Source organism: Prionailurus bengalensis, chromosome B2 (assembly GCF_016509475.1).
Source record: "Prionailurus bengalensis isolate Pbe53 chromosome B2, Fcat_Pben_1.1_paternal_pri, whole genome shotgun sequence".
Classification (NCBI taxonomy): Eukaryota; Metazoa; Chordata; class Mammalia; order Carnivora; family Felidae; genus Prionailurus; species Prionailurus bengalensis.
This window is the reverse complement of record NC_057349.1, coordinates 61437398-61509486: the sequence shown is the minus strand read 5'-3', so window position 1 is coordinate 61509486 and position 72089 is coordinate 61437398.

Sequence of the window (72089 nt, the reverse complement as noted above, 5' to 3'; positions counted from 1 at the left end):
TTTTGGCTCTCACTATAATCTTTGTTTTAACATCTATGTTGTTTGATATAAGTAATTCTTTGCCAGCTTTTATATTCCATTTCTATTTGCATGGAATAATTTTTTATCACTTCATTTTCTAATCTGTATGTATCTTTATGTCTGAACTTAGGTCTCTGGTAGGTTGTAAAGATGGGTCTTCTTTTTATCCATTCAGTCATCCTATGTCTTTTGATTGGAACATAGACTACTTACATTTAAACTAATTATTGATAGGTATATACTTCTTGCCATTTTGTTGTTTCCTGGTTGTTTTTGCGGTTTGTCTTGGTTTATTCTTTTCTTGTTCCATTCCTATGTGGTTTGATAACTTTCTTTAGTGTTATTCTTGGATTCTTTTCTCTTTATTTATTTTTTGTGTGTGTATCTATTAAAGCTCTTTGGTTTGTGGTTGCCATGAGGGTCACATAAAACATCCTAAGAATATAGGAGTCTATATTAAGTTGATAGTCACTTAAGTTCAGATACATTCTAAAAGCACCACCTTTTTACTCCCCTGCCTAAGTTATATGTATGTATATATATATATATATATATATATATATATATATGATGTAATGTGTTTTAGTCTCTTTATTTGTAAGTTCTCTAATTTTTAACATTTTTAATTTTGCTTTTGTCTTTTAACCTTCATATTATCTTTTAAAGTGATTGCTATATTACCTTTACTATATGTTTGCTTTTACCCATGAAATATTTTTCTTTCATAATTTTCTTCTGATATGGCCTTTTATTTTTCTATTTCAGTAAGTCCCTTTTATATTTTTTATATGGCCAGTTTAGGGGTGATAAACTGCTTTATATTTTGTCGGGTGAACTCTCTCTCCTTCAATTCTGCACGATGACTTTGCTGGGTAGAGTATTCTTGGTTGCAATTTTTTCTTTTTAATACTTTGAATATATCATTTTACTCCTTTCTGGCCTGAAAAATTTGTTGAAAAATCAGCTACTGGTCTTGCAATTTAGTCGCTTTTCTCTTGCTACTTTTGAATTTCTCCCTTTACCTTTAATTTTGACATTTTAATTACTATTTGTCTTTGTGTAGACCTTGGATTTATCTTGTTTGGGTATCTCTGTGATTCCTGGACCCAGTTGTCTGCTTCTTTCCTAAGGCTAGGGAAATTTTCAGCTGTTATTTCCTCAAATAAGTTTTCTACCCTTTATCTCTTTTCCTTCTGGGACCCCCACAGTTCAAATGTTAGTATTCTTTATTTATCAGTGGTTACTTAATCTATCTTCATATTTAAAAAAAATGTATTTATTATTATTATTTTTTTTATTATTATTTTGCTGTTCAGTTAGGTGATTTCCATTACCCTATCTTCTAGATTGGTTATCTTTCCTTCTACATCCTCTAATCTGCTGTTGATTCCCTGCAGTGTATTCTTCTTTTCCAGCTATTGTATTATTCAAAACTGATTGGCTCTTTTTTATGCTTTCTGTGTTTTTGTTGAAGTCCTCACTGATTTTATTCATTTTTCTTTCTAGTCCAATGGGCATCTTTTTCACATTACTTTGAACTCTTTATCAGGTATAATGCTTATCTCCATGTTATTTAGTTCCTTTTCTGATGTTTGTTTTGTTCTTTTATTTAGAGCATATTCTTGTCTTCTCACTTTGTTTGATTTCTGTGTCTGTTTCCATGAGTATTCTCCTAGTCTTGAAGGAGTAGCATTTTGTATGAACATCCCCTGTGTAGACTGTGTATGCCTGATAGATTTAGTTGGCCATCTGAGGCTTGCTTACATGGTATTAGGGTTCTGGGGCACTTCACACAGGTAGCACCATGGTAGAGTGGCAGGACCTGGCCAGGTGCTCCTGGGGCTCTCTGTGCAGCAGTTCCCTAGCAAGACAGCTGGAGCAGAAGTGGGTACAGCAGGGGTGTCATGGGTGCTTTTGGCCTCAGCAACTTTGGTTAGATGGCTGGATTTGTAGTTGGCATAGGCTTTAGCGTGTCCTTGTGTGCACCACATTTGGGCTGCCTGGTGGGAGGGCTCCAGCTAAGGTGTGTGTGGACAGATGTGCTTCTTTGGGTGGATAGCTGAAGCTAGTGTAGGCTAGGGACCCAAGGCTTGCTGAGGATACAGACCAGCTAGAGCACCAGATCCTGCTTCCATCTGTAGTATAAAGGTATAGAGGAGATATAAACAATAATATTCACCAACACTTTTGACTTTGGAGAGAGTTCCAGGTGTCAAACATGAAACTGTTTGGTGGATGCTTTAGGGTTAGTTCACTTATAGTTTAGTTTCCTTTTAAACTCTGGCTCCTTTTTTTTTTTTTTTTTTCCTTTCCTGTGCCTCAAGGCAGGCAAATCTGCCTAGATAACACTCAGTGATAACTCTCCCTACTGTATTTGCAGCATTGGGTTGGGGTTTCTATTGTTACTGTGTCTCCATCTCTCCTGCTGTTCTGTGTGGTCCCCGTATCCTTTGTTAAACAGAAGGCATTCAATCATCCCCCAGTTCTAATTCAGGAGGAATTGCTCTGTGTGTAGGTGTAGATTTGGTATGTCCGTTGAAGGAGGTAAGTTCAGGGTCTACCTACTCCACCATCTTAGACCTCTCCCTCGATGGCTGGTTATTTTTTAGTAGACGTTTTCATTTCATTGAAAATGCAGATTAAGGACGTTGTTCTCTGAGAAATGAGCACATATTAAGAAGGTTTGTCTTACTTGGTCAAGGACCTTCAAATTAGAATTGAGATGCTTATATAAGGAAGGTATATTGGTCTCACCTATTTCTTATTACTGAAAGGTGCTGGAAAGGAAAGGAGCCTAAAATGATAGCAGTCTCCACCTGCTCCAAATGGTAATCCCATTTTAGTAGAAGACCCAGACTCCCTCGCAGGGCTATTCAGGGAAGCATATGCTTACTTGAATCTGTTCACATCTAAGGAACACAGATTTTTTGAATGCTATGTGTGGCTGCTAAAGCCACAAATTTGAAATATCTGTTTACCTTTTGCAAAAAAAAATCTGATTTTATGGCTAAAATTTATATCTGCTGCTGACATAATTTTAGTTATCTAAAGAGACTATAAGAATAAGATGAGAAATAAAAAAGAAAAGGAATTTCATTATACAAACTATTTCATTCAGAGAGTAAAGTTCCATTTTGTCCATGAATATTTTACTTACTTAAAACTAGGGCACCTGGATGGTTCAGTCAGTTGAGTAGCCAACATCAGCTCAGGTCATGATCTCGTGCTTTGTGAGTTTGAGCCTGACATCGGGCTCTGTGCTGACAGCTCACAGCCTGGAGCCTGCTTCAGATTCATGTCTCCCTCTTTCTCTGCCCCTCCCAGCTCGCAGTCTGTCTCTCACTGTCTCAAAAATAAATAAACATTAAAAAATTAAAAAATAACCCTAAAACCTAATTAATTATAACTGCAGACATTTGGAACTTATTACGTATTGGTTTAGATTACACTGTAACTTTTTCTAGTTTTTATTATAAGCTTGAAGACAAATACTTAGAAAACATTTGAGACAGTGACAACAGTGAAGTGGCAGTATTTTGAGGAAGGAGACCTGTGCCCAGGTGACAGACACACTGACTGTAGGCCCAGATACAGACACAGCTCTGTCACTCTGTGGACTAGGCTACAGCCCCATTTGGCTTTGGTCCTGACACTGGTGCCGTTCACCAAGCGACTGAGGAAGAGTCCAACCATGCCCTGGGTAACAGGCCAAGATCTGGTTCTTGGCTGTGGACCCTAAGCTGACCTGTTACCCAGCTCCAACCCTTCTTAACTTCTGGTTCTGCCAGTCCAAGTCCAGGCAGGAGACACACCTATCCAAGCTCTGAGGCAAGCCTCTGACCTTGGTTCAATCCAATTGCAGATTCTGAAATGGGCCTGTAACTCAGCTCTATTCCCACCCAGTTGTAGTTCTGAAGTGGTCTTGCCTACTCAGAAATTCACAAGGAGACACACTCATCTGAGCCTTTGGAGGCAGGACTGCTGGCTTTGGTCTGAATGCAGATTATAAAGCAGCCCTGTGACTTGGTTCCAGCCCCTCTAAACTGCAGTCTGGGATTAATGCTGCCTATCTAGTTTTCCCCCAGTTTTGAGCTTTTCTAAGGACCTAGGGAGAGCCACACCTAACTGGCAAATCTGGTTACATGCATGCTATTAAAATCCACAGATTGGATTAATGGATAAAAAAAAAAGTATATAACAATATTCTTTTGTTACAATTTCTTTTTGTTACAACAATACAAGAGACTCATACAAACTTTAAGAACATGTATAGGCTGAAAATCAAGGGATGAATATGGTAATGAAAAGAGAGCAAGGGTGGCTACACTTATATCAAATGAAATAGATGTTCAGTCAAAATTAATAAGACAAAGAAGGTAACTATATAATGATAAATAGATTAATTTATCAAGGGGATAGAACAATTATAAATATAGATGCATACACCATTAAAGCACCTAAATATATTAAACCATTATGAGAAATAAAGAGAGAAATATATTGCAGTACAATAAGAGGTACCTTCAATATCCCACTTTCATAAATGATTGGATCTTCCCAACAGAAAATCAGTAAGGAAATATTGGACTTCAATGACCCTACAGACCAAATGGACCTATCAGACATATACAGAACAGTATTCAACACAGTGGACTACACATTCTTCTCAAGTACATACCAAACATCCTGCAAGATAGACTATATATTGGGCCATAGAAAAAGTCTTAACAAATTTAAGTTGGAAATCATACAAGTATCTTCTCTGTCCACTATGGTATAAAGCTATAAATCAGTAACAGGAAAATTCACAAATAAGGGCAAATTAAACACCACACTTCTTTTTTTAATTTTTTTTTTTTCAACGTTTATTTATTTTTGGGACAGAGAGAGACAGAGCATGAACAGGGGAGGGGCAGAGAGAGAGGGAGACACAGAATCGGAAACAGGCTCCAGGCTCCAAGCCATCAGCCCAGAGCCCGACGTGGGGCTCGAACTCACGGACCGCGAGATCGTGACCTGGCTGAAGTCGGACGCTTAACCGACTGCGCCACCCAGGCGCCCCTAAACACCACACTTCTAAATAACCAATGTATCAAGGAAGAAATCCAAAGGGAAATAAAAAGTTTTGAGGTAAACAAAAATAAAAATACAAATACCAGATCTTATGATTCAGAAAAAAGCAGATTTATGAAGGAACTTTATAGTGATAAATGCCTATATTAACAAAAATGAAAAACCTCAAATAAAAAAACTAACTCATCCCAAGGATCTAGAAAAGAATAACACACTAAGCCCAAACTTAGCAGAAGGAAGAAATGCAAAAATTAGAGCATAAATATATGAAATAGATACTAGCAAGACAGTAGAAAAGATGAACAAAATTAAGAGTTGGTTGCTTGAAAACATAAACATATCAACAGATCTTTAGCAAGACTTACAACAAATAAAAGGACAGGATGATAAATGAGAGAGGAGATATTGTAACTGAAACTACAGAAATACAAAGGATTATAAGAGACTACTATGACAATTGTATGCCAACAAATTAGAAAACCTAAAAGATATTGATGCATTCCCAGAAACCTACAACCTTCTATGACTGAATCATGAAGAAATAGAAAACCTTAACAGACCAGTAATGAGTAAGAATATTGAAGCAGTAATCAAAAACCTCCCAACAAAGAAAAACCCAGAACAAGTTGCCTTCTTGAGTGAGTTCCCCTAATCACTTAAAGAAAATTTGTCTATCCTTTTCAAACTTTTCCAAAAAAATTGAAGATGTATAAATACTCAAAAATTCATTTTATCATGCCAGCATTACCCTCATATGAAAGCCAGAGAAGGGTATTGAAAAAAAAAAAAAAAAAAAAAAAAAGGACATTACAGGCTAGTATCACTGGTGAACGTAGATAAAACAATTCTCAACAAAATGCTATTAAACCAAATTCAACAGCGTATTAAAAGAATCATACACAGTGATCAAATAGGATTTATCCCTGGGATGCAAGGATGGTTAAATATATACAAAACAATAAACATGATGTGCCACATTAACGGAATAAAGAATAAAAACATATAGTCATCTCAACAGATACAGAAAAAAAACATTTCACAAAAATCAATATCCACTCATGATAAAAGCTGTAAACAAATTAGTATATAAGGGATGTACCTCAACATAAGAAATTCTATATATGATGAACCCACAGCTAACATAATAATCAATTGTAAAAAGCTGAAAGTTTTTCCTGTAAGATCAAGAACAAGACAAAGGTGCCTAATTTCACCATTTCTATTCAATAGAAGTTTGGAAGTCATAGCCAGAGAAATTTCACAAGAAAAGAAATAAAATGTATCTAATTAGAAAGGAAGAAGTTAAATTTGTCTCCTTTTGTAGATGATATGTTCTTATATATAAAACACAATAAAGGCACCACTAAAGAATGGTCAAAATGAAAATAAATTTGTCAAAGTTTCAGGATATAAAATCAATATATAAAATCAGTTGCATTTCTATACACAACGAACAATTAAAAAAGAAATGAGGAAAATAACCCCTTTTACAATTGCACTAAAAATAATAAAATACTGAGGGAGAGATTTAACCAAGAATGTGGAAGATCTCTTCACTGAAAATTTTTAAATATTGTTGAAAGAAGTTGAAAGACTCAAACAAATGAGAAAATATTCTGTGTTCATGGATTGAAAGTGTTGGTAAAACATTCACACAACCCAAAGCAATCTACACATTCAATGCAATTCCTATCAAAATTTAGATGGCATTTTTCATGTAAATAGAAAAGAATCCTAAAATTAATATGGAACCACACACCAAAAAAAAAAAAATCTCAGGTAGCCAAAGCAATCTTGATAAACATGAAGAAAACTGGAGGCATCATATTTCCTGATTTTCAAACTATTACAAAGCTATAGTAGTCAAAACTGCATGGTACTGGCATAAAAACAGACACATAGAGATCAGGGAAACAGAATTAAGAACCCAGAAATAAATCTATTCATATTCAGTTAATCTTTGAAAAGGATGCTAAGAATACCCAATAAAGCAATGATAGTCTCTTCAATAAATGGTTCAAGGATAACTGAATATCCACATGCAGAGAATGAAATTAAATACCTTATTCCATACAAAAAATGGATTATACCATACTCAAAATGGATTAAAACTTAAATGTAAGACCTGAAGCCCTAAAACTTCTAGAAGAAAACATAGGGGAAAAGCTCCTTGACATTAGTTTTGGCAGTTATTGAATTTGACACCCAAAGCATAAAGCAACAAAAATAAAAATAAACAAGTGGGAACACATTAAACTAAAAAGCTTCTACACTGAAAAAGAAAACTCTTGTACACTATTGGTGGAAATGTAAATGAGTACAGCCATTATGGAAATGTATGGAGATTCATCAAAAAATTAAAAATAAAACTCCCATATATTTCCAACAATCCCACTTGCGGGTATATACAAAGAAAATGAAATCAGTATCAAAAAATCTGTATTCCCATATACCTTACAGCATTATTCACAGTAGCCAAGCTATGGAAACAACCTAAACGTTCATTGATAAATGAATGGATAAGACAATGTCATATATGATGGAATATTATTCAGTGTTAAAAAGGAAGGAAATTCTGCCATTTCCATTGAACCTAGAGGATATTATATTAAATGAAATATACCAAACAGAAAAACAAATACTCATATGTAAATGGTCATTTATATGTAGAATCTAAAAAAGTAAAATTCATAGAATCAGATAATAGAATAGTAGTTTCCCAGAGTTGGTGTTGAGGATATGTTTGCCAAAGGGTGCAAATTTCAGCTGTAAAATGAATAACTTCTGGGGCTCTATTAGAGCAGAGTGGTGATTATAGTTAATAATACTGTATACAAGAAACTTGCTAAAAGTAGATCTTTCTCAGCATACACATGTAAACACACACATGGTAACTATTTGAAGTGATGGATGTGTTAATCAACTTGCTGGTTGTCACATTATAGTCAATACTTACATACTTATACTTTATACTCAATACTTTATTAAATATTCTTTATTAAAACAATTCTTTATTGCAACAATAGCTAATATTGAATTAACTCTATTTCAAGCCCAGCAGTATACAACTATGGGAAATGCAAATAAAGCAAAATAATTAATATTAAAACGCAGCAGGCCCTCAATCCTCAAATGCATTCTTCTATATAAGAGATAACAAGATTACATATGTATGTATATATATCACATAATGTGGAAATTCTGTTGAAAATAACAGGGTGCTGAAATGATAAGCACATATAAGGCCTTTAGCACAACATTGATAAATATTGGCAATATTAATGGCAAAACAATAGTACAAAAAACTTCATATAATACACTATGATTTGTAAAGTTTTGTTATACATTATCTCACTTGATCTGCATATTAGGACTGTCAATAAAGATGTCAAATATCTGTAACTGGTATGAACTTTGTAATTTCAATGCATAATTATTGTATATGACTTCAACACTTTTAATAATGGCTCATGGAACCAGGATTTGATTAAGTCTGAGTCCAAATTCTGCACATGTCATCATTATGGCCTACAGTTTCTAAATACATATTAATGCAAATTGTGGCTCATGGCATAATTATATAAAATGGGATTTGTTTTCTGAGATTTGAAAAAGAAAAAAAATGTATCCACATCTTGTATTTCTCACAGGCAAAACTATGTTTCTACTGCAGAGGTGGGGGAAAACACTCCTTTTGGTAATTTGGATCCCAGGGAAAAGGAAAAAAAAAAAACCTTTCCTTCAATTATGAAGCAATAATGTATACATTATAGTCAATCAGTCTTTCAGAATATCAAATCTCTGATAGCATCTCTTCTATCAAATCCAGAGGCCAAAGAATAATGACTTAAATAAACAGCTCCTTAAGAACTGGAAGTAGTTACAAAAATTCTTTTTTTTTTCACTATAGGTTTGTAAGAAAATTTTGCTTTTAATAAATTAAGAACATAAAATGTACATTTGAGTTATTTGTTGCCAGATTGACTGTAGGTATCAATTTACTTAGATGTTACATTTTCTATTATGATGTGAAAAAGACTTCGATTCTCAAGAATTTATTAGAGCTTTGACAGTATTTAATAAAATCATGGGATCTATTCTTTAGTATGTATTCATTGGTCTTAGATTTATAACTATATAGGATGAATCTAACACTTCAAATATTTGAAAACAATTGTATCTGCTTTTTCTTGTTCTTGCACTTGGATATTACATAGACATCTGCCTATTTGTCAGTATCCTCTTTCAAGGGTGGCCAAAGAAGGTAGTAAGGAGAATAATTCTTATTTTTACCTTTTCTTCTTCAAAAGACTGAATTGATAATGTTAAAGCTATTTTTACTCCCAAGTTTCTGAAATCTTTCCCTTCCTTGGGCAAATTTCAAATTTTACCAGGATTGCTTAATCCATTTAGGCATAAGTCATTGTTTCTGAAATTGGAATATCATATACAGGAACCTAAGTTGACTTTAATGAATCTTCAAATTCATAAATGACCACAGAATATTTTATAAACATAACACATTTTATGATGAGAGTGAGTTCTCTTTTCTAATGCCATTACCAAATTCAAGCAAATATGAAAAGAAATAAAATCTCTCCACAAAGGATAATAATCTTATGGATAAAATAAAAAAAATGAGAGGAAGAAACTGATTTTTGTTTGGTTAGTGGGTCAAATTAAAATATTGTTTTCAATTATGTGACATCTACTATTGCTAATTAATTGTATTTGGCAATTTTCCAACAGGCGTTATAACTCTTATTTTAAAGTTTATCTCATGAAAGAAAAGAAAATTGTGAGGGTAAAAAAGATTTCTGATAGTTCTACATTTTGGATGTTTCAGAAGTTATGGAAGATTATGTTATACCTTTGATTAAATTTATTCTTCTCTAACTGTATATATATTTGATCTAAAAAAATGGGCATTGAAATGATTTTCTAGTGATTAACTGTCCAGAACATATAGGGTAAAAATCATCAAATAAATAAAGATGCTATCCTCAGGGATGTTAATTATTGCTAGCGTAGGTATTAAGGATCTTAAAATGGTTTGTTCAAAGGAAATTAGAAAAATTATTTCATATGAAAACTGAGTGATGACTATTTAAAATTATTTTAAAATATAAAATATAATAAAATATTTAAATGTGAATAAATAAAATTATATTTTAAATTATAAATGATAGAATACAGATTATTACTAGAAAGTTTGTATTTAAAAATTTTTTTTTCAACGTTTATTTATTTTTTGGGACAGAGAGAGACAGAGCATGAACAGGGGAGGGGCAGAGAGAGAGGGAGACACAGAATTGGAAACAGGCTCCAGGCTCTGAGCCATCAGCCCAGAGCCTGACGCGGGGCTTGAACTCACGGACCGCGAGATCGTGACCTGGCTGAAGTCGGACGCTTAACCTACTGCGCCACTCAGGCGCCCCTAGAAAGTTTGTATTTTAAACTTATTATCCAGATAAAAATTTATTTAAGAAGCAATAACTGGGGCACCTGCATTGCTCAGTTGGTTAAGCGTCTGACTCTTGATTTCAGCTCAGGTCATGATCTCCTGAGATTGAGCGCTACATCAAGCTCCCCACTAGGCATGGAGCCTGCGTAAGATTCTCTCTCTCCCTCTCTCTCTGTCCCTCCCCTATTCGTGCTCCCTTGCTCTCTCTCTTTCTCTCTCTCAAAAAGAGAAAAAAAAAAGTCAATAAGCTATAGCTGATCCTTGAACAACATGGGTTTGAACTACACAGATCCACATATATGTGGATTTTTTTCAATAAATACAGTATAGTACTGTAAATGTATTTTCTCTTCTTTATGATTTTCCTAATAACATTTACTTTTCTCTAGCTTACTTTATTGTTAGAATATAGTATTTAATACAAGTAAGACACAAGACGTGTTAAAATGACTGTTTATGTTATTGGTAAGGATTCCAGTCCACAGTAGGCTATTAGCAGTTAAATTTTTGGGGAGTCAAATGTTACACATGAATTAGTGTTAGACACTCCAAACTTTGGTGCTATTCAGGCATCAACTTCATTTTCAATTTTTAATTTTTAAGGTGATTATTATTTAAACCTATTACTTCACTTTACACTTGTCATTCAAAATGTATGGCATGTAATTTAACTATATATGATATGCAACTTTATTGTTTGAAAGGAGAATCACTTGATTTCTGGCAATAGAAAATTTGATAAAATCACCAGTTAATTACATATCAACTGAGTTCTCATAAATAACTGAAACTTTTTTCAGTGTGGTTAGAAATTTGGAAGTTAACCTTTTGACATGATCATTAAAATGTCACAACTTCCTCATAGCTCTCATATCATATAATTCTCAGTGTCTTTCTCAAAGCCCTCTTTCCCCAGGACCTCAATAGTACTATTATGAAAATAATTCTGAGTTCAAAAAGGCTTAAAAACTAATGGGTTGACAAAACTAAAGCGGCAGCTTTATTTTTTATAGGTTTTAACCTTTCAAAGTGCCCTGTAAAAATGTAAGAAAAATACAATGAAATATTTCCTGAACTCATTTTATCATGGAATACTTACAGGACAAAATATTTTGGGGAGACTATTATTTCTATAATAACAGAAAAAAATCTATTTTGTATAAACTGATACTTTCATAAAATACAATATAAATAAAGACATACAAAATATGAGTTCAGAATTTGTTTAAAAGTTTATTTATTTTGAGAGAGAGAGAGACAGAGAGAGAGCAGGGGGAGGGGCAGAGAGAGAGGGAGAAAGAAAGAATTCCAAGTAGGCTCTGCACTGTCAGTGCAAAGCTCCACATGGGGCTCAACGTCAATAACCGTGAGGTCTTAACTTCAGCTAGAATCAAGTTGGACGCTTAACAGACTGAGCCACCCAGGAACCTGGTTCCCAGTTTTTATATTTAGATTCAAAAGACATAAAATTAACCTACTCAATTAATATCAATATTCCTACATGCTTACCCTCCTTTTTTGAACTTCATCTCATCATATTCCAAAAACACACAGGTGTCGACTGGCAATGTTGCAAGGGTCAGTTTTTAAGTAGCAACGCTTTCCACAGTACAATTTGTGAACCATAGTCTTGTAACATTCCATTCACTTCTTCTATGACCTTAATGACAAATCAAAAGAAACATCATCCAGCTTTGCCTGAGCTTTTCTGTTGAGGATAACTAACTGTCAAATTATCCTATTTTTTTCTTCCTTCCCTTTCTCCTGTTCTCGTTATTTCTCTTCTTACCTCTCTTTTTTTCCTTCTAATAATGATTCATTGTTTAATAAATCTTTAGTAACAAACTGTAAACCTTTGTTAGATATGGATGCTCTGGGAAATATAAAATAAAAAATTGTTCTCCCCTCACGGTGATGTTCTATATACAAGCTATTGTACTGTAAGTGCAATACTACCACAAAAGACTATCAAATAGTGTGCAATAAGAATTCAGAAAACTCTGAATTCTCTTATTTGGGGGCTCATATTTGTTCTTTCTAGTTTTTATGCACTTGTTTTTTTAATTTAAATTTATTTAATTAGCATACTGTACAATATTGGTCTCAGGAGTAGAGTTCAGTGATTCATCACTTACATACAACACCCAGTTTTCATGCACTTGTATTATTCATGCTCTCACTAGTCATGCAGCAGGTCTAATACATCTGCAACTCAGCCAGCTTGAATGTGTCTAGGGAGAACTACTATTTCCACCCAACACCTGTTGTTTGTAATGTTCAAAAACACCAATTTCAGCAACTATTTGGTTGTTGCTGGATTTTATATCTCCTCAAACCTGTTCTTGACATTTCTTTCACAAAATGTGATATGCTGGATGAAAGATAGACTTAATAAGTTACCTTGTCAATTTATGTAAAATCAAATAACATATATGACCTTCAGTCAACTAACTACATTCAGGTGACACTACTGGGAAAACTTTTGTATGTTTGATAAGACTGTCTATAAGCTTATCAATTTTACTAATCTTTTCAAACAAATAGCTTTCAGTTTCATTGATTTTTCTCCATTGATTTTTCTCTATTCCACTAATTTCCGCTCCTTATTTTATTATTTCCTTCCATCTGTTCACTTTTTGTATAATTGCTCTTCTTTTTCTAGTTCTTCAAGGTAGATATTGAGATCATTGAGTTTTAGCTTTCTTTTTTTTAAAAAATTTTTTTTTCAACGTTTATTTATTTTTGGGACAGAGAGAGACAGAGCATGAACGGGGGAGGGGCAGAGAGAGAGGGAGACACAGAATCGGAAACAGGCTCCAGGCTCTGAGCCATCATCAGCCCAGAGCCCGACGCGGGGCTCGAACTCCCGGACCGCGAGATCGTGACCTGGCTGAAGTCGGATGCTTAACCGACTGCGCCACCCAGGCGCCCCAAGTTTTAGCTTTCTTGTTTTTTAATATAAGTATTAATTGATATAGATTTCTCTCTAAGCATGACTATTTGTTCACCCACCTTTTGATATGTTCTATCTTTATTTTAATTTATTTTAAAATATTTTCTAAATTTCCTTAGACTTTTTTGGAAACAAATTATTTAGAGGTATGTTATTTAAATTCCAAATATTTGTTTTCCATATATATTTTCCATATATATTTCTGGTTTTGATTTATACTTTAATGCGGGGTTACTTCATTTTATTCTATTTCACTTTATTGAGCTTTGAAGATACTAATTTTTTAAAAATTGAAAGTTTATGGCAACTGTGTGTCAAGCAAGTCTATTAGCATCATTTTTCCAAAAGTAGTTGATCACTTTGTGTCTCTGTATCACATTTTGGTAAATTATGCAATAGTTTACTTTTCATTATTATTATATTTATTATGCTGACTTACAATTGGTGATCCTGGATGTGATTATTGTGTTTTGAGGCTCCACAACTATACCCTTATGAGACAGTTAGCTTAGTTGATAAATGTGTGTGTTCTGAATATTCCACCGGCCAGCCTTTCCCCGATTTCTCTTCTCTTTGGGCCTCTCTATTCCATGATACATATCAGTATTGGAATCACGCCCATTAATAAGTCTACAATGGACTCTCAGTGTTCAAGTGAAAAGATGAGTCTCACATCTCTCACCTCAAGCCAAAGCTAGAAATAATTAAGCTTAGTAAGGAAGGTCATCCAAAAGCCAGTCCTCTTGCACCAGTTAGCCAAATTGGAAATGCAAAGAAAAAGTTCTTGAAGTAAATTAAAAGTGTTACTCCAATGAACAAATAAGTGACAAGAAAGCAAAATAGCCTTATTGATAGGAAGAAACTTTTAGAAGATTGGGTAGAAGATCAAACCAGCCACAAAACTCCTTTAAGCCATGGTCTAATCCAGATAACAACGTAATTCTCTTCAGTTCTGCAAAACTTGAAAGAGGTAAGGTAGGTGTAGAAGAAATGTTTGCAACTGGCAGAGGTTTGTTCATGAAGTTTAAGAAAAAAAAAAGCCATCTCCATAATACAGAAGTTCAAAGTGAAGCAGCGAGTACGGATGTAGAAGCTGCAGTAAGTTATCCAGACCTAGTTAAGATAATTAATGAAAATGGCTACACTAAACAACATATTTTCAATGTAGATGAAACAGTTTTCCTTAGAAGGAGATGCCATCTAGCGCTTTCATAGCTAGGGAGGAAAATTCACTGCCTGGCTTCAGAGCTTCAAGGGACAGGCTGATTTTCTTGTTAGAGGATAATGCGGCTGGTGACTTTAAGTTGAAGACTGATCATTTACCATCCTGAAAATCGTAGGGCTCTTAAGAATTATGCTAAATCTACTCTGCCTGTGCTCAATAAATGGAACTATAAAGTCTGGATGACAGCACATCCATTTACAATATGGTTTACTGAATATTTTAAGCCCACAATTGAGATCTACTACTCAGAAAAAAAAAAGATTTATTTCAAAATTCTATTGTTCATTGACCATGAACCTAGTACCCAAGAGCTCTGTTAGAGATATAATGAGATGAATGTTGTTTTCATGCCTGCTAGCACAACATTCATTCTGCAGCCATGGATCAAGAGGTAATTTCAACTCTCAAGTCATTATTTAAGAAACATGTTTTGGGGTGCCTGGGTGGCTGAGTTGGTTAGGTGTCCGACTTCAGCTCAGGTCACGATCTTGCAGTCCATGAGTTCGAGCCCCGCGTTGGGGTATGGGCTGATGGCTCAGAGCCTGGAGCCTGTTTCAGATTCTGTGTCTCCCTCTCTCTCTGCCCCTCCCCCGTTCATGCTCTGTCTCTGTCTCAAAAATAAACATTAAAAAAATTAAAAAAAAAAAAGAAACACATTTTGTAAGGCTCTAGCTGCCATAGATGATTCCTCTGATGGATCTGGGCAAAGCATGTTGGAAAACTTCTAGAAAGGATTCACCATTCTAGAGACCATTCAGAACATGTGTGACTTAGGGTGCCTGGGTGGCTCATTTGGTTAAGTATCTGACTCTTGATTTCAGTTCAGGTCATGATCTCATGGTTTGTGGGTTTGAGCCCCATGTTGGGCTCTGTGCTGGCAGCGTGGAGCCTGCTTGGTATCCTTTCTCTCCTTCTCTCTCTGTCTCTTTCCTGCTTGTGCTCTCTCTCTATCTCTCTCAAAAAAAAAAAAAAAAAGAAGAAGAAGAAGTACATGTGTTTTTCATGGGAAGAAGTCCAAATATAAACATTAATAAGAATTTGGAAAAAGTTGATTCCAACCCTCATGGATGACTGTGAGGGATTTAATACTTCAGTACTGAAGTAACTCAGGTGTTGTATAAATGGCAAGAGAACTAGAATTAGATAGACATGGAGCCTGAAAATGGGACTGAGTTGTTGCAATGTCATAATAAAACTTGAATGAACAAGGAGTTCCTATTTATGGATGGGCAAAGACAGCAGTTTCTTGAGATGGAATCTATTCCCAGTGAAGATTTTGTGAAGATTGTTGAAATGACAAAAGATTTAGAATATTACATAAACTTAACTGATAAAATAGAAGCAGGGTTTGAGAGGATTGCCTCCAATATTTAGAGAAGTTCTACTATGGATAAAACACCATTAATTGGCATTGCATGCTACAGAGAATCATTCATGAAAGGAAGAGTTAATTAATTCAACAAACTACATTGCTGTCTTATTTTAATAAATTGTCACAGCCACCCCAACTTGAGCAACTCAACTCTAATCAGCCAGCAGCCATCAACATTGAGGCAAAACCTTCCATCAGTATGAAGACTATGACTCGCTAAAAGCACAGATGATGGTTAGCATTGTTTAGCAATAAAGTAATTTTTAATTAAGGTATGTACATTGTATTTTCAGACATAATAAAGTTTCACACTTATTTGACTGCAATACAGTGTAAAAATAGCTCTTATATTCATTGGGAAAACACAAAAAATCATTTGACTTGCTTTTTTGAGATATTTGCTTGTTTATGATGGTCTGAATCAAACCCATAACATCCCCCAAGGTATGCCTGTGTTTTATATCATTTAAATCATTTAAATATATTGAGACTCATTTTATGGATTATAATACTGTCTATCTTGTTGAATATATGTGCTCTAGAAAGGAACATGTACTATATAAATGTCACTAAGGTCAAGTCAGTTGATAAGGTTTTTAAGTAATTTTTGGTCTCATTACTTAATTTTTTTTAAGTCTACTTTTTCTCTACCTCATGGAGAGAGGAGTATTAAAACCTCCAACTATGATTCTGCATTGCTGGATTTCCCCTTTCAGTTATATAGTATTTATAATTTATACATTTTATAGCTCTGTTATTACATGCATTCATATTTATAATTATTATGTCTTCTTTATAAAACAACCATTATATCATTATGGAAACATTCTCTTTATGACTGTTAATATTCTTTAACTTAAAGTAAATTTCTGAAATGAATGATGTCATTCTGGTTGTCTTATGTTTAGTTTTTGTATACTTTTTATTATCTTTTTATTTTTAAAGTTTCTTTATATTTGAAGTAGATTTCCTACCTGATAATATCTTTCTGTTAATGTAATGTTTAGTCAATTTACATTAATATAACTACTATGATTAATTTCAGTCCACATTTTGCTATGTATTTTATATTTTGTTTCCCCTTCTCTCTTTGCTTGTCTTCGTTTGGATAAATTTCATTTTGTTTAAGATTCCATTTTATCTCCACTATTGATTATTATGTATTTAATTGAAATATAGTTGATAAAGAATATTACCTTAGTTTCAGGTGTACAAAATACTGGTTTGCCAACTCTATATGTTATGCTAAACTTATTATTAAAATATAAGCTTATTTTTAAAATATATTAGCTGAGTAAAAAATTGCTCATAGTACTATTTTTGGTCAGTATGTAATCTTTTGCATAAATTGTTTTTACCTAGTATAATTATTCCTCTAGCTAAATAACTTTCTTTAAAATATTTTATAATTTATTCCTCCTAGTGATGAATTCTTTGAGTTTCTACTGGTCTGAAAAGTATCTTGATTTTATTAAGCTTTTTGAAACAAATTTTTGCTAACTATGGATGGATGTGCACACTCCATAGGTTTTTTTCCCTTGTGTCTTGGTCAGGAGAATTTTAGATGAGAATCTATTGTCATTTTTTTTTATTTTTCTGTATATATCTTTTTCTCCTATGGTTCTTTTGAGATTTTCATCTTTATTGTTGGATTTTGACAATTTGGTTATTGTGTCTTAGTGTGTTTTTCTTTACATTTCTTCTGTTTAAATACATAAGAATTTCTTGGATCTGTGAGTTTATCATTTTTATCAAATTTGGAAAATATTTGCCATTGTTTCTATAAGTTTTTGTTTCTCTCACTCCTCTTTTTCATATTTCAATTAAATGTATATTATACCACTTAATATTGCTTCATTTGTTACTTTATTCTATCAATTTTGTCTTTCCTTTTTATTTTTTAAGTCATTGCTATGTCTTCAAGGTCTCTGGTCTTTTCTTCTATGTCTGTTCTGTAAATCCAAGTCTGATATTGATTTTTAAGAATGTTTTCTAATCATTTAAAGAAATTTCTTTGAGAACAAGTGGGGGAGGGGCAGAGAGATAGGGAGACAGAGAATCCCAAGCAGGCTCTGCACTGCACAATGCAGACCCGGATGCAGGGCTCAATCCTACCTACCATGAGATCATGACCTGGGCCAAAATCAAGAGTCAGATTCTTAATGGACTGAGCCACTCAGGTACCCCTTTTCTCATAATTTTTAATTGTTTTTCAGGTTCATTTCTCCTCCAGCATATTTATAAAGTTTATAATAGTGGTCTTATACTCCTTATCTGCTAATTTTATCATTTCTATAATTTGTTTCTACTAATATTGATAGGTTTTTCCTGTAGTTATGAATCATATTTTCTTGACTTTTTTATGCTTCTTACATTTTGGCTAGATACCAGACATTGTTGTTAACATTTTATGGAGGTATAATTCACATATAGCATTATAATTGTTTTAGATGTAAATCATAATAATTTGGTATTTGCATATATTGTAATATGATAACCGCAATAAGTCTAGTTAGTATCCATCACCATACAGAGGTACACTATTTTTTCTTGTGACCGGAACTTTTAGGATTTACTCTTCTAGCAATTTTCAAATATGCAATACAGTATTATTAACTATAGACATTGTGCTTTATATAACAACCTTATGACTTAATTTATTTTTTCCTTGAAGTTTTTTTTTTTCTTTTTAAACCCTTTACCCATTTTACTCACTCCCATCCCCTGTCTCTAGCAACCACCAATAAGCTCATTCTATCTATGAACCTGGTTTTAATTTTCTAGATTACACATGGAAGTGAAATCCTAGAGCATTTATCTTTTTCTGATTTATCTCACTAAGCATAATGTCCTCAAGTTCCAACTGTGGTGTCACAAATGGCAATATTTCATTTTTTATGGTTAAATAATATTCTATTATGTGTGTGTGTGTGTGTGTGTATACATGTGTCTGTGTGTGTGTGTATATATACAAAAAAAGTTGTGTCACATGCAAAACGTTTTTCCCCCATTCATATATTGATGGACACTTAGATAGTTTCCATATCTTGGCTATTGTAAGTATTGTTGCAGTTAACATGTGAGTTGTGCATCTTTTTGAGTTAGTGTTTTCATTTTCTTCAAACAAACACCCATAAATGGAATTGCTGGATCATATGGTAGTTCCATTTCTAAAATTTTTGGAAATTCCATTCTGTTTTTCACAGTGACTTGCATTAATTTACATTTCCACCAAAAATGCGCAAGTGCTCCCTTTTCTCCACATTTTTGTCAACACTTACTTGTTGTCTTTTTAATAAGGCCATTTTAACAGGTGTGATGTCATATCCTGTTGTAGTTTTGATTTGTACTTCTCTGATCAGATTAGAGACTTTAAATATCTTTTCACATGTCTGCCTTATGTTCTCTTTGGAAAAATGTCTTTCAAATATTCTACCCATTTTTAATGGAATTGTTTCTTTTCTGTTGAGTTGTGTAAGTTCTTTATATCTTTTGAATATTAACCATTATAAAATACCTGATTTCAAATATTTTCTCCCATTCATTGGATTGCCTTTCAATTTTTTTGTTTCCTCTGCTGTGCAGAAACTTTTTATTTTGATATAGTCTTACTTGTTTATTTTTGCCATTGTTGTTTTTCCTTTACATGTCAGATCCAAAAAATCATCATCAAGAGTGATGTCAAGTAGCTTCTTACCTGTTTTCTTCTTGGAGTTTTATGGTTTCAGGTCTTATGTTTAAGTTTTTAATCCATTTTGAGTGAATTTTTATGTATGGTGTAAAATACTGTATAATGGCAACTTTGTTGTACATTAATCAAACATGTTTGCATCATCTGGGGTCTCTATTTTGTTCTATTGATCTGTGCATCTGTTTTTATGCCAATACCATACTCTTTTGGTTATTACAGCTTTGTAATATAGTTTGAAATCTGGCAGCATGATCATCCTGCTTTGTCTTTATTCTCAAAATTATTTTGCTATTTGGAGGATTTTGTGGTTCCTCACAATTTTAGATGCTATTTCTGTGAAAAATGTTGATAGTGTTTTGATGCGGACTGCATTGAATCTGTAGATTATATGGACATTTTATATATAATATGGAAATTTTAACAATAGTAATTATTTCAATCATGAGTATGGAATATCTTTCTATTCATGTCTTCTTCCATTTCTTTCCCTAATGTCTTATGATTTCTAGCATATAGGTCTTTCGTCTGCTTAGCTAAATTTATTCCTAGACATTTTGTTATTTTTGATGGAATTGTAAGTATAATTGTTTCATATTATCTCTTATAGATAAGTATTGGTGTGCATAAACACAACGTATTTTTGTATATTTATTTTGTATCCTGCATTTTAATGAATTTATTTACTAGTTCTAACTTTTTTTAGTGAAATCTTGTGGGTTTTTGGATGTATAACGTGTTTAGCAAAGAGTGATGGTTTTACCTCTACCTTTCCAATTAGGATGTCTTTTTTTTTCTTGCTTAAATGCTCTGGCTAGGGTGTCTAATGCTATGTTGAATAAAGAGGCAGAAGTATACATCCTTGCCTTCTCTTAATATTAGAGTATGATGTTAGCTGTGAGATTGTCATTATAGCCATTATTATTATATTCCCCCTAGGACAACTTTCTATCATAAATAGATATTGAATTTTGTCCATGACTTTTCTGTATCTATTGAAATGGCCATATAATTATTATCCTTCATTTTGTTAATGTGGTGTATCCCACTGATTGATTTTGGGAAGTTGAACCATTCCTATATCTCTGAAATAGTTTTTACTTGATCATTGTGTATGACCTTTTTTAATGTATTGTTGAGTTTTATTTGCTAACTTCTTTATTGAAGTATAATTAACATACATTGCTATATTAGTTTTTAGGTGCACAATAAAATGATTCAGCAATTCTATACATTACTTAATGCTCATCATCATAAGTGTATTCTTCACCTCTTTCACCCATCTCTTCAAACCTTCCCATCAGCAACCACCAATTTGTTCTCTATAATTAAGTCTGTTTTTTTGCTTGTCTTTTTTTCTTTGTTAGTTTGTTTTGTTTCTTAAATTCCTCAAAAGAGTAAAATCATGGTATTTCTTTTTCTCTGTCAGACTTATTCAGTCTATATCCTCTAACTCTATCAATGTTGTTGCAAATATCAAGATTTTATTCTTTTTTATGGCTGAGTAATATTCCATTGTATATACACCCACCACTTCTTTTTCTATTCATCTGTCAATAGACACTTAGTTTGCTTCCATAATTTGTCTGTTGTAATTAATGCTTCAATAAATATAGGGGTGGATACATCTTTTCAAGTTAGTGTTTTTGTTTTCTTTGTGTAAATAACTGATAGTGGAATAGATGGGTCATATGATTCTATTTTTAATTTTGGGGGGAACCTCCATACTGTTTTCCACAGTGCTTACATCAGCCTACATTCCCACCAATAGTGCACAAGGGTTCCCCCTCACCATCCATGCCAACACTTTTTATTTTGTTGTCTTTTAGATTTTAACAATTCTGATGGCTGTGAGGTGACATTAGTGAGGTTTAGTTTGCATTTCTCTGGTAAATGGTGACATTGAGTATTGGCCATTTATATGTCTTTTCATGTGTCTGTTGGCCATTTATATGTCTTGGGAGAATTGTCTTTGGAGAATATTCATGTCCCATGTCTATTTTTTAATTGGAGTATTTGTTTTTTGGGTGTTGAGTTGTATAAATTCTTATAGATTTTGGATATTAACCTCTTACCAGATGTATCATTTGCAATTATCTTCTCCCATTTGGTAGGTTGTCTTTTTTTTTTGATAGTTTTCTTCATAATGCAAAAGGCTTTTATTTTGCTATAGTCCCAATAACTTAATTTTGCTTTTGTTTTCCTTGCCAAAGGAGGCATATCTAGAAAAATGTTTTTATGGCTGATGTCAAAGAGAATACTGCCCATGTGTTCTTCTAGAAATTTTATGGTTTCAGGTATCCCACTTAGGGCTTTAATCCATTTTGAGTTTATTTTTGTGTATCATGCAAGAATGTGGTCCAGTTTAATTCTTCTGAATATGGCTGTCCAGTATTCCCAGTATCATTTCTTAAAGATATTGTCTTTTTCCCATTGCATAATCTTGCCCCTTTTGTCATAGATTATTTGGCCATAAAATCATGGGTTTATTTCTTGTCTTTCAATTCTGTTGAATTTATCTACATGTTGGTTTTGTGCCAGTACCACACTGTTTTCATTACTATAGCTTCGTGGTATATGTTGAAATCTGGGATTGTGATACCTCCAGTTTTGTTCTTCTTTTACAAGATTAGGTAGTGATTCAGTCTTTTGTGGCTCCACACAAATTTTAGGATTATTTGTACTAATTCTGTAGAAAATGATCTTGGTATTTTGATAGGGATTGCACTAAATATGAAGATGACTTTGTATAGTATATTTTATTTTATTATTTATTCATTTATTTATTTATTTTATTATTTTTTAAAATATAATTTATTGTCAAATTAGCTAACATACAGTGCATACAATGTGCTCTTGGTTCTGGGGGTAGACTCCTGTGGTTCATCACTTACATAAAACATCCAGTGCTCATCCCAACAAGTGCCCTCCTCAATTTCCATCACCCATTTTCTCCTCTCTCCCATCCCCCCATCATCCCTCAGTCTGTTCTCTGTATTTAAGACTCTCTTATGGTTTTCCTCTCACCCTGTCTGTTTGTAACCATTTTTTGCCTTCCCCCAAGGTCTTCTGTTAAGTTTCTCAAGTTCCACATATGAGTGAAAACATATGATATCTTTCTCTGACTTATTTCACTTAGCATAATACCTTCCACTTCCATCCATGCTGTTGCAAATGTCATGATTTCATTCTTTCTTATTGCCAGGTAGTATTCCATTGTATATATAAACCACATCCTCTTTATCTATTCATCAGTTAATGAACATTTAAGCTCTTTCCATAATTTGGTTATTGTTGAAAGTGCTGCTGTAAACATTGGGGTACATGTGCCCCTATGAATCAGCACTCCTGTAACCTTTGGATAAATTCCCAGGAGTGCTATTGCTGGGTCATAGGGTCATTCTACTTTTTAAATTTTTGAGAAACCTCCAAACTATTTTCCAGAGTGGCTGCACCAGTTTGCATTCCTACCAACAGTGCATGAGGGTTTCTGTCTCTCCACATCTTCATGAGCATCTATTGTTTCCTGGGTTGTTAATTTTAGCCACACTGACCAGTGTGAGGTGATATCTCAGTGTGGCTTTGATTTTTATTTCCCTGGTGATGAGTGATATTGATCATCTTTTCATGTGTCTCTTGGCCATCTGGATGTCTTCTTTGGAAAGTGTCTATTCATGCCTTCTGCCCATTTCTTCACTGGATTATTTGCTTTTGGGTGTTGAGTTTGGTAAGTTCTTTATAGATTTTGGTTACTAACCCTTTATCTGATATGTCATATGCAAATATCTTTCCCATTCCATTGGTCGCCTTTTAATTTTGTTGATTGCTTTCATTGCAGTGCATAAGCTTTTTATCTTGATGAGGTCCCAATAGCTCATTTTTGCTTTTAATTCCTTTGCTTTTGTAGATGTGTTGAGCAAGAAATTGCTGTGGCTGAGATCAAAGAGGTTTTTGCCTGCTTTCTCCTCTAGGGTTTGATGGTCTCAAATTTAGGTCTTTCATCCATTTTAAGTATTTTTTGTATGGTGTAAGAAAGCGATCTAGTTTAATTCTTCTGCATGTTGCTGCCCAGTTCTCTCAGCACCATTTGCTAAAGAGACTGTCTTTTCCATTGGATGCTCTTTCCTGCTTTGTCAAAGATTAGTTGGCATACATTAGTGGGTCCAATTCTGGGTCCTCTATTCTATTCGATTGGTCTATGTGTCTGTTTTTATGCCAATACCATATTGTTCTGATGATTACAGCTTTGTAGTAGAGGCTAAAGTCTGAGATTGTGATGCCTCCCGCTTTGGTTTTCTTTTTCAATATTACTTTGGCTATTTGAGGTCTTTTGTGGTTCCATATGAATTTTAGATTGTTTGTTCTAGCATTGAGAAGAATGCTGGTGCAATTTTTATTGGGATTGCATTGCATGTATAGATTGCATTGGGTAGTATTGACATTTTAATAGTATTTATTCTTCCAATCCATGAGCATGGAATGTTTTTCCATTTCTTTGTGTCTTCTTCAATTTCCTTCATAAGTTTTCTATATGTTTCAGCATACAGATATTTTACAACTTTGATTAGGTTTATTCCCAGGTATTTTATGGTTCTGGGTGCAATGGGATCAATTTCTTGATTTCTCTTTCTGTTGCTTCATTATTGGTATATAGAAATGGAACCTATTTCTGTACATTGATTTTGTATCCTGTGACTTTGCTGAATTCGTGTATCAGTTCTAGAGCATCTTTTTGGTGGAATCTTTTGGGTTTTCCATGTAGAGTATCATGTCATCTGTGAGAAGTGAAAGCTCAACTTCTTCTTTGCCAGTTTTGATGCCTTTTATTTCATTTTGTTGTCTGATTGCTGACGCTAGGACTTCCAACACTATGTTAAACAACAGTGGTGAGAGTGGACATCCCTGACATGTTCCTGATTTCAGGGGGAAAGCTCTCAGTTTTTCCCCACTGAGGATAATATTAGCTGTGGGCTTTTCATATATGGCTTTTATGATGTTTAGGTATGTTTCTTCTATCCAGACTTTCTTGAGAGTTTATGTTAAGAAACAATGCTATATTTTGTCAAATGCTTTTTCTGCATCTATTGACAGGATCATATGGTTCCTATCCTTTCTTTTATTAATGTGATATATCACATTGATTGATTTGCAAATATTGAGCCAGCCCTGCAGCCCAGGAATGAATCCCACATGATAATGGTTGAAAATTCTTTTAATATGCTGTTGAATTCAATTTGCTAGTATCTTGTTGAGAATGTTTGCATTCATGTTAATCAGGGATATTACCCTCTAATTCTTTTTTTTGTGAGGTCTCTGGTTTGGGAATCAAGGTAATGCTGGCTCCCTAGAATGAGTTCAGAAGCTTTCCTTCAGTTTCTATTTTTGGAACAGCTTGAGAAGGATAGTTATTAACTGGGTAGCCATCTGGCCCAGGACTCTTATTGTTGAGAAATTTTTGATAACTGATTCAATTTCTTCACTGGTTATGGGTCTGTTAAAATTTTCTATTTCTTCCTGTTTGAGTTTTTGTAGTGTGTGGGTGTCTAAGAATTTGTCCATTTCTTACAGGTTGTCCAGTTTTTTGGCATATAATTTCATAGTATTCTCTGATAATTGTTTGTATCTCTGAGGGATTTGTTGTGATAAGTACAATTTCATTCATGATTTTATGTATTTGGGTCCTCTTTTCTTTTTGAGAAGTCTGGCTAGGGGTTTATCAATTTTGTTTATTTTTCAAAAAAAATCAGGTCTTAGTTTCATTGATGTGTTCTGTTTTTCTTTTTTGGATTCTATATTGGTTGTTTCTGCTCTGATCTTTATTATTTCTCTTCTTCTGCTAGTGTTGGGGTTTCTTTACTGCCCTGCTTCTAATTCCTTTAGGTGTGCTTGTTAGATTTTGTATTTGGGATTTTTCTTGTTTCTTCAGATAGACCTAGATTGCAATGTATTTTCCTCTTAGAACTGCCTTTGCTACATCCCAAAGTGTTTGGATCGTTGTGTTTTCATTTCCATTTGTTTCCATATATTTTTTTAAATTCTTCTTTAATTGCCTGGTTGACCCATTCATTCTTTAGTAGGATGTTCTTTAACCTCCAGCTCTTGGAGGTTTTCTGAACTTTCTCCTGTGGTTGATTTAAAGTTTCAAAGCATTGTGATCTGAAAATGTGCATGGTATGATCTTAATTCTTTTATATTTATTGAGGGCTGTTTTGTGACCCAGTATGTGATGTATCTTAGAGAATGTTCCATGTGCACTTGAGAAGCATGTGTATTCTGCTGCTTTAGGATGAAAAGTTCTAAATATTATCTATCAAGTCCATCTGGTCTGGCGTATCATTCAGGGCCATTGTTTCTTTATTGATTTTCTGTATTGATGACCTGTCCATTGTTGTAAGTGGAGTATTAAAGTCCCCTGCATTTATCACCTTCTTACCAATAAGATTGCTTATGTTTGTGATTAATTGTTTAATATATTTGTGTTTCTCCGAATTGGGTGCATAAACATTTATTAATGTTAGCTCTCCTTGATGGAACGACCCTGTAAGTTATGATATAATGTCCTTTTTCATCTCTTTTACAGACTTTAGTTTAAAATCTCATTTGTCTGATACAAGTATGGCAGCTCCAGCTTTCTTTTGACTTCCAGTAGCATGACAGATGGTTCTCCATCCCCTCATTTTCAATCTGAAGGTGTCTTCAGATCTAAAATGGGTTTGCTGTAGATAGCAAATTGATGGGTCTTATTTTTTATCCATTCTGATGCCCTGTGTGTTTTGATTGTAGCATTAGTCCATTTACATTCAGTGTTATTATTGAAAGATATGGATTTAGAGTCATTGTGTTATCTGTAGGTTTCATGCTTGTAATGATGTCTCTGGTCCTTTGTGGTCTTTGCAACATTCCACTCGCAGTGTCCCTCTTAGGATCGCTTGTAGGGCTGGTTTAGTGGTGATGAATTACTTCAGTTTTTATTTTTCTGGGAAAACCTTTATCGCTCCTTCAATTCTGAATGACAGCCTTGCTGGATAAAGGATTCTTGACTGCATATTTTTCCTATTCAGCACTTTGAATATTTCCTGCCACTCCCTTCTGGCTTGCCAAGTTTCAGTAGATAGGTTTGCTACCACCATGATGTGTCGACCCTTGTAGGTTAAGGCCCATTGGTCCCTAGCTGCTTTCAGAATTGTCTCTTTATGTTTGTATTTTGCCAGTTTCACTATGATATGTCGTGCAGAAGATTGATTCAAGTTACATTTTAAGGGAGTTCTCTGTGCCTCCTAGATTTCAATGTCTGTTTCCTTCCCTAGATTGTGGAAGTTCTCAGCTATGAATTGTTCAAGAAACCTTCCACCCCTTTATCTCTCTCTTCTTCTGGAACTCCTATAATACAGATATTATTCTGTCAACTGAATCACTTAGTTCTCTAATTCCCCCCTCATGGTCTAGAATTTTTTTTTATCTCTCTTTTTCTCAGCTTCATCTTTTTCCATAATTTTATCTTCTATTTCACTTATTCTCCCCTCACCTCTTCAATCCTTGCTGTCACCACCTCTAGTTTAATTTGAAACTCCTCACAGCCGTTTTTTAACTCATGACTATTTTTTCATTCCTTGATCTCTGCAGCAATAGATTCTCTGTTGTCTTCTTTGCTTTTTTCAAACCTTGTGATTAATCTTATGACTTTTATTTTAAATCCTTGTTCAGTTGTGTTGTTTATGTCTGTTTTGATCAATTCTTTAGCTGTTACTTCCTCATGGAATTTCTTTTGAGAATTCTTTCATTTCGTCATTTTGGCTACTTTTCTCACCTGTATGTGTTTTAATAGCTTGTTATGTGTCCTGAACCTGTGAGCACTACTATATTAAAGAGGAGTCATACACTTCCCAGGGCCTGACCCTTCAAGAGGTGTTTTTTGGAGTGTGTTACTTGGTCTCTCTTGTTGTGATTCTGGTTGCTTATTTCCCTACTTTTAGTGATGTTTTGGATCCTCCACCAGGTATGCTTTGATTTGTTCATTGAAGTAGCCCTGGAAAAGAAAAACAAAAAACAAAAACAAAAACAAAACACTAAAAACACCAGCTACAACAAAACAACAGGGCAGGGGAAAGAAAATAAAAGAACATTGACCAGGCAGAGAAACTATAGGTCTTAATCCAGAGATAGAGTGAGGAAAATAAAGAAGGAGATATAGACCAGGTATAAAGAGAATAGATTAAATATGTCTGCTTAAACAAACCAACAACCAGAATAACCAGACGAGAGGAGGGAAGAAATAAGAAGTTGAAAAGGAAGAAAAAATATATATAATAAGAATTGTCCATGTATTAAATCAGAAAATGCAAACCACTAGGTGTCTTGGAACCAATGACAGCGCTGGTCTGGAGGAGGGGCTGTCTGGTTGGTCAGCGTCAATCTCTGGTGGATATACAGTTACAGTTACTAGGCACTGAGAGGCATGGTTTGGTGTAGGTGGGTCTCACCTCCACTGCGGGCATGCTGTCTGTCCCTAGAGACCCCACCTTGTTGGTGATGGGGAGAAAAATGGTGATACCCCATTCTCTCCTCCACGGACTGGGTGTCTCAAACCACTCTGTTCCTCGCAGTGTCCTTGCAGTGTTCCCTCAGTGCTGAGGGTGTGAATGAGGCAGTTTTTCATGATCCACAGACTCCCGTGCCTCCTTGGTGCTGGGCTGGAATATAAACCCTCATGTCTTAAAGGGTCCCACTTAGTGCGCTCGGGTTCTGAGAAAGTGCTCCTTGGTGCTGCCCGTATATGGTCTCTGGCTGGCTGGAGTAGGCAGTCTTTGGCTTTTGAATGGTTATATACCTTTTTCCCACAGCACTCAAAGGAAAGGATCACTTTCTCCCACTGTGGACTACACCTCTGAACTAGTTCCCAAGCCAAGGGCTGGCTCCCCTCCTCCCCAGGTGTGCAAATGAGGCAGCTGGCCCCAGTCCGGAGAAAGCCCCACAGTTAGAGATTGGATCTTTCTCTGTACTGGTCTTAGGTTTTTCTCTTGTCCAAATAGAGTCATATGCTTCCCCAACTTCTTTTTCTCTTCCCTGTGTCTATCCATAGAAGGGGATCCCTCCCCTTTGTGTCTATGCAGCCATTTTATCTCTCCCAGTTCGTTGGTAGTCATGCACCTATGGTCTGCCAGGTTGTCCCCATGGGTCTTAGAGGGCCCTTGGGATGCCTGGGTAGCTCAGTGGGTTAAGCATAGAACTCTTGATATCAGCTCAGGTCTTGATCTCATGGTCATGAGTTCAAGCTCCACATTGGGCTCCATGCTGGGTGTGAAGCTAATAATGATTTTTAGATTGTTGTCCCTGCCCCAGCATCTGGCAGACCACCCTTGCCACCATAGGGGGCATTGCCTTTGTAGCCACCAAAGGCAGTGGGAAAGGCAAGAGGCCCATTGAGAGGGCTGGCCTGGCTGTAGGGTGCTGGGTTCTGGGAGGCTACTCAGCCAGAATCCTGTTCAGCAGCTTAACGGACTCTGGGTAGTATATTTTAATAATATTTGTTCTCCCAATCATGAGCATTGAATTTCTTTCCATCTCCTTGTAGTGTCTTCAATTTATTTCATCAATTTTTATCATTTTTAGAATACAGGTCTTTCATCTTCTTGGTTGAGTTTATACCTAAGTATTGTATTATTTTTGGTGCATTTATAAATAGGATTTTTTATTAATTTCTCCTTCAGCTACTTCATTATTTGGGCATAAAAATGCAACATATTTCTATATATTGATTTTGTATCCTGTGACTTTACTGAATTTATCAGTTCTAGTGTTTTTTGGTGGAGTCTTTAAGGTCCATGACACTATCATGTTAGTTTGCAAATAGTGAAAATTTTACTTCTCCCATACCAACATGCTTATGTGTTTTCTGTATGTTTTACTTTTCTTCTTATTTCATTTTCTTGTGTGTTTGCTGTGGCTAGGACTTTCCATACTTTATTGAATAAAAATGGTGAGAGAAGATAGCTCCATCTTCATCATGATTTTAGAGGAAAAGCTCTCAGGTTTTGTTTGTTCTCCTTTTTCTAGCTCCTTTAGTGGTAAGGTTAGGTTGTTTGAGAATTCTCTTGCTTTTTGAAATAGGCCTGTATTGCTATAAACTTATCTTTTAGAATAGCTTTTTCTATCCCAAAGATTTTGGACTGTAGTGTATTCATTTTCATTTGTCTCCATTTATTTTTAAATTTCTTCTTTGATTTCCTGGTTGGCCTATTCATTATGTAGTAACATGCTACTGAACTTTCATGTATTTGTGTTCTTTTCATATTTTTTCTTGTGGTTGATTTCTAGTTTCATAGCATCATGGTTGGAAAAGTTGTTTGTGTGATTTCAAATTTTATATTTTGTTTTAAAAAAATATTTATAGCCTAACATATGATCTAATCTGGAAAACATTCCATGTGCACTGGAAAATGTATATTCCACTGTTTTCAGATGGAATGTTCTGAATATATATATTTATAAATATATATTTTAGATCCATCTGGTCCAATGTGCCATTCAAAGCCTCTGTTACCTTTTTAATTTTCTGTTTCGATGATTTTTCCCTTGATGTAAGTGAGGTATTCAATTACTCTACTATTACTGTATTACTACTAATTTTGTTCTTAATGTGTTAATAGTTGCTTTATGTATTTGGGTGTTCTCATTTGGGGTGAATATATATTTGCAATGTTATGTCTTCTTGGAGTATTCCCTTTATCCGTATGTAGCATCCTTTTTTTGTCTCTTGTTACAATCTTTGTTTTAAAGTCTATTTTGTCTGATATAAATATTGCCACCCCTGCTCATGTTGTTTCATACAAATTTTAGGTTTAATTGTTCTAGTTATAGGGACACCTGGGTGGCTCAGTCTGACTTAAGCTCAGGTCATGATCTCACGGTTCATGAGTTCAAGCCCCCATCAGGCTCTGTGCTGACAGCTCAGAGCCCAGAGTTTCTTCAGATGCTGTGTCTTGCCCCCCTATGACACTTCCCCATTCACACTCACTCTCTCTCAAAAATAAATATTTAAAAATTTTTTTGAAGTTTTAATTGTTGCAGTTCTATAAAAAATGTTCTTGGTATTTTGCATTAAATTTTTAGATTGCTTTGAATCTTAAGGTTTGCTAACATTTTGTTGAATATTTTGCTTCTGTGTTCATTAGGGATATTGGCCTGTATTTTCTTTTCTTGTGAAATCCTTGTCTGGTTTTGGTATCAAGGTAATGCTGGCCTCTTAAAACAATTTTTGAAGTGGGTTTCCTCTTTTTATTTTTAGAAGAGATTGATAAAGATTAGCATTAATTTTCCTAAGTGACTGTTAGAATTCTCTGGTGAATCTGTCTGATTCTGGACTTTCGTTTGTAGGGAGACTTTTGTATACTGATTTAATCTCCCTTTCTAGTAATTTGTTCATTGAGATTTTTTATTTCTTTATAATTTAGTCTTTATAGGTTGTATGTTTCTAGGAAATTTTTTATTCTAGTCTTTCAAATTTGTGTATGTTTGTTCATAGTATTCTCTTACAGTCCTTTATGTTCTATTGATATGAGCTGTAATGTTTCTTTCATATATGATTTGAGTTCTGTATTAATTTTTTACATATGAAAACTAGAGGTTTATTTTTGTATTTTTAAAAGGACATTTGAATTTTTTGAGAATCAAAAATATTTTGTTTTTTAATTTTTTTTAACCTGTATTTATTTTTGAGACAGAGAGAGACAGAGCATGAACAGGGGAGGGTCAGAGAGAGGGAGACACAGAATCTGAAACAGGCTCCAGGCTCTGAGCTGTCAGCACAGAGACTGACACGGGGCTCGAACTCACGGACTGCGAGATCATGACCTGAGCCAAAGTCGGACGCTTAACTGACTGAGCCACCCAGGCACCCCAAAACTCTTAACTTTTAAGACACCTTTTGAGAATCAGTTTCATCTTTTTAAAGCTTGAGTTTTAGTTTTGTTTGTTAATCTGAATTCATATTACTATTGTTCAGGCTCTAATTTTACCTTTTTACTTTACTAAGGTGTAACCCTTTTGGAACTTTATGCAATGTCCTGTATAATGACATCTCTACATTCCATGTAATGGTAACCAAACTACAATTAGAAATTTGTAGACTCTTGGAATTTTTTGGCCTATTTATTTCTCCACACATAGAGAATGTTAAATCAGGCATGTACATTCATCACTCATCCAAAGACTAGACATGACTTCTGTGCTGATTTTGTGCTTTGCTACAAATTCTGCCCACCTCAGCCTCTCTGAACTCCAATATCATTTCCCCTATTCAGTGAGACTCCAGTCTTTGGATTTCTACTCTGAGCAGTATAGCCTGAATTGACCCTGGGAAAATATTTGGGGTAATCATGGGCTCACTTTGTTTGTTTCCCTTGCATGAAACACTGCTCAATAACAAAAAGAAAAGAACTACTGATCCATACAATAATTTTCAATAATCTCAAAGGCATTATGTGGATTAAAGTAAAGTCAATCTGAAAATGTCATATACTATGTGATTCTATTTACATAATATTATTGAAATAACAAAATTATAGAGTTGCAAGAAAGATTAATGGTTTACAGAGGTTATTAATGGTGGTGGGGAGCAATTGGGTAGGTGTAATAATAAAGGGGTAGCACGGGGGAGATCTTTGTGGTAATCAAATAGGTTTCTATGTTGTATAATGAAATAGGATTGTCATTATATGTATACACATACACAGATATGATAAAATGTCATAGAACCATATATCCACATTGTTCCAATTTTCTGGTTTTTATGTTGCATTATAGTTATGAAAATTCTATCCACTGGGGGAAATTAGATTAAAAAGTATATGAGACCCCCCCTACTATTTTTGCTACTTTCTGTGAATGTGTAATTATTTCAAAATTAAAAGAAAAAATTTCTTTCCACATAGAGAACTCAAGCAACAGATTGCTTCATTGAAAAATCTTTCCAAACATCAAAAGGATAAATAATGATATAATAACAATCCTTTAAAAAATAAAGGAAGAGAGAAGCTTTATGACTATTTTATGAAAAAAGTTTAACATTGATACTCCAAGCTTATAAGATTATAAAAGAATGATAATGGCAGACAAATGGTGTTTGTGTGTGGTTTATCACAAGAATGAGTGGTTAGTTTAACCTTCTATAATAAAACAATATAATTTACTTCACTAAAATGATGAAGAGGAAAACTATATTGCCACCTCAATAGACAAGGAAGTAAACATTTGACAAAATTTAACTATGATTATTGATTTAAAAATAATCTCAAAAATATAGAAAATAATTTTTATAATCTGATAAGACATACTAAACTCCCACAGGTAACAGTATACTTAATTCTGATCTATTGATTGCTTTCCCACAAGATTCGTACTAAGGAAACAATGTCTACTTTCATATTTTCTATTGCATACTATACTGCAGGTCCTAGTCAGTACAATAGTGCAAGAAGGCAAGAAAAAGACACATAATAAAATAAAAGGAATAAACCTCGAAAAGGAAATCTTAACACCATTTTTTATTCACAGAAACATGATTTATGTATATAAAGATGCATAAATATTTTTAAAAACAATTAATAAATTCATTTAATGATTTAAAAATGCATATTCAATATAAATGTCAAATTCGTATTTCTACATTAGTAATAAACAAGTAAAATTGCAATACAATTTCATAGATTGGGATGGTCAATAATGTTTACAATCTTAATTATATCTAAAAGGATCTATAGATTTAACATAATTATCACATTTAAAATACCAGCAAGAGAGTTTCAGGGGAGATGGAAGAGTAGAAGGACCCTAAGCTTCACCTGATCCCATGGATACAACTAGAATCTAACACCCACACGGTGTAAATAACCCAGAAAGTTATACAAAGGCTGGCCGAACGGACTCCACACAGCTAAGTGTAGAGAAGAGGCCACATCAAAGAGGGTAAGAAAGATGGCTATGTGGTCCAAAGTTAAACAAACCTTGGGACTATCCTGGAGGGAGGAACTATGAAGGTGTAAAGACGGGAAAGAAACAGACTCTCACCCCAGGCACCCCAGGCACCCCAGGCAGAGGAACCTGCACAGAGAAGTTGAATCCCAATACATCAATACATTTAGCTTTGGAAGCCAGATGGGCCCAATAATTAGTGGGGCTTAACACTTGGGATTTTTTAAAAACTCAGCAGGCATCTGGTCTAGAATAGCCAGGAGGGTGGAGTCCCTGCCCTTAAAGAGACAGCACAGCAAACAACCCTACTGAGGTACAACATAGAAGTAGCAGTTTGAAAAATGCCTGGAAGGAGAGTCATTTACTAATCTCAGAGCTTGCCCTGAATGGGGAGGGATCCTTGGGAAACTTCTCCAAGAACAAAGGAGCTGCTGGGCACTATTTCCTTCCTCTGTTCACTGCCCCCCCCCCCCCCCCGACACAGGGACACCTGCAGGAACCAGTACAGTAACAACACTCTCTACCTAAGTTGCTAATAGCATACCCCACCCCTGCATTGTACCTCCTCCAGCCAGGCCTCTATGTTCCCTCCCAAAGCAGACCAACAAAAATCTTGCTAACACTGTGACCCTGCCCCTGTGTTCTGCTGTGGCCATGCCACCTCCAATATGCCCTGGGCAAAGTGGTGTCACAAAGCAGCCCTGACAGGGTCCACCACTACTCCAAAGTGACACCTGCCTAAGGAAGAGGGAATGATAACACACACACACCAGTCCAACTGTGGCCCCAGAAGTGGGCTGGGGGCAGATATCTGGTCTAACTGCAGGGCTACCAACAAAAGCTTCTCAGGGAATAGAAGGACATAATGACAGAAGAAGATTTATTTGATAAAATAATAGGTGAAAATTGTACAAAGTCTAGAAAGGAAATCAGAAATATAGATCCAGGAGGCCCAGAGAGTCACACAAAATCAATCTAAGGAAGTCCACACCAAAATATGTAGTAATTAAATGGGAAAAGGTAGAAATAAAGACAGAATTTTAAAAGCAGCAAGAGAAAACTGTTATATACAAGGGAAACCCGTAAAGCTATTGGCTGATTTTTCAGCAGAAACTGTGCAGTCTAGAAAAGACTAGCATGACATATTCAAAGTGATGAAAGAAAAAAAAAGCATCCATGAATAACTTATCCAGCAAGGCTATCTTCAGATAAGAAGGAGAGATAGTTTCCTAGACAAATAAATTTAAAGGAATCCATGAACACTAAATGAGCTCTACAAGAAATGGTAAAGGGGACTCTGAGTGGAGAGGAAAGACCATAAGCAGAAGCAGAAAAGGAGACACAAAAGCAGTAAAATTAAGTATATCTATAAAAACTAGTCAAGAGATTCACAAAATAGAAAGATGTCAAGTGTGACATCATAAACCTGAAACATAGGGGAGAAAGGGAACAAGAGCAGAAGGGAACAGAGAACTACCAAAAAAAAAACCACAAAAAAGTAACAAAATGGCAAAAGGATGGACATACCAATAAATAAATACTTAGAATGTAAATGAACAAAACATCAGTCAAGATGTCTGGTGATAGAATGGATAAAAAATCAAGACTCATCTATATGCTGCCTACAAAAGACACATTTCTGTCCTAAAGAAACATGCAGACTGCAAGTGGAGGGATGGAAAAGCATTTATCATGCAAATGGAATGAAAAGAAAGCTCGGGTAGCAGTACTTACATTAGACAAAATAGACTTTAAAACAAAAGCTGTAACAAGAGACAAAGAACACCATATAATTATAAAGGGAGCAATTAAACTAGAAGGTATAACAATTATAAATATTTATGCACCCAATATGAAAGCACCTAAATACACAAAGCAGCTGATAACAAATATAAAAGAAGTAATTGATAGGAGTACAACAATAGGAGGCTTCCACTTATATCAATGAATTACACACTGGACCAGATGGATATAACAGATATATCCAGAAAATGCCATCCTAAAAGAGTAGAATACATATTCTTTTCAAGTGCACAGGGAACACTCTCCAGAATAGATCACATATAACATCATAAAACAAGTCTCAACAATTTCATAAAGATGGAAGTTATACCATGCATCTCTTCTGACCACAATACTATGAAACTAAAATCAACACAGAAAAAAATCTGGAAAGAACACAAATACATGTGAGTTCAGTAACATTCTACTAAACAATGAATAGATCTATCAAGAAATCAAGGAAGAAATAAAAAACAAATGGAAACAAATGAAAATGAAAAAAATAATTGTCCATATCCTTTGGGATGCAGCAAAAGTTGTTTTAAGTGGGAATTTTATAACAATACAGGGATATCTCAAGAAACATGAAATATATCAGGAAAAACCCAACCTTACAACTAAGGGAGCTAGAAAAAAGAAAAACAAACAAAACCCCAAACAAGAAGAAGGAATAAAGATTTCAACAGAAATAAATAAAAGAGGAAATGAAAAAACAGTAGAATAGATCGATGACACCAGAATCTGGTTCTTTGAAAAGATCAACAAAATAGATACAACTTAGCCAGAATCATATAAAAAAAGAAAAAGGAGGGAGGGAGAGAGAGGGATATTATTAAAAAAAATTATATGCCAACAAATTGGACCACCTAGAAGATCTGGATAAATTCCAAGGAACATAATCTTTTCAGACTAGATCAGGAAGAAATGGAAAATTTGAACATACAGATTACCAGCAAAGAAATGGAATCAAATCAAGTCTCCCAACAAATAAAAGTCCAGGGCCAGATGGCTTTACAAATAAATCCTTCCAAACATTTAAAGAATTAATACACTTTCTTCTCAAACTATTCCAAATATTAGAGAAAGAAGGAAAGTTTCAAAATTCATTCTATGAGGCCAGCATTACCCTGATACCCAAACCAAATAAAGACACTACATAGAGAGAGAGAGAGAGAGAGACAGAGAGAGAGAGACAGAGAGAGAGATAGTAGAGGCCAATATCTCTTATGAATGTAGATGCAAAAATTCTCAACAAAATACTAGCAAACCAAATCCAACAATAATAAAAAATATTTAAGAATATTGAAAAAAAATAATTTACCACAGTCAATTGGGATTTATTCCTGAGTTGTAGGGGTGATTTAATATTTACAATTCAGGGGCAACTGGGTTAAGCATCAGACTCTTTTTTTTTTTTTTTTTTTAAATAATTACTTTTTTTTTTTTTTTCAACGTTTATTTATTTTTGGGACAGAGAGAGACAGAGCATGAACGGGGGAGGGGCAGAGAGAGAGGGAGACACAGAATCGGAAACAGGCTCCAGGCTCTGAGCCATCAGCCCAGAGCCTGACGCGGGGCTCGAACTCACGGACCGTGAGATCGTGACCTGGCTGAAGTCGGACGCTTAACCGACTGCGCCACCCAGGCGCCCCAAGCATCAGACTCTTGATTTCAGCTTAGGTCATTATCTCACAGTTAATGAGTTCAAGCCCTGTGTTGGGCTCTCTGCTGACAGCATGGAGCCTGCTGAATTCTGTCTCCCTCTCTCTCTCCCCTTCCTCTGCTCCTGTTCTCTCTCTCTTTCTCTCTATCAAGAATAAACTGTAAAAAACATAGTTGCAATTCAACTGTAATATATCACATAAGTAAGAGAAAGGATAAAAACCATATGATCATTTTAATGGATGCAGAAAAAGCATTTTACAAAGTACAACATCCATTCATGATAATAACCCTCAACAAAGTATGTTTAGAGGGAACATACCTTAACATAGTAAAGACCATGTATGAAAAACCCATAGCTAACATTATACTCAATGGGGGAAAACTGAGATATTTTCCTCTAGGATCAGGATGAAAACAAGGATGTCCACTTACACCACGTTTATTAATGTGCAAATCCTCTCGACAGCTATCAGATAAGAAGAAGTGAAACACTTCCAAATTCATAAGGAAGAAGTTAAACTTTCACTATTTGCAGATGACACAATATGTATATTAAAAACCTTAAATTCAATCCACCCACAGACTGCTGATAAGTGAACTGAGTAAAGTTACAGGATACAAAATCAATGTACAGAAATTCATTGCATTTCTATATACTAATAATAAAACATCATAAATAGAAATTAAGAAAACAATCCCAACTATAATTGCATTAAAAATAATAAAATGCTTAGGAATAAACTGAACTGATAAGGTGAAAAACCTGTGCTCTGAAAAGAATAAAATATTGATGAACTAAATTGAAGATGACACAAACAAATGGAAAGATATGTCATGCTCATGGGTTGAAAGTACAAATATTGTCAAAATGTCTATATGAACCAAATTACCTACAGATTTAATGCACTTTCTGCCCAAACACCAAGAGCACTTTTCACAGAACTGGAACAAATAATCCTCAAATTTGTATGGAACCATGGAAGACTCCTAATAACCAAGGCAGTCTTGAAAAAGAAGAACAAAACTGGAGGTATCATAATCCCAGATAGGAAGAGATACTGCAAAGCTTCAGTAATCAAACCAGTATGGTACTGGAACAAAAACAGATACATTAGATGAATGGAATAGAATATAGAACCCAGAAATAAACCCATGATTTATGGTCAATTAATCTTTGATAAAGGAGGCAGAAATATGCAATGGGAAAAAGACTGTTCAACAAATGATGTTGGGAAAAATGGAGACCAACATGCAAAGGAATGACAGGACCACTTCCTTACACCATTCACAAGAATAAACTCAAAAAGGATTAGAGACTCAAATGCGAGACCTGAAAACATAAATATCCTAGAAAAGAGCACAGGCAGTAATTTCTCTGACATTTGTCATAGCAAAATTTTTCTAGATATATTTCCCCAGGCTTGGGGGGAAAAAACACAAACTATTGGGATGAGATCAAAATTAACAAAACTAAAAGACAATGTACTGAAGGAGAGAATATATTTGCAAATGACATATCCAATAAAGAGTTATTATCCAAAATGTATAGGTTATACAACTCAACACCAAAAAACACCAAATAATCCAGTTTAAAAATAGGCAAAACAAAAAATAATTAAATAAAAGTTAGCAGAAAACATCAACAGATATTTTTCCAAAGAAGATAAACAGATGGCCAACAGACACATGAAAAGATGCTCAACATCATTGGTTATCAGGGAAAGGCAAGACAAAACCACAATGAGATATCATTTCATATCTGTCATAATGCCCAACTCAAAAACACAAGAAACAGCAAGTGTTGGGGAGAATTTGGAGAAGACACCCTCTTGCACAGTTGGTGGGAATGCAAACTGGTACAGCAATTATGGAAAATAGTATGAAGTTTCCTCAAAAACTTAAAAATAGAATTACTATATAATCCAGTAATTCCACTATTGGATATTTACCTAAAGAATATGAAAATATTATTCAAAAAGATATATGCACCCTTATGTTTTTTTCAGCATTTTTATAATAGCCAAATTATGGAAGAAGCTCAAATGTCCACCAACTGATGAATGGATAAAGTTGTAGTATATATACACAATGGAATATTACTCAGCCACAAAAAAGAATAAAATCTTGCCATTCACAACAACATGGATGGATCGAGAGTATAATGCTAAGTGAAATAAGTCATTCAGAGTAAAATGCCATATGATTTCACTCATATATGGAATTTAAGAAGCAAAACAAACAAATTAAAAAAAAAGATACAAATAAAAAAATCAGACTCCACTCTGAAGAACAAACTGATAGTTACCAGAGGGTGGAGGGGTGGGGGGAAGGGTGAAATAGGTGAAGGGGATTAAGAGTACACTTATCATGATGATCACTGAGTGATGTACAGAATTTTTGAATCATGATATTGTATACCTAAAGTTAACATAAAACTTTATGTTAACTATACTGGATTTAAAATAAAACTAATACTAGCAAGATTTTTTGACAGAAATTGATAAGATAATTCTAAAATGTATATGAGAATACAAGGATCTAGTGTAGTAAAGCCATTTTGAAAAAATAAAAACAAATTTGAGATGCATATGCTACTTGTTGAAACTTACTATAAAGCTGTAATAGTCAATTTAGGTATGATTTTGGAATAAGAGTAGAAAAATAAGTCAAATGAATAGTATTGAATCCAGAAATAGATCCACATATATCATGAGAAAATACTTTAAAAATGAAGTAGTGGAGCTTCTTCACATTCTGTCAATAAACATATCAGATAATAAAATTGAGAAATTCATTCTTGTTTTACATGAAATACTATTATAGAATTACTGGATCATATGGTTTTTCCAGCAAGGTAAAACTCAAGCACAAGTGTTTAATGATGTCATTTTGAAAACCTACCTGAAAAGATTATTTAAAAATATAAACATAGCAGGGCACTTGGGTGGATCAGTCAGTTAAGTGTCCAATTTTAGCTCAGATCATGATTTCATGGTTCATGAGTTCGAGCCCTGCCTCAGGCCTCTGTGCTGACAACTCAGAGACCTGAAAACTCAGAACCTTCTTCAGATTCTGTGTCTCCCTCTCTCTCTTCCCCTCCCCCCCAACTCTTTCTGTTAAAAATAAATTTAAAAAAAAAGGAAAAGAAAAATATAAACACAGGATTCTCATAATTTCACCATAAATGAAAGACATGATGAAGAATCTAAAGGCCAAAAGTTCCAGGTATTTCTAACAACCTGAGGGCAAATAGAACAAAATTTAAGCACAATAAAGAAGGAAATTTCAGAAATTCTTTCTTTTAATAATAATGGTGTCATGTCAGGTAAATAGAAGAAATAGTGTCAGAATCTCATTACCCATCTTGGGAGGCACAATAAACTTGCTGTAGGTGACAAAAAGTATAAGGTAGACAATGAAAATCTCTTCATTTGAACTGAATTCACTACTGCTGAGATTGAGTTAATTTTAGTGTTCCAAGAAAGTTCCAAACTAATAATCTTAGTCCACCAAAATCAAGTGTGTAAACACAAAATATAAACTACATACTATATAAGACATGAAAATTTTTGTAAAGAGGTAAGTCTTGAAGTTACAGATCAAAATGGCTCATTACATGGCAGCCAAGATATAGTCATTCCACAGACATTTGTTTCATAATGGTAAAGATAACGTTTTATCAAATGACCTGGGAGACAACCAAAACAATTTAGCTATGAAAGAAATAAAGACTTTATTTAGATTTTAGTCTCTAATACAAGATATCATAAGATAATGAGTCAAGTTGTGTTGCAATTATTTGATACATAAAGATTGTCATTTTTATATCATTGCAAAGAAAACAATCTTCAGATGTATGACCATCAATTCTGTAGTACTAGGGGATGTTGTAGGTCATTATATTATCATTAATAGGAAACATTTTGCTGGTTTCAACCAAGTTCTACAGCTCAACTTGGAGTATCTCCACTTGTAACTTCTTTCTTCTGGCCTGTAGACTTGTTACTTGATGACTGGATCTTCAGAATTCATCTTGAATTGTGTAGTGATCTTTAGAATGGAAGCCAGGCCTTTGGCTATAGAGCAGAGAGATAATTACTCAACAGAGTTTCCCTTGGACTACATCCTTCTAGTTTTCCTTTATGTAAGATGGAATTAAATTTCTTTAACTCACTATATTTCTGTATATATATTTTACAATACACAGTCAAACCTGCTAACTTGTAAAACTGGATATAATAGGGAAACAAAATTTTGTTCAAGTATTTGGTTACCAATTTCAAAGAAAGATTTTCACAATTTAGCTATGTAAATTGCTATGCAAATTATTGGTTATTGGAAGATCAAAGAGTCCTGGATTTTCCCCGATTACAACACTCATGCTTAATCACTAGGGTGCTATCCTCTAAACCCCTGTCTCATAGAACACTGATCCAAACATCTAATTATTTACATGAACTTTTGTATGCTGTGTTTTTTTTTTTAAGTTGATTTACTTATTTTGAGAGAAAAAGCATGCGTGTGCTTGTGAGATCATGATCTGAACTGAAATCAAGAGTCGGATGCTTAACTGACTGAGCCACCCAGGCACCCCTATGCTTTGCTTTTTATAGGTAGTAGTAATTTCTGGGTAATCAGAACATTTAAAATTAAATGTTAAAGTACCATCTGTAAAAAAAAAAAAGTATCATCCGTAAACACCATAAATACCAACTACCAAAGAAAATTGCCCTGCAATTTAAAAGGTTTCCTTCCAACTATGAGGAAATGAGTCATATTAGCTAAGAGCAAACTTTTTGACTTAGACCAGTAGGAGGAATATGCCCCTCAAATAGCAACGTAACAGGTTAGAAATACTGCCTTTAGTCATTCATTTAAAGATTGTTGTGTTTTCCTGATTATAAGTTGCTTACTGGGGAGTTGTTTGTAAACAAAGTTTTTGATCTATTGATTTTTCACTGACATCTTTTTTTTTTAATGTTTATTTCTGAGACAGAGAGAGATGGAGCATGAGTGGGGGAGGGGCAGAGAGAGAGGGAGACACAGAATCAGAAGCAGGTTCCAGGCTCTGAGCCATCAGCACAGAGCCCAATGCGGGGCTCGAACTCACAAACTGTGAGATCATGACCTGAAGCAAAGTCGGTCGCTCAACAGACTGAGCCACCCAGGTGCTCCTCTGACATCTTTTTTAAAATGCTATGTTATGCTGGAAACATTTGGGGGAAGCAGATTGAAAATTCGATATCTACTATAATGATTCATTTAGGGTCAACAAATAGTATTTTTAATGTTGGTTATTTTAAAAATCACTATTCTTTATAAAAATGCTTAACTCAGGGGAATTCTGTTTGAAATAATTGGGTAAAGATTGAATGACAAAAGCCAATTCTAGGTGATGGAGAATAAATTAATGGATATTAAAGTTGATAATTTTCTCTATGTTTAACCCAAATATAATGTAGAATTAAATATATGAAATCAGAATTGTATTCATGGATTTGATGGAAGATTTTAAAGTGACAGGTACTTTATACTTCAATGTGTTTTAAAAATACAATCATAAGCTTTATTTTAGCTGGTATATGATCAAGATTGAAAAGTACAATTAAAATAAAGCTCATAATACATTTATTTAAAACTATGGGGTTTCCATTCTTTAAATTAGAATCAGAAAATATTTTGAATTTACATATATGTTTAGAAAATAACTTCTCCATAAATGCCAAAATATATGATTTGTATATAGTTAGCATATATTTACTATATCTTTGCACATTCCAGAGAGGATATGAATATGTAACATACCAAAAACACATTGCTGCTAAAAAAACACACTTGTTTTAAATTTCTTTGGGTTATGTTTTCTTGTTTTCTTTCTTTCCTTCTTTTTTCTTTCTTTCTTTCTTTCTTTCTTTCTTTCTTTCTTTCTTTGAGAGAAGGAGAGTTGAGAGGTGGAAGGGCAGAGGGAGACGGAAAGAGAAAGCATCTTAAGTAGGCTGCATGTCCATGCTCAAGCAGAGCCAAATGTGGGGCTTGATCTCACAACTGAGATCATGACCTGAGCCAAATCAAGAGTCAGAGGCTTAACCAACTGAGCCATCCAAAAACCCCTGTATTATGTTTTCATAGAGATACTTGGGGAAAAATAAAACCCAAAACTTACAGAAACATGTCTCTAATGGATTTTTTTTGCCTAAAGGTATAGTGTTTAAAATCATGACATTATCCAATTTTTAGCAAAAATTTTCAACACCTCATATTGCTATTATAGTTCCAATAAAGGTACGTTTCTCATATTCACTGCTTAATAAAAGAATAATGGTATGTAGAAGTTAGTTAAGTGATACAATACAAGTCCTTTAATCAATCCGAAATATTGCTGGAATATTAAAGAATAATAAAGGTTTATTGATGAGGGATTTTTTGATTGTTCAAATTGTGTAGAATTATACTCTATGATAGTGATAGACCAAATCTATCTATCACTCAGCATAGTAAGTGATGTGGGGAATATGGAAAAGTAAGTTGTATAATGTGGACCTTGAACAGTATTTTAGAATAGAAATTTGATCTTGCCTCTTTCTGTTTATAAGAGAATATCTAATCAAAATATTATGTTTTTAACCTGTTTCAACACATTAGTAGGAATCTTCAGAAATAACTCTGAGTACATTCTATTTTGTAACCTTACTTGTGTGAAGAAAGTATCATGGGGCATGGGGACAACCACAGCATCTCAATAATAGGGATCCTGAAGATTATGCACTCCATGTTCTTTAGTATTTGGAATACGAAGCATTGCCAGAGATTGAAAGTGTGGAAGAACAAGTAAACCAGTGGTTTAGTTGAAAATGGATCCTAATTCTCTCGATTTTTCCCAATCCAATATTCATACTGGAACATTTCCTTCAGATACTTCTACTTACTCTACAGCTTTCCCAGATTGTTAGTTTTATTTTATGTTGTTCACTATTTCATTTCTAATATGATTAAAATATGAATGTTTTTATTTTAAAATTTTACTTAGAAATATTAATTTTATATTAAATATGTAAAATGTATTTAAATATTATTTCATTGTTATGCTTGTAATTTTCTCAGCATAGGTTTATAAATATTTTCCTATTATTTTGGCAAAATTGAATAAGGGGCCCATCTTTTTTGTCTTACCTAGATAAATAAAGACTTACTTGGATAAATATTAATATATGGCAATATACTTATTGCCATGAGCCTATATAAAAGTTTCCCCAGTAGTTTTTACTTCTTTTGTAGCATACTCTTTTTAATTTTTCAACCCTGGTATCCTCAAAACTATCACTGGGGATACCGTATAAGTCAAGACCTCATGGTCCCTGGCCAGAGTAAATGGGACCATAGGTGGTTATGTGAATTATGCTAGGCCACAGAGGTCCTTCCTTGAGATTTTTTCAAGTAGGGCTGAAGATGTTACCAACCCCAAGTTCAGCCACTTGTCACTAGAAAGGACAATGCTCAAGAGCTCAGTTTTGACTAGAAAGGAATTTGAGCTTTATTGTGGAGGCCAGCGAAGTACATGATCTCTTTTCCAAAAAACAACTCAGAGTTTTCTGCCTGGCCTATGGATTTTTAAAGGGGCTTAGTGAAGTTAATCAGCAAAGGGAGTGCAACATTTGTTGATTTTATGCCAGCTACAAATGTTATCTCAGTGCTTGGGGATTGTATGAGGGGGGTCCAGTTTGTGTTTTGTGATGTGCAGGAGTACTCTGTTCTTTCTACAAAGGAGGTCAAGGTCTATAATACACAAAGAAAGGTGAGTAAAATCATTTGTGTGACCTGAAAAAAAAATGTTTTCCAAAAAAATTTGCTAGGCTAATTAGAAAGCCAAGTCATCTTCAAACAGACTTGATGGCCTCTGTGGGCTGGTAAAAGTTCTGGTCCTTTATTCCTCAAGGCCAGTAGTTTTTCTGCCATGGATCCAGGGACTTAGATCAGCAAGTAAGCAGCAAATTAACTTGAAACAAGTTAACCTTTATGAACGTTGGAGTGTTATTACAAAGAGAGCATCAATACTAACTCTCAATAACAGTGACGTAAGATTTGCCATTTGTTTTGACAAATTCAGCAGCCATGTGTCTTAAAAAGCAGAGATAAGTCAGTCTGCAGTGTTCAAATTCAGGAAAGAAAACAACAACAACAACTAAAAAATACTCCAGCTCTCTCTCTCTCTCTCTCTCTCTCTCTCTCTCTCTCTCTCACACACACACACACACACACACACAGTCATTGATGAAGGAGCTCTGTAAATTTCACTAACTTCTAGGCATTCCTGAGTGCCTATTGTGTCTCTATCCATCACAGGGTTTTATTTTTTAAACTTCTTTTTTTAATGTTTATTTATTTATTTTGAGAGGCAGACAAAGTGAGAGAGTGAGCAAAGGAATGGCAGAGAAAGGGGGAGAAGAAGAGAAAATTTCAAAGAGGTTCTGCACCATCAGCACAGAGTCTGATGTGGGGCTTGAACCCATGAAACATGAGATCATAACCTGAGCCAAAGTTGAGTCAGACACTTAACCTACTGAGTCATATAGGTGCCCCCATTTTTTAAACTTCTTAATGTCTCCTAAGCCAAAATATTTCATTTAAGTCTATGTCAGTTAACTCTATGTCACTTGCTTCTGAGAGAAAGCATCTGTATGATGCAGGTTTTGGGAAGGCAGTGAGTACCCCATTAGCTAGACTGAAAACTTAGCATTTATTATAAAAGAGAAAAGTACTTGATTTAATCAGATACTGAGCACATGGCTTGAGCTCTAAGAAGTAGCTAGCTTCAGACTTGATAAGAAAATATCAATACATTGGAGTAATTGTAGCCTTCAGCAAAGGGTTATAAGATTGAAACAACTTACAGTACCATCTGAAAAGTTATATAGAACTTCAGCACAAGTATATAGATTTTTCTTGGAAATGAACTTTATTAAGTTTATTAAGTTTCTCGGAAATGAACTTTATTACAAATTATGAATTTTCCGATTTTAAGTGTGTATTTCAATGGGTTTTGACAGATATATACATCATCAGTGCAGTCAAAATATAAAATATTTCCACTATCCCCCAAAGTTCTTTCCAGTCCTTTGTGGTTAAATTCATGCACAGCCCCAAGCAAATCTGATCTCTTTTGTCATTATAAATTAATTTTTGCCTTTCCTAGAATTTTCCATAAGTAGAATAACATGGCGTGCTTTTTGAATCTAGCTTCTTTCACACAGGTTAATGTTTTTGAGATTCATCCATGTTGTTGCTTATTACATTAGTTTGTCCTTTTTGAAAAATACTACAAATTGTTCATCCACTCACATGTTAATAGGGTGTAGTGTTGTTTCTGATTTGGGCTATTAGAATAAAACTGCTATAAATATTCTTTTTCACTGAAGTGTAGTTGACACGCAATGTTACATTAGTTTCAGGTATACAACACAGTGATTCAACAACTCTATATGTTATATGATTCTAACCACAAGTATAGCTACTATCTGTTACCATAAATGTCTTTTGCAATACCATTGACTATATCCCCTATGCTGTACATTTTTATCCCCATGGCTTATTAATTCCGTAACTGGAAACCTATATCTCCCACTCCCCTTCACTCATTCTGCCTGTCCCTTCATTCCCCTCCTCTCTAGCAAACACCAATTTGTTCTCAATATTTATGCATCTGATTCTGCTTTTTTGTTTTGTTTCTTAGATTCCTCATAAGTGAAATTGTATTGTATTTGTCTTTTTCTAACTTATTTCACTTAGCATAATACCCTCTGTGTTCATCTGTGCTGTCATTAATGGCAAGATTTCATTTGTTCCTGTGGCCAATATTTCATTCTATGCGTATACCACATATTTTTTATCCAGAATTAGTTAACTTGGTGCCCAAAACTTCACCTTCTCACATTGGTAGGTAAGTTATATGGACTCAATTTTGTCCAGTTAAACCTGAGGTGAAAGCCTCTGAAAGTTTCTGGGAATGGTTTGTTTCTGGGATTAAAAGAAATACATGAGAAGAAATGGCTTTTCCCTTAGATATTGCTGCCTAAGAAAGGATACCTGGAGCTGTAGGAGACATCATCTAATAAAAGCTCATGTCAGACTGAGTAGACAAGCCAATAGGGTTGAAATGGAAAATAATAAAGATGGAAACAATATGCCTCTTTGATTTGGGCATCAAATTAACTAATTCTGGAAATCATCACCTACAATAAAAACTTCCAACACGAAGAACCTGGGAGATACATTATTCTGAATAAATTATCTTACTAACAAATTTATGACAATCTTTTGTGATAGGTGAAGGTCTACTGTTAAAAAGTTGGAGTTATTGGCAGGCCTGATGCCTATTAGATGAATAAAGCCTCTTTGTATTTAATGAGTATGAGGCTTAGGGAATGATAAATATGGGGAAGTAAAAGATAGTCTTAGGAGGATTTATAAATTGAGTCAGTTTTCCTCAGTCTCAGCTGTGGCTATCTGATCATTTTTTTAAACTGAATGACGGGGCGCCTGGGTGGCGCAGTCGGTTAAGCGTCCGACTTCAGCCAGGTCATGATCTCGCGGCCCGTGAGTTCGAGCCCCGCGTCAGGCTCTGGGCTGATGGCTCAGAGCCTGGAGCCTGTTTCCAATCCTGTGTCTCCCTCTCTCTCTGCCCCTCCCCCGTTCATGCTGTCTCTCTCTGTCCCAAAAATAAATAAACGTTGAAAAAAAAATTTAAAAAAAACTGAATGAGTTATACAACTCCTCCCCTTCTGTGACTTGTATTATTCCTCTTGTATTTCTGATACTAACCACAAGCCTCCTAAATAATAGGCCAATAAACTTTGGGCAATATCAAAATCATTAGAAATCTGTCAGAGATAATGCATGTGAACCAGTTTTGACTCAGGTGCAAAGTGAAGCTTGCTGAAGTTAAGTCGCAACTGAAAGAAAAATTATGGGAAATATATATTCAGGTTTTCCCAATGCCATAATATGGTGTTCTGTTAATAAGAGCCCCATGTATTAAATATGTCTGTTAAATCCCAAGCGAAGAGAATTGGAGGAAATATACATATTCTATATTGGAAAGAAACAGATATTAAATTAGTTTAGCTTATTTTCTTCATTTAAAGTTAATATGACTTACGTGTGAAGTATTTGCTTTATTTTTAGCTCTTCATTTTCATTTAACTTAACTATAAAAATTGTTTCCACTGCATGCTGCAAAATCAATGACCAATAAGTGGCTAATAGATGATAATCTATAATATTATACTATCAATAAATTACAGAGAAATTTTTATGTTCTTTATATTTGTTTTATCTTTTATTCATTCTGAGAAAAATGTAAAAACAAAAAAAGTGACTACTTCAGTCATTAGAATTTGGGAAGAAAATGTATAAGTTACATCAGTGCATTTTATGATAATGGACCTAAGTTCTTATGGCATATAAAACATATAATAAAAAATGAAAATTAATAAGTCTGGTTTTCTATTTGATATCTTCCTTAAAAATATTAAACATGGGAATGAGGAAGCTTTTGATAATCTTCTTTGAAATTCTCATTTAATCAGCACTCTTACAGCAATTCCTTAATCTGGGATCATGTGTGATTTTGCAAAGTTCAGTGGTAGTATTTAGAATAACACAGATTACTTTGGTGGCATTTAAACTGCTTTGTCTGAAATGCTAATGAACCTAGTTAGCTGTCTTCAATCAATCAAAGTTTAGTTTTAATTCAAAGAGAAAAGTTATATAGATTTTCAGAGTTTATGATCAAAGACAAATCTGCTAAATATACTTCAGGATCTAATTTGTGTGTGTTTGGCAGAAATAAATAGAATAAAGAGAGAGGGAAAAATTGGAAACATTTTTCTCAATTTATCAACAGTGTCCCGCATCAGTTATAAATTCACCCTAGTAACTTTTCACTAACTTAAATTTTAAGATGCTTTGTTTTTTACTTAAAATAAGTAAATGCACACACGCATATAATTTTTAAAAAGCATATATTTCAGTATAGAGGTAAATAATACTACACTGAATTTTTACACAATCCCCATTTCTCAGCTTTCTTTATCCTTTCCATAATAATACTCTTAATGCTCATAATTGGCAGAAATCAGAACAAGGCATATTAGAAACCTTAAAATAACTCTTTGGTCCCAAAATGTGGACATCATACTGGCTAAAATTATGATTTTATATAAAATAAAACACAAAATTGTTGGGAGAAGCCAAAGCTAATAAAATAGATCTTTACTCTTTTCTTTCAGTTCACTTGAAAGTTGAGTGCAGGCACTGCTTATAAGGTAATATTCACACTGTTATTTCTGTTACATTGTCAGCCACAGACACACTCCATTTTAGCATTTGCCCTTAAAATAAGTGATGCCCCCTATGATATGAAATTATACTACACTAAAAAGATGGGACAACTCAACAACTGGTAATAAATACAAAAAAGTTTAAAAGCTAGTTTTTATTAAAATAGCTGAAAGCATTAGACAACTTCTTTACTCACTCTTCACAAACTAATATCCTTCTGGAGGACAGGAAACACTGGAGGGGGGAAGACAAAAGGGCACTAAGTAGGGAATGTTAAATGGAAAAAGAGTTATGTATAAATATATTTGAACTGTATTTTGAAAAGCTGAAGGCAATTCCTTAATGTAGTATATTTTTTCCAGTCATAAAAAATTAAAAGAACATAAAATTCAACCTCTATTAGTGTAGAGTAGTAACCATTTGAAAGCATAAATGTAAAATGATAATATATCCTACATTTTCTAGAATCTAGAATCATTTTCAAGAGTAAAAATAATTGTAGATGTAAGACAGATAAGAGAAGAATAATAGAAGCAGCTGCCCATTTTGCAGTGAAATTTTGGCTTTGGCCATTTTGTGAAGATCTTATGAACACTTGTGCTTGGCTCTTTGCATGGACATACAGGTTTTTTTCCTTTTAGGTAAATACTTAGGAGTATAATAGTTGCATCATATAATAGATGTATGTTTAACATTTCAGGAAATTTGTTTCCAAACTTGTTGTAATAACTTATTCCCACAAAAGTGTATGAGAATTTGAATTCTTTTACCTTCTTAACAAAACTGGAAAACTGGTATGGTCTGTCTTTTTAATTTTAGCAATTCTAATAAGTATGTATCTCATGGTTGTAATTTTTAGTTCTCTAATGACTAAGTTGGGCATCTTCATATATACATATGTACACACACATATATATTTTTATATATTATATTATATATATACATATATATGTATATAAACTTTACCTTTGGTAAAGTGTTTAAATATATTGTCTATTTTAAAAATTGGGTTGATTTCCTGTTATTGAGTTTGACAATTCTTTTTTTTTCACTTCAATTTGATACCCTGTATTTTATTTTATGTGACTTTATATATATTTTTAATTTACTATTATTATTATTATTATTTTAATTTACATCCAAGTTAGTTAACATATAGTATAATAATGATTTCAGGAATAGAATTTAGTGATTCATCACTTACACATAATAAATACCCAGTGCTCATCCCAACACGTGTCCTCCTTAATGCCCATCACCCATTTAGCCTATCTCCCCACCCCAAGCCCCTCCAGCAACCCTCAGTTTGTTCTCTATATTTAAGAGTCTCTTGTGGGGGCGCCTGGGTGGCTCAGTCAGTTAAGCGTCTGACTGCAGCTCAGGTCATGATCTCACAGTTCGTGAGTTCGAGCCCCTCGTCGGGCTCTGTGCTGACAGCTCAGAGCCTGGAGCCTGCTTCACATTCTGTGTCTCCCTCTCTCTCTGCCCCTTCCCTGCTCATGCTCTGTCTCTCTCTGTCTCAAAAATAAATAAACATTAAAAAAATTTAAAAAAAAGAGTCTCATGTTTTGTCCCCTTATGTTCTCTTATGGTTTGTCCCCTTCCCTATTTTTATATTATTTTTGCTTCCCCCCCCTTTATGTTCATCTGTTTTGTATCTTAAATTCCAAATATGAGTGAAGTCATATGATATTTGTCTTTCTGTGACTGACTTACTTTGCTTAGCATAATATACTCTAGTTCCATCCATGTTGTTGCAAATGGGAAGATTTCCTTTTTTTTTTTTTTTGATTACCAAGTAATATTCCATTGTATATATATACCACATCTTCTTTATCCATTCATCAGTTGATGGAAATTTGGGCTCTTTTCATACTTTGGCTATTGTTGATAGTGCTACTATAAACATTGGGGTGCATGTGGCCCTTTGAAATAGCACACCTGTATCCTTTGGATAAATCCTAGTCATGCAGTTGCTAGGTCATAAGGTAATTCTATTTTTTTAATTTTTTAGGAACCTTCATATTGTTTTCCAGAGTGGCTGCACCAGTTTGCATTCCTACTAGCAGTGCAAAAGGATTCCTTTTTCTCCACATCCTCAACAACATCTGTGGTTGCCTGAGTTGTTAATGTTAGCCATTCTGACAGGTGTGAGGTGGTATCCTATTGTGCTTTTGATTTGTATTTCCCTGATAATGAGTGAGTTGAGGTTTTTTTCATGTGTTTGTTAGCCATCTGGACGTCTTCTTTGGAAAAATGTCTATTCATGTCTTCCCATTTCTTCACTAGATTGTCTGTTTTTTGGGTGTCAAATTTAGTAAGTTCTTTACAGATTTTGGATACTAACACTTTAATATGTCATTTGCAAATATCTTCTCATATTCTGTCATTTGCCTTTTAGTTTTGTTGATTGTTTCCTTTGCAGTGCAGAAAGGTCTTTATCTTGTTGAGGTCCCAATAGTTTATTCTTGCTTTTGTTTCCCTTGCTTCTGGAGACATGTCAAGTAACAAGTTGCTGTGGCTGAGGTCAAAGAGGTTGCTGTCAGTTTTCTCCTCTAGGATTTTGATGGCTTCCTATCTTACATTTAGGTCTCTCATCCATTTTGAGTTTATTTTATGTATGGTGTAAGAAAGTGGTCCAGATTCATTCTTCTGTATGTTTCTGTCCACTTCTCCCAGCACCATTTGCTAAAGAGACTTTCTTTTTTCCATTGGATACTCTTTCCTTCTTTGCCAAAGGTTAGTTGGCTATAAGTTTGTGGTTCCATTTCTGGGTTCTCTATTCTGTTCCATGGATCTATGTATCTGTTCTTGTGCCAGTACCATACTGTCTTAGTGATTACCCCTTTATGATACATCTTGAAGTCCGGAATTGCAATGCCTCCAGCTTTGGTTTTCTTCCTCAGGATTGCTTTGGCTATTCAGCATCTTTTATGGTTCCATACAAATTTAAGGATTGTTGGTTTTAGCTCTGCAAAGAATGCTGATGTCGTTTTGATAGGGATTGCATTGAATATGTAGATTTGTTTTGGTAGTATCAACATTTTAACAAAATTTGTTCTTCCAATCCATGAGCACAGACTCTTTTTCCATTTTTTTGTGTATTCTTCAATTTCTTTCATAAGCTTTCTATAGTTTTCAGTGTGTAGATTTTTCACCCCTTTGGTTAGGTTTATTTCTAGGTATTTAATGGTTTGGGGTGCAATTGTAAATTGGATTGGTTCCTTGATTTCTCTTTCTGTTGCCTCATTATTGGTGTATAGAAATGCAACCAATTTCTGTACATTGATTTTATATTGTGCGACTTTGCTGAATTCATTGATCAGTTCTAGCAGTTTTTTGGTGGAGTCTTTTGGGTTTTCCACATAGAGTGTTATGTCATCTGAGAAGAGTGAAAGTTTAACTTCCTCCTTGCTGATTTGGATGCCTTTATTTCTTTGTGTTGTCTGATTGTTGAGGCTAGGACTTCCAACACTATGTTGAGTAACAGTGGTGAGAGTAGACATCCTTATCGTGTTCCTGACCTTAGAGGGAAAGCTCTGAATTTTTCTCCATTGAAGATGATATTAGCAGTGAGTCTTTCATATATGGCCTTTGTGATCTTGAGGTATGATCCTTATTTCTACTTTCTTGAGGGTTTTTATAAGGAAAAGATTCTGTATTTTGTCAAATGCTTTTTCAGCATCTATTGAGAGGATCCTATGGTTATTCCTGCAGCTGTCATATCTTCCTGTTCTTTCATTTGGTATAAATTCCTTTGTTTTGTAATTTTGGAGGAAGAAAAAAATTAAAAATTAAGAATTAAAAACAACAAAATCAAAGTAAGCTCGATCCTAGGTGTGTTTTTGATATGCTTGCTTGAAACAAACTTGATAGAATAGAGAAAACAGGGAAAGAAAAGAACAAAAAGGGAAGGAAAAGAGAGGTACTAAAAATTTTAAAAATTAAAAAAGTATATAATAAAATAGAATAAAATGAAGAAAGTGAAATAGAATAAAAATTTTACAAATTAATTAAAAACATAGTAATTTTTTAAATTAAAAAAAGAAAAGTAAAATAATTTTTTTTCTTTCTATATCCAAGAAAAAGAAAAGAAAGAAGGAAAACAAAAAGAAAAAAAAAAACAATTCAAAGACAGAAGCCAAAAACAAAAACAAAAACTTAAACAAACAAAAACAAAAACAAAAACAAAAACCGAATAGATGAACCAGCTAACAGAATGCAAACAAAGTGAATTTGTATCCAGGTTCCCCTGGAACTCAAACTATGAAGCACTCTATAGTCCATACCCTAAGCAGGCAGAGAGACTTGTGCTGGTCTTCTAGGGGATGTGCTTGGAGGGTGCAGTTGGGCAGGACTTTGTGTGATGGCTCCGTTCTCCACTAGGTGGCACTGCTTAGCTTACTGAGGTGGATAGGTGGCACACTGCTCATGAGTATGTATGATTGTGTGTGGGAGAGGCAGAAATGGCTTCACCCAGCTTTCTAGGCTCTCTGGCAGAGGAACTTTGCCCTCTTACTAACCCACAATCAAGCACCCATCCCTTGTTTCAGGCTTCATTCCACTCCCTGCCTCTACCCTGTCTGTGTCCAAGCCATCAGCCTGCCAGGTGGCACCTCCCTCCAGAGTTTTATCTCAGATGGGGCTGTGTTTCAAAACCCCTGACTTAAGAGAAGCCTGTGGCTTGGACCCCTGCTGACTCTCTAGGCGAAGGTCTCACTGAGCAGTGGCCAGGTACTGGCTTGCCCCAGAAATCGTTCATGCGATCATGCAGCAGCCAAGGTTCAGAGATCATGGCAAATCACAACACACAGTTGTTGCCAGGTTTCACCACACTCTGGCCTCTTTGTCCCAATACCAGCAAATTTGGCACTTCTCCAGGGTCTGCTAGGACTTTTGCCTGTGGGGAGGTTGTATGGGCTCTACCAAATGCTCTCCAAGCAGGGAAACCACTTCTCCCCATGTGGCACATGGACCCCTCAGCCTCTGCTGCCTGCGTGGGAATTTACCCTTTTCCCTCACCATTGCAGCGCCAGGTACTGAGCTCTGGAGTTTCTGACTCTGAACTCCACTGTTTATAGAATCCTAATGGTATTAAGATTGTTACCCCCGTCAGTGGTTTTCGGAAACAGATTTCTTATTCACTCCCTTGTGAGTGTTTTTACTCTTTCTCTTTCTCTCCAGCTACTTTCCAGGGAGTGCTTTTTCTGATTTTAAAATATTTTCTTTTAGTATGTGGCTCGTCATTTCATTCTTTTATTAGTCTTCTGAAGAACAGAAATTTTTAATTTTGAGAAATTCAGATTTACCAATTTGTTCTTTTGTGGTGTTTTCAGTGTAATATTTAAAAAAATTTTGCCTACTCAATTTTGCAAAGAATTTCTCCTATGTTTTCCTCTAAAAGTTTTATAGTTTTATAGGTTTTACAGTTAGGTCTATGCTCCATTTTGAGTTATTTTTACTATTTGGTGATTTATTTATTCATTCTTGGATTTGGGTATTTGTTTCAGGAAAGTTTGTTGAAAAGACAGCCCTTCACTGAATTACCTCTGAATCTTTGTAGAAATAAGTTGTGTATAAATATGAAGGTCTTTTTCTAGGCTCTATTATATATTTCATTGTTTTGTCATTTTTAATACAATACATTGTCTTGATCACTATTAGTGCTTTAACTTTTTTGTTTTTTATCAAAATTTTTTTTGACTATTCTAAATCCTTTTCATTTCATATGGATTTTAGAAACAGGTTATCAAATTTTACCAATAAGTTTACTTGCATTTTCACTGGAATGCACTGAATCAATAGATAAATTTGGAAAGAATTTATATCTTAATATTAATAAGTCTTCTAATCCATCATTGAGGTGTATATTTTTATTTAGGTCATCTTTAATTTTTTTTTCAGCAGTGTTTTGTCATTTCTTTGTTTAGCTTTCTAGAATGAGCTTTGAATGTGTTATAAGACATTTGTTCATTCATCTGTGTGATTTAATTTCATAGGCATGGTTGTACTTACCTTCCATTTACTATCCATTGAATATGTAGTAATATCACTGCTCCTATTCCTGAAATAATTTGTGTTTCATCTTTTATTTTTTGGTTCAGATATGAACCAAGGTTCATTAAGTTTTCGTTCTTCCCACAAAAAAGCACACTGTGATTTCCATATTATTTCTATTATTTTTCATTTTTTAGAATTTTTTCTCTTTGATCATTATTATTATTTTTGCTGTTTAGTATAGTTGACTATCTCTTCTTTTTTTTTTAAGTTTCTTAAGGTAGAAACTGAGCTAATTGAATTAAGATATGTTTTTTACGAAGAAATGATAAATATTACCCTAATATTATTGTCAGCATCCTACAAAATCTAGTATGCTGTGCTATCTTTTTATTATTTATTTTTTAAAATTTGAATTCCAGTGTAGTTAGCATATAGCGTTATATTTTAGGTGTACAATATTGTGATTCAAAAATTCTGTACATCACTCGGTGCTCATCAAGATAAGTGTACTCATAATCCCCTCCACCTATTTCATCCATCCATCCACCCACCTCCCCTCTGGCAACCATCTGTTTGTTCTCTACAGTTAAGAGTCTGATTTTTGGTTTGTCTTTCTTTTTTTTATTTTCCTGGTTAATCTGCTTTGTTTCTTAAATTCCACATATAAGTGAAATCATATGGTATTTGTCTTTCTCTGGCTTATTTCACTTAGCATCACACTCTCCAGATTCATCCATGTTATTGCAAGTGGAAAGATTGCATTCTTTTTTTATGGCTGAAAAAATATAACACTTCTACTTTAGCCATTCATTATTGATGGACACTTAGGTTGCTTCCATAATTAGACTTTGCAAATAATTATACAATAAAAAAAAGTGCTGCATGTATCCTTTCAAATTAGCATTTTTGTATTTTTTCGATAAGTACCCTATGTGACTACTAGATAATAGGATAGTTCTATTTTAATTTTTTGGAGAAACCTCCATTCTGTTTTCCACAGTGGCTGCATCAGTTTGCACTCCCACAAACAGTGCAGTTTTTTTTTTCTTTACATCCTTCCAACACTAGTTATTTCTTGTGTTTTTGAGTTTAGCCATTCTGAAGTGAGGTGATAGCTCATTGTGGTTTTGATTTGCATTTCCCTGATGATCTATGAAGTTGAGCATCTTTTCATGTGTTTGTTGATTATCTGTAGTCTTTAGAGAAATGTGTGTTCATGTCTTCTGCTAGTTTGTAAATTGGATTATTTGTGGAGTGTTTTTTTTTTGGTGTTGAGTTTTATGAATTCTTTATGTATTTTGGATACTAACCCTTTATTGGACATAATATTTGCAAATATCTTCTCCCATTCAGTAGGTTGTATTTTAGTTTTGTTGGTTGTTTTCTTTGCTGTGCAGAAACTTTTTGTTTGGATGTAGCATCTGTAGTTTATTTTTGCTGTGTTTTCCTTGATTCAGAAGACATATCTAGAAAGATAGTGTGATGGCCAATGTCAGAGAAATTACTGCTTTTGCTTTCTTCTAATATTTTTATGGTTTCAAGTCTCACATTTAAGTCTACAATCTATTTTGAGTTTATTTTTGTGTATGGTGTAAGAAAGTGGTTCTGGTTCATTCTTTACATGTAGTTGTCCAATTTTCCCAACACTATTTGTTGAAGAGACTTTTTCTCATTGGCTTCTTTCCTCCTTTGTTGAAGATTAATTAACCATATAATTGTGGATTTATTTCTGGGTTTTCTAGTGTGTTCCATTGATCATTGTACCTATTTTTGTGTTACTACAATACTGTTTTGATTACTACAATTTATAATATAACTTGAAGTCTGTAATTGTTGTATCTCCAGTTTTTTTCTTTTTAAAGATTTCTTTGGTTATTCAGGGTCCTGTGTGGTTCCATATAAATGTTAGAATTTTTTGTTCTGACTCTGTGAAAAATGCTGGTGGTATTTTGATAGGGATTGCATTGAATGTGTAGATTGCTTTGGGTAGTAGAGATATTTTAACAATATTTCTTCCAATATATGAACGTGAAATATCTTTCCATTTCTTTGTGTAGTATTCAATTTCATTAGTGTTTTATAGCTTTCATAGTATTGGTTTTCTGCCTCTTTTGTTAGGTTTATTAGGTATTTTAAGGTTTTTGGTGCAATTGTAAATGGGATTGATTTCTTGATTTCTCTTTCTGCAGCTTCATTATCAGTGTATACAATTGAAACTGATTTCTGTACCTTGATTTTATATCCTGTGGCTTTGCTAAATTCATGTATTAGCTCTGGCCATTTTTTGGTGGAGTCTTTTGGGTTTTCTACATAGAGTATCATGTCATCTGCAAATAGTGAAAGTTTGACTTCTTCTTTGCCAAGTTGAGTTCCTCTTATTTCTTTTGGTTTTCTGATAGCTGAGGCTAAGACTTCTAGTACTGTGTTAAATAGTAATGGTGAGGGTAGAAATCCCTGTATTGTTCCTGACCATAGAAGAAAAGATCTGTTTTCCCCCATTATGGATGATATTAGCTATGGTTTTTTCATATATGGCCATTATGATGGTGAGGTATGCTCCCTCTATCCCTACTTTGTTGAGAGTTTTTATCAAGAATGAATGGTGTACTTTGTCAAATGTTTTCCTGCATCTATTAAGATGATCATATAATCTTATCTTTTGTTTTCTTAATTTAGTGTATCATGTTGATTTATTTGCAAATATTGAACCACCCTTACAACCCAGGAATAAATCCAACTTGATTGTGGTGAACATTTTTTTAATGTACTGTGGGATCAACTTGAATGTATTTTGTTGAGGATTTTCACATCTACGTTTATCTGGGATATTGGCCCATAGTTCTCTTTTTGGTTGGAGTCTTTGGTTTTAGTATCAGGGTAATTCTAGCCTCATAGAGTGAGTTTGGAACTTTTCCTTCCATTTCTACTTTATGGAATAACTGGAGAAGAATAGGTTTTAACTCCTCTTTAAATGTTTGGCAGAATTCCCTAGAAGCCATCTGGCCCTGGACTTTGGTATTTTGGGACATTTTTTAATTTTTATTTTTGATTCAATTTCTTTGCTTGTTATGTGTCTGTTCAAGTTTTCTATTTCTTCCTGTTTCAGTTTAGGTAATTTATATTTTTTCCAGTTTCTATGAATTTATCCATTTATTCCATATTGCTCAATTTGTTGGCATATTATTTTTCATAATATTCTCTTATAATTGTTTGTATTTTTGTGGTGTTGGTTATGATCTCTCCTCTTTCATTCATGATTTTGTCTATTTGGTTCCTTTCTCTTCTTTTTTTATAAGTCTGGCTATAGGTTTATCATAATTATTAATTAACTAATGTTAATTTTTCAGAGTCAACTCATGGTTTCATTGATCTATTTTTTAATGTTTTTTTATTCTACACCATATTCTCATCTTTTTTTAATAAATGTTTATCTATTTTGAGAGAGAGAGAGAGAGAGAATGTGCAAGAGCGAGTGAAGGAAAGAGGCAGAGGGAGAGAGAATTCCAAGCAAGCTCCATGCTCAACGCAGAGCCCAATGTGGGGCTCAATCTCACGATCACAAGATTATGACCTGAGCCGAAATCAAGAGTCAGATGCTTAACTGACTGAGCTACCCAGGCACCCTTGCTCTCTCACCTTTATTATTCTCCTTCTTCCGCTGGGTTTAGGTTTCATTTTTTATTCTTTTTCTATCCCAAATATGCAACGTGTTTGAGATTTTTTTTGTTTCTTGATATAGGCCTGTAGTGTTATATACTTCCCTCTTATGACCACATTTGAAGCTTTCTAAAGGTTTTGGGCCATTGTATTTTTTGTTTTCATTTGTTTCCATGTATATTTTGATTTCTTCTTTAATATCTTGGTTGACTCATTCATTCTTTAATAGGATGTTCTTTAACCTCCATATATTTGTGATCTAATTTTTTTTTCTTGTCATTGACTTCAAGTCTTATAACGTTGTGGTCAGAAAGATATTCATGGTATTATCTCAACCATTTTATACTTGTTGAGGCCTGATTTGCAACCTAGTATGTGATCTGTTCTGGAGAATGTCCCACGTGCACTTGAATAGAATGTGTATTCTGCTGCCTTAGGATGAAATGCTTGAATATACCTGTTAAGTCTATCTGGTCCAGTGTGTTGCTCAAAGCCACTGTTTCCTTGTTGATTTTATGCTTAGATGACCTGTCCATTGCCAAAAGTGGGGTGTTAAGGTCCCCTACTATTATTTTATCATAATAAATGAGTGTCTATATGTTTGTTATTATTTTATATATTTGGATGCTCCCAATTCGGTGGCATAATATTTATAGTTGTTAGATCTTGTTGGATAGAATTATTATGACATAGTACCCTTCTTCATCTTTTGTGACAGTTTTTGGTTAAAATCTAGCTTGTCTGATATAAGTATTGCTACTTGGACTTTCTTTTGATGTCCATTTGCATGGTAAATGTTTCTCAGTCTCCTCACTTTCAATCTGCAGGTGTCTTTAGGTCTAAAATGAGCCTCTCATAGGCAGCATACAGATGGGTGTTTTATTTAATCCATCCTGACACCCTATATCTTTTGATTAGAACATTTAGTCCATTTACATTCAGAATAATTACTGATAGTCATGAATTTAGTGCCATTTTATTACCTGTCATTTTTTCTGTGTTCTTTTCCAATTATTGTCACTTCTGGTCTTTCTTTCCCAAAGAGTCACCTTTAATATTTCTTGCAGGGTGGGTTTAGTGGTCACAAACTTATTTAGTTTTTGTTTGAGAAACTGTTTTTTTCTCCTTCTGTTCTGAATGACAGCCTTGTTGGATAGAGTATTCTTGGCTGCAGATTTTTCCCATTCTGTACATTGATTATATCATGCCACTCCTTTCTGGAGAGACTTTCTACTAACCTTATTTGTCTTTCCTAGTAAGTTAGGGACTTCTTTTGTCTTGCTTCTTTTAAGACTTTTTCTTTAACTCTATTTTGCAAATTTAAATACAGCGTGTCTTGGCGTTGGCCTGTTTTTGCTGATTTTAACGGGAGTTCTCTCTGTCTCTTGGATTTGGAAGGCTATTTCCTTCCCCAGATTAGGGAATATTTCAGCTAGAATGTTCTCAAATAAACCTTCCACCCCCTTTTTGGTCTCTTCTGGGACTCCTATGATACAAATGTTATTATGTTTTATGGAGTCACTGATTTCCCTAAGTCTACTTTCACGATCCAAGATTTTTCTTTCCCTCTTTTGACCAGCTTCATTTCTTTCCATAATTCTATCTTCTATATTCCATATTCTTCTGATTCTTCCATTCTTGTGGTCACTACAATCAATCAGTTTTGAATCTTAGTTATTGCACTTTTATTTTGGTCTGATTGATTTCAAGTCTTTTATTGCCTATAGTAAGAGTATCTCTGATGTCCTCTATGCTTTTCTCAAGCCCAGCTAGTATCCTTATGATTGTTGCTTTAAATTCTAGATCAGGCATAATACTTATATTTGTTTTGATTAGATCCCTGGCCATGACCCTTTCTTGTCTTTTTCTTTTGGGATGAATTCCTCCATCTTGGCATTTCGTGTAGGTCTCTTCTGTGTGTTAGGAAAGCTTGTTACGTTTCCTGCTCCTAAGAGTAATGGCTTTATGAAAAAAAGGACATATAATGTCCAAGGCTGGGCACTTCGGGAAGTGTCTCTGGTGTGTGCTGCATGGACTCTGCTGCTGTGTTAATGCTGCTCTATCCCTCAGGTCAGTCCTCTGCAGAATTTCTCTTTGCCTGCAGTGGGGAGTGTTGAGACCTTGGCCAGAGGGTGGTGAGTTTTAACTAGCTGTGTTCTAGTTTGCTTGATAAGAGTCTGAGGCTTTTTCCACTGAATCAGAAGCTTTGCAGATCTCTGTGGTAGTAGACATGGTATGTGCAGGAGTTTGTGCTGGTCTTCTGGGGGAGGGGACCACTGCACTTGCTCTCCACCACACTTGCTTACGAAAAGCAGTTCCAGTTGAGAGCACAGGGGCAGGGCTTTGTGAAAGCAGATTAGGCAGCCAGTCTTGGTGCTGTGATGTTTACTAAAGTTAGTTTCTGCTGAGGGCAGGGGAGGGAAATGGTGCTAGACAGCTCCTTTGTCCCTGGAGAGGGGATTTCCTTCTTGCTACTGTCAGAGAAGACTTCCCAGAAGAGCAAACAATTTCCCTTGAACACTCTAGTTTTTTGTTTTTTGTTGGTTTTTTTTTTCAGATTATTGATTTTCACACTGTGTCCAGGTTGCTTTCCTGCTGGAGGAGCACAGTGGACTTTAGGCTCTGACCTAACCAGGCCAGCTGTGTTTTAAAACTCCAAACTTTAGGGACCTAGTATGGCAAGGACCCGCTGGTCTTCTAGGTAAAGGTTTTGCTGTACTGGGATGGATGCAGGTTTGACCCAGAAGGGAAGTCACTCCACAGTGCAGGAGTGTGGGTGTTAGAGCAAAGTCCACCAAAGAGCCAGTGCCCAGGTGTCTTTTCACCTATGCTGAAGGGCTGGGGAGGAAAATGGTGCCTGCAAGCTCCTTTGTCCCCAGAAAGGCAATGCTACCTCCTTTAGATGTGCTCCAAAAGATCTCTCCCATCGCTTCTCAGCTGCTCCTCACGTGGCACCTTCTGCCCTCAGGTTACCTGCCTACCTTCTCTACAGGAGCACTCCAGTGCCCTCAGGGCTCTATAAAGGCCATGTCGTGGACCTATAAAACTCGAGTTTTTTAGCTCTGTTGGTTATAAAAACTCACAGAAATCAGCCCCTCTCATTTTCCCAGTCAGTGGCATTGGGGAAGTGTTTTCCCTGTGTGATTCCCTCTGTGCTCCATGTCCAGAGCTCGCTCCCCTCCAAAGCACCCACACTCAGTTCCTCCTGCAAACCACGTCTCCACACCTCCTACTTCCCATGATGTGGCCTCCTGTCTCCCTCTAATTGTGCAGTTTGTTCTGTCAGTCCTCAGGTTGATTTCTTGGGTATTCAAATGATTTAACATTTATCTAGCTGTGTCAAAGGGATGAGACAAGCCTAGGGTCGTCCTACTACTCTGCTATCTGAGCTCCTCTCCCTGCTTGCTTGCTTGCTTGCTTGCTTTCTTATTTTGCCTTATGGCTTTGGCTAAAACTTCTAGTATTATGTTGAATAAAAGTCGCAATGTGTACATACTGAAAAGTGTTCAGTTTTTCACTTTTATTATATTAGCTGTGGGTTTTTCATATATGACCTTTATTAGGTATATTAGTCACTTTGTTGAGAGTTTTTATTATGAAAGGTGTTCAATTTTGTCAATTCTTTTTCAGAATCTAAGAGATGATTGTATGTTTGTGTCTTTCATTTTGTTAATGTTGTGCCAGAAAGGTTAGAAACATAGAAAAGAGAAAAGCCAGATTTAGTGGTTTCGGTTTAAATTATTACAATTTTATTGGGAACATATGTGCTATACAGTACACTCAAAGCTGAGAAATCAAAGAAGGTTCAGACTAGAGATAAGAATAAATTTAGGATGTTAATCATATGATGTGGAAATGGTGAATAAAAACATTATAACAATTTTCATTTAGGAACATGTTTGATCTGAGAGATAATCCAATGACCTATTGCATTAATAGGAATTAATCACATAAAAGATGTTTGAGAAGGTCTCTAGGCCAAATAAAAAATTCTAACTAGTATGCTTCTAAAATAAATTGTTGCACATGCTGATGAATAACAAGTTCTGCAAAAAATAATTGTTAGGAAATTCGTTTCTACAAAAATATTTTTGTTGGAAAAGAATATCTTAATTAAATGTGTGGGGTAATTTTATATATTAATGAAAATTTCTTGTGTATATATTGTTTCTTAGTAGGTAAAGAAAAAAAGAAAATGTGAATGAACGCTTCTTGTAGGAGACAATTCAATAAACATATTTACTAAGTGCTTATCTCTAGTACTCTTTTCTTGATTCCAGACTATTAGAAAAATACATCTACAATAACTGAGAAATTGTAACAAAACTCTTAAAATGGTTACCTTGAAAATGTTTTTCTATTATTAAAATATAGAGTAAGTGTTGCAACTCCTCAAAGTTGAAAATATTTATATCCTGTTTTGGTCTTTTAGTAAAAAATATGTGCAATAAAGTGTATTGTATTAAAATAATGTAATGGTTAAATTGTAAATTCATGTAAATATTTCATGGTAGTTATTTATATGCTAGAGTCATATAGGCCAGTGTTTAATCCTTGATAAAGAATGTTAAAAACTTTTCAAGCTGGCTACTTTTTCAGCTTTCTTGAAGTTCAGGAAATTAAATAATGGGCTCTTTGGAGAATTAAATAAATTTAATATAAAATAGTCTAATATATAGCTGTCATGAGTACTAGTGTATTCTAGTACTGATTTCTAAGTTCTGATTTCATGTGACCAAATATAATAATTGTCGTTACAGCAGCTAAGATATGAGAAAAGGAGGTAGGGGGTTATGACATCCAGTTTGTTGACTAACTAGTTTGATAGTTTTGTGTAGTATCTTTTTGGAAATTCAACAGGGAAGATAGAAATGTTTGCTTTTAGTGAAAGAGGGTAGTCTGGGCTGGAGATAGATATATTCAATATTTATTCATTTATTTATTAAGTACTTTTTTATGGCTTGGTATGTGCCAAGAGCTTCTCCATATGCTCTAACCACAAAAGTTGACAGATGAAATCAAATAAAGAAAATTTCCAAAGAAATTGCAATGTTCAATGAAAGAAAAAAAGGACAAAGACTGATCCCTGCAAAATAACTACATCTAAGATTTGAATAGAGGAAAAAGGACCATAGATATAGGTACAGGACAGTTTTAAAGACATAGAGATAAAACAGGAACAATGAAGAAAGACTCCCCATAATGGACACCTTAAGCTGTGATTCCTCCATGGAGGAAGGTCTTAATAGTGCCTGAAAAAGTTGGGGTTCCAAGAAAAGGCTAATATATTTGTTAAATTCTAGTAGTTGATTAGTGAGTTTTACAAATCTAGTAAAGTACTGAGAGCTGAAGCAAACTTTCAGATTTTAAAGAAAGCATGGTGGAGCACCTGGGTGGCTCAGTCAATTGAGCATGCAACTCCTGGTTTCTGCTCAAGTCATGATTTCATGGTTCATGAGTTCAAGCCCCACATCAGGGTCTGTGCTGGTGGTACAGAGCCTACCTAGGATTCTCTCTCTCTCCTTCTCTGACCTCCCCCCACCAAAATAAACAAGCTTAAAAAAAAAGAGCATGGTGACCGGTAGGGAACTGAGAATAAACTATTCCATGAAGATATTAGCAAGGAAGAAAAGGAGAATGGTGACAGTAGTTTATGAGAAGGAGGTTAGTGAGAAGAGGGTAAGAAATTTATTTATTAGGAATGACTCAGGAATATATTACTATGGCATCTACTTTATACATTTATTAATTTGTAACTTCAGAGAGAGGTGAAAAAACTTTTAGACAAAGCTGGAGCACTTGGAGGGATATGAAGATTTATATCACACACTATTATACCAAACATATAAGCTGGACAGTCTTTAATTCAAGAAAAAAAAAAAACTAAAGAAAGTAACATGTTTGTAAGAAATAAGAATTTCTGTTGAAGGATACCATAAGACGATTGTGAGAAGATATTTTCAACTCTTATGTCTGGTAAGAGCTTATTATCTAAAATATTATAAGAATTTCTTTAAAAATCAATCATTAAGAATTGGATAAAGAAGCAAATGGAAAATAAGAAAAAAAACATATATAAGTAGGTATTTCACAGTAGATAAAACATTAATGACCCGTGAATATATGAAAAGCTGTTGAATATCTTTAATAGTCAGGAAAATTCAAATTAAAGTCATAATAAGATAATATATAAACCTGCAAGAGTAACAAAAGTTTAAAAGTCTGATATTACCAAATTTAAATGAATATTGGAACAACATGAATGCTCAACATCTACTAATGTGAGGATAAACTGACACAATTCCTTTAGAAAACTGACAAATTTAGAGATGTACATACCAACCACCTAGAAATTCTAGAATATCAAGTAAAGATATATAATCGATATATATTTATAAAGATATACATTTTTCAAAAGTACACCTAAAGATATCTCCTGGTGTACTTCTGAAAAATATATATTAAGAAACATAAATAATGCATTGTTTTAAATCACAAATATAATGAAAGCAATGTAAATGTCTACTAGGAGGGGAACATTAAATAAAGCCATAATAGAATACAATGTGAAGTACAGCAATACATGAACAGGTCTTAATCTCAGAAAAGTCATGTTGAATTAATAAAGGAATTAGAAAAAATATACAGTAATATTCAGTTTATAGAAGTGCCAAGTTATACATAAATAAAAACCACTATTTAGGAGTACATACATAGTTGGCAAACCTAAAAGAAATTCAAAGAAATAAGAATCTTTAGAATAACAATCAACTATGTGGAGAGAAATAGAATTTTCATAGGATGGAACATAAATATAGATATTTATAGATATCTATAAATCTATAGATTTACATCTCATAGATATTGTTTGATTTCTTAATCTCTATGATATATGCCTGGGTCTTTTTTACTTGATATTCTTTTAATTATATCTTTATATTGTATATTCTTTGTAGGTATGATATATTTCATAGAATTAATTTTTTAAAGACAATGAATAGAGAAATGTAGAATATATCCATAAGCCTGGTATTGTCCAGTGTAATTTTTCAGAAACCTGACACCTTTACTGTATAAAATATTATCATCTTTTCTGGTGACTCAGACTTCAGAATTACACATATCACCCACTAATATTTTCTTTTTTTTCCCACTAATATTTTCAAACATTGTAATATTTTTACTGAATATGCTTTTCTGTCTGAAAATACTATTTAGTTGTAGGTATAAGGTAGGAAAATATTTACTAGATATTTACGAATATAAACATTTTATTGAACTAGCAATATAGGAGTCATTTTGCTATAATAGAAAATTTTTATCATTGAACTGGACAGTCTGGCTTTGCAGCATATCAGTTATTATAGTTTCTGGTTGTTATATTCTTAGTGAACTTCTCCTCATTCTTGTTTCCTGAGTTTGCTAATGTTTAAAATGGGGATAACAAGAGGAGTCCCACAAGGCTATGTAGTTTTCCCTCTTAGAAGAGGTGGCCAATGTTCAGTAGCAGCAAGAAGAGGCAGAGAAAATACATATAAATATTGAAAACATAGTTTCTGAAGGTGGATAATTTCTGTGATAATTAGATATATTTAAAAAATTTCATGATATAAAAAAACTGAAAAGTATGTCTTTTGTCTCTAGAATTTACCCTCTATGTTTGGCCTTGAATTTAAACCTATCATGTTCAAGAAAAAAAAAAAAACATTTTCTAGAGAACTTTGAAAATAAATTTATGACACTCAAAAAACATTTAGCATTATATACTATTTTTTTTTGTATGAAGAAATGTATTATGTGCATTTATTACTTCTGTGGTTATCAGCCATGGATATAAGAAAATAGTTTAGGTTTACTGTAGACAAGTAAAACATTTGGCTAGATTTGTCCCACATAAACTATCCAAAATGTGGGCTAGATTTGTACATATTAACAATTTTTGAACTCAGGGAATACACTTTTTAGAATGTATAATAAAGTATTTTAATGTTAAATGAAGAATAATATATAAATTTAGAAAATGTATTACTTATATGAAATAGAAAAAAAATAATAAATATAGAGTCAAGTTAGAGTTGCCTATTGAGGTAAAGCTCTATTTTATAAAACTAGGGCAAGTGTTATATCATTTTCTAGGGTGACATCATTTTTAAAAACAAAATCTTATATGGAGTTCCTAATGTTAAATAAAAGTGGATCTTCTTTGTTTAAAAATTTTAGGAGGAAATAGGAGTGCCTCCATGCCACTGTACCTCCTTCTCCCTAAACATGCCTGCTGAATATCTCTTCATAAATTGGAGAAACAAAGATGAAGGCGTTGATTCTGCAGAATCTCCTCTTGTTGAAACAGCTTTGCTTCCTACAAAGAGTAAGTTATTGAACCAAAACATAGATATGCAGGTTAGTTTCTAATCTAAAATGGATGAAGTCTCTAAACAAAAAGTATACTAAAACTATAGATTGGGATGTCGAAAGTTTGACAAGTCCGTTTGAACTGTAGCCCATAGCTCAATAAAGTAATGCTGGTCTCTCCACTAAAGAGATTTTCTCAGTCCTCTGTGGTGTAGAATATAAACCTTAGCTGGGAGCTAGAGAAAAACGGCAATAAAACTGAGATAAAGAGAGAACAAAACATAACCATCCACTTTAAAAAAATTTTTTTCCCTAGAAATAAATGTACAATTATTTAGTCCAGAGTTCTAAATTTTTAAAGCATGCATTCCTATCAGTTAATTTATTTTCAGTATTCATCTTTCTAAATGTATGCATATTTATGAATTACATCAATGTACTCTGTTTTAAAAAGTTTCACAATATAAAACAAATAAAAGCAGAAGTTTCAAAAGGGTGAGATAAAAATAAATATAAACATATAGCAAAGGTCTTTCTTTCACAGCCCAGTAGGAGACAAATGTTTAAGTTCTTCATGTCACATTAATTTTTTAACCTCTGTTGCAAGAACTGTAAAAGAATAGTTTAGAGTAGACCACCAACAATGATAAATTTTAGTTTTCCTCTCTTAATATAAAAGCATACATAATGTTATAGTAGAATATGATGAGAATGTAAGTAATATTATTAAATAATAGTGCTGATAGTTCTTGCATATCTTATTTTAAAATTACATGATATGTTTTAGTGGGGGAATTCAAGCTCTAATTACTTTTTTAAAGTCTTTAAAATTGTTTGAACCAAATCAACTAAACCAGATTTGTCATGATTTTATATTTTATTTTAGTGGCTTAATTTATTTTAATTAATTTATTTTATTTTAATTTCCACGTCTTGGCTATGGTGAATAATGTGGCAATGTATATGGGAATACACAGATGGCTTCAAGAAATCATTTTATCTTCTTTGGATATATACCTAAAAGTAGGATTGTTTTATCATGGTAGTTCTATTTTTAGGTTTTTTTTAATTTTTAAAAAAATTTTTTAGGAATCTCTATACTGTATTCCATAGTGGCTGTATCAATTTACATTTCTACTAGGAGTGCACAAGGATTCCTTTTTCTCCACATCAGCAATTATTATCTCTTATCTTTTTGATAATGGCTATGCTAACAGTACTAAAGTGATTAGCAATGTTGAGTATTTTTTAATGTACTTGTTGGCCATCTGTATGTCTGTCTTCTTTAGAGAAATGTCTGTTCAACTCTTCTGCTAACTTTGAGCTTAGCCTGGTCTTGTTTTTCTAATTCCTTGGGTTGTAAAATTTGGTTGTTATTTGAGATGTTTCTTTCTTAGTGGAGGCCTTTATAGACTTCCCTCTCAGCACTGCTTGCTGCATTTTGGTACGTTGTCCATCTTTTTTCTTTCTAGATTTTTTCAAATGTTTATTTTGAGAGAGAGGGGGCAGGAGAGAATCCCCTCTGTGCTGTCACTGACATAGGGCTCTATCTCACAAATGGCGAGATCATGACCTGAGCTGAAATCAAGAGTTGGACACGTAACTAACTGAGGCACCCAGGCATTCCTCTTTCTAGATTTTTAAAAAACTTTCTCTTTTGATATCCTTGATTCTTTGGTTGTTCAGGAATGTGTTGCTTAATTTCATGTATTTGTGAATTTCCCAGCCTTCACCTGCTATTGATATTTACTTTTGTATTATGGTGATCAGAGAAAAAAAGATATCTGCTATAGGATTCAATCTTTGATATTTGAGAACACTTATTTTGTGGCCTAACATATGATCAAACCTAGAGAATGTTTCATGTTCACAAAGGATCGTGTATTCTGCTGTTGGATGGCATGTGTTGTACATTTCTGTTAAGCCCATTTGACCTAAATTATAGTTCAAGTCCAATGTTTTATTTCTGTCCAATCTATCCATTGTTGAAAGTGGGATACTGAAGTCCCCTACTGATGCATCCTGTTTTCCATTACTCCCTTCAGACCTCTTAATATTTGCTCAATATATTTAGGTGTTCCAATGTAGGGTGCATATACAGTTGTTGTATCCTTTTGATGAACTGACTTCTTTGTCATTATATAATGGCCTTGTGTCTCATTACAAATTTTAGATTACAGTCTATCTTTTCTAATATTAATATAGTATCCCCTGCTCGTTTGATATCAATTTGTATGGAGTATACTTTTCCATTTCTTTACTTGGAGCCTGTGTGTGTCATTGAAGATGAGATGAGTCTCTTTTAGACAGCATAAAGTGGTTCTTGTTTTTTTGTTTGTTTGTTTAATCCAGACACTTTTTGTCTTTTGATTAGAGAATTAAACCATTTAAGGTAATTATCAATAGGTAAGGACTTACTAATTCCATCTTGTAATTATTTTTTGGCTATTTTGTAGTTCATTTGTTACAATCTTTCTTTGTAAATTAATGCTTTTCTGTAGCTGTGTTTTGTTCTTTTTTTTATCATGTTTGTATTTACTAAGGGTTTTTGTTTTGTGGTTAACCTAAAGCTTCTTGATAGAACAGTCAACATTAAGCTCATATCTACTTAACTTTGCATACAAAAATGGTTTTGATATCACAATTTACATATTTTTATACTGTGTATCTATTGATGAATAATTGTAGCTATATTTAAGTGGTTAACACACCACATTATGATATTAGAGTATTCTATATCTGACTACACAGATAGTTATTTTTACTTATGGGTTGTATATTTTCATGTGTTTTCATGTTACTATTTAGTGCCCTTTTGTTTCAGCTTGAAGGACTTCTTTCAGCACTTCTTGTGAGGTAGATATATTGCTGAACTCCTTCAATGGTAGTTTTGAAAGTCTATCTGCCTTCATCTGAAGGACATCTTTCCTGGGTAAAATATTCTTGGTTGACAGTATTCTTTCAGCACTTGAATATATCAACCCATTCTCAGTTGGCTGGCAAAGTCAGTGCTGAGAAAACTGCTGATAGCTTTCTAGGGGTTTCCTAAAGTGAGAGAGTGGTTTTTTTCTTGATGTTTTTAAAACTCTAGTTTTTCAAAAAAAAATTAAGTTTATTTTGAGAGAGACAGAGAAAGTGTGAGCAGGGGAGGGGCAGAGAGAGGGAGGGAGGTAGAGAGAGAATCCCAAGCAGGCTCTGCACTGTCAGCACAGAGCCTGATGCTGGGCTCAAACTCACGAAACCATGAGATACTGACCTGAGCTGAAACAGAGTCAGATGCTTAACTGACTGAGCCACCCAGGCTCCCCAATGTCTTTGATTTTTATTATGATGTTTATGGAGAGCATTTTGGATTGAAATCATGGAGTTATTAGCTTCATGAACTTGGATATCCAAATCTCTCCAGGAGTTTGATAAGTTCTCATCTGTTATTTACTTAAATAGGTTTTTTGCTACTTTCTCCCTTTCTTCTCTTTCTAGGACTCTAAAAATATACAGATTGCTTCCTTTTTTAGATTGCTTCTTTTAATGGTGTAAGTCCCATAGACTTCCTTCTTTTCCTTTCATTCATTTTCTTTTTGCTCTACTGCTGGATAATTTCAAATGATTTGTGTTTGAACCCACTGATAGATATTTCTACTTGGTCCAGTATGATGTTCAAGTTTTCTGTTGAATTCTTCAATTCAGTCACTGTATTCTTCAGGTCCAGTTTGTGGGGTTTTTTTTTTCCTCTTTATTAAAAAAATTTTGTATTGTTTTCCTGATTTCATTAATTTATCTATGTTCTCTTGTAACTTTCTGAGTATCTTTAGAACAATTTGAATTCTTCATCAGATAATTCCTGTATCTCCATTTCATTGGGGTTATTTACTGGAAGTGTGCATTGATTTGAGGGTATCATGTTTTTCTGATTCTTTGTGATCCATAAAGCCTTGCATAGATTTATGCACATATGAAGGAGTCCCCTCTTCCAGACAGTGTGGACTGAGTTTGGTAAGGAAATACCTTCATATATAGTAGGGAAACACTGGAGCATGTTTTGAAAGCAGACCTAGTGGTACAGAATGCCAAGTACAGGGGTGTGTGGTGGCTCCAGGTCCAGAGGAGCTTGCTATATCATTAGTTCAGACCATTGAAGTCTACAAAATCAACAACCTCCTGGTCTTTGGTGAGCACTGTAAGGGATCTTCAGTGGCTGCTAGAGCTGTTGGGATCCTGGGTGGCACTTCTAGGTCTAATGGCTAGAGAGCACAGCAGGCAGTCGTAGTGTTAGAGTGGGTGGTGTATACAACACTCAAGTGCACAGGCCACTGGAAGGTATCTGTATAGTGGCAGGGGCCAGTTGCGGATGCACACACAGTGGTGTGGGCTGAAGGCAGAAGCAAGGGTCAGAGCCAACTAAAAATGCACTGTCAGATGCCGGGGCCAAGGATGTTGTATGCATTCTTGTGGCTGCAGGGTCTCATCCTAGGTGCACATAGCAGTGGAAGCCACTAATAGGAATAAGGCCAGTGGGGTGTACCTGGACAGCTA